This window comes from Arachis ipaensis, chromosome B9 (genome assembly GCF_059453495.1).
Source record: "Arachis ipaensis isolate K30076 ecotype BB chromosome B9, ASM5945349v1, whole genome shotgun sequence".
NCBI lineage: Eukaryota > Viridiplantae > Streptophyta > Magnoliopsida > Fabales > Fabaceae > Arachis > Arachis ipaensis.
In genome coordinates, this window is record NC_142444.1 from 148,619,153 (window position 1) to 148,680,100 (window position 60,948).

The following is a 60,948-nucleotide window of genomic DNA, read 5'->3' on the forward strand; positions in this document are numbered from 1 at the left end:
TAGTTCCGTGCCCCTTCCCTTAGAGACCGTGTGTTGATTTTTCTTTTCTTTTGTAGGTTTCTTGTCACCCCCTTTTTTAAGAAAAGAAAATGGCTTCCGTAGATGCTCTCTCCCAGTGGGTAGACGTTACGGTTCTAGGGGAGGAGCCCTCTGTTGACACTGAATTTATCACCCACCTTCGTACTCACTATAGAATTTGTACTTCTGAAGAAGATGAGCCCAAGTACGAGTTGGTAGTCCCGGGTCCAGAAGACCGGGTTTGTTTCGGGAGGGCTGACGAGACGGCCCCTCATTTCTTTTTTATGTATGAGAGTATGGTCACTCGTTTGGGCGTTTTCCTCCCTTTTTCAGAGTTTGAAATGTCTGTATTGCGTCATTGCCGAGTGGCTCCCACCCAGCTTCACCCCAACTCTTGGGGTTTTCTAAAAATTTATCAATTTATCAGTCAGGCTCTAGAGTTTCCGACTTCTCTAAGGATTTTCTTTTACCTTTTCCATATGACCAAACCCTTCAGTGGGCTAAATAATAAGCAACAGTGGGTGTCCTTTCGAGCCATTCAAGGTCGGAGGCTTTTTACCCTTTTTGACGAGTCCTTTCACGACTTCAAGAACTACTTTTTCAAAGTGCAAGCTGTAGAGGGTCACCACCCCTTTTTCCTGGATGAGCATTCCTCTCCCCGATTTCCTTTATATTGGCTGGAGGCCTCCCCCTGCGAGAAATATGGTCTAGATGACCTAAATGAGGTCGAGGTAGCCATTGTGGGGTTCCTCCGAGAAGTGTGGGGGAGGGCCCCATACTTGGATACTAAAAAATTTCTCCAGGGGTCGCCGGCCTTTGTCCAGCCACAATTAGGTAGCTTTTTGCACTTCTTGCTTATTTCCGACTTGCGATTTCTTTTACCGACTTTGTCTGATTTTAGCTATCAATTTTGTTTTTGCAGAGATGGCAAAGAAAAATGCTCAAGAGTCTTACCAGAGGGTTCAGGAAGCCAAGGCAAAGTCTCGAGCCAGGTCTGGAGGTGTTAGAATGGTTGTCTCTCCCCCTCCTCCTCCTCGGAACGTCGGGACTTCCTCTCAACCTATTGTAATTTCTTCCTCTGCTTCTTCTCTGCCGCCCCCTCCCGTCCGACCTACTCCTGAACCAGAGCCAAAGAAGCGCAAGACCTTAGAGTCTGGCGCTACTGGTGAGGCGGACGCTCTTGCGTTCGTCCGAAAGAACATCTATCCTCATGCTCGTATGAGTATGGATGATGTCTCTGTTCGGCACTACCTCACTACTGTGGTTGAGGAGAGTCTCAAGACGGCGGGGGTTTGTGGCAAACTCTTGGATATATTTGAGAAGACTCCCATCAGCTCTTTAGGGACGACCTCGAGGGTCGAGGAGCTGGAGGGTAGGCTTCGTATATATCAGGAGCATGAGAAGGAGTTGGAGGGGAAAGTCGCCAAACTGACGGAAGAGAGGGACAGCCTCAGAGAGAAGGGGAAGAAGTTGCAAGCCCAGTGCAACATGGAGATGGATTTGAGGAAAGCAGCGCAAGCCAGCTACAACAGTTTGTTTGCTGATCTTGTGTCTGTAAAGAATGACTTGCTGAATGCTCGGAAGACCTATACCGAGTTGGAGGACTCTATTGCGGATGGTGCTGACGAGGCTTGGAGGATTTTCAAGGAACAGGTCGGAGTTATTGCTCCTGACTTCGACCTTTCTCCTTTGGACCCTGATAAGATTGTAGTTGATGGTGCCATCGTGGATCCTCCTGTCCCCGTGGTGGAGTCTGAGTCTGATTTAAAGACTCGGGGTCAGAGGATCATAGAGTCCCCTCCTCGTTCCAAGGATGCTCCGAGTTCCTCTACCGCTCCTCCGACTTCCTCTTCGACTCCTGCTTCTGGTGTTCCCCTTGACTCTGCTGGTGGTGATCCTCTTGAGAAGTGATTTTGGCTATTGGGGCCCGGCTTGTGGGCCCCTCTTTTTTAAACTCTTTATTTATTTTGGTAGTGTTTGAACAATTTTTTGGCCTTTTAGGGCCGTAAACAAAACACTTTATGATACCCCTTTTTATAAGGGTTATTGTAAGTTAAAAAACAAGTACCCTTTTTTGGATAAGGGTTCTGAATTTCCTTAAGGCAGCCTTGCTATTCTTTCGTAGTTTTTCCTTATCTCTTTTTTGTTATTCCTAGTACTCAATTTTGTTTTATTGAGTTTTTCGTGACTTAGGCTACTTTTGCGATTCATTTTAGCTTTACTCGGCTTCGTTTTCCGACCTGTGAGTCGGATTGCTTCCGAGTTTATCATGATCGACTTCTATAGCCTCTTTACGCCGACTTGTACCTCGTCGTTTTATCCTGACGACCATCTAGGTCGGTTCATGGGATTTTCACGTTTTGTCGAGCTTAAATCGGCGCGTTTCGTAGAAGGAAAAATAAAAAGGGAATTTAAAAGAGATATTTAAAATGAAAAAGATCTTTATTACTTGAGGAGGTACCTTATTGCTACTAAGGGCTTTTGATAATTTATTTCCCTTAGCCCCTACTATGATGCCTCGTTAAAAACCCTTCTCCAGAAAAAACCCTTTGATTCTGGGAAAAAATCATGAAGCTGGGAAAAGAGTACATCAGGGAGTAGAGTTCGCTTCTTAGCTGTAGTACCTTTTCATATTACAAGCATGCCATGAACTTGGTAACTCGGTGCCGCCTAAGTCGGTCACCTTATAATAGCCCTTTCCTAAGACCTCCTCGATCTTGTATGGTCCTTTCCAATTAGCAGCGAGCTTTCCCTCCCCAGATTTGTTGACTCCAATGTCGTTTCTGATTAAGACTAAGTCGTCAGGGGTGAAATTCCTTCGAATGACTTTTTTGTTGTATCTTGTAGTCATCCTTTGTTTTAGCGCTGCTTCTCTTATTTGAGCTTCTTCTCGGACTTCAGGGAGCAGGTCGAGCTCTTCTTTGTGCCCCTGTATATTCCTGATCTCGTCGTGGAAAATCACTCTTGGGCTTCGCTCATTGATCTCTATTGGGATCATTGCTTCTACGCCATAGACTAGTCGGAAGGGCGTTTCTCCAGTGGCGGATTGGGGTGTTGTTCTGTAAGCCCATAGTACTTGTTGGAGCTCTTCAGCCCAAGCTCCTTTCGCATCTTGTAATCTTTTCTTCAGTCCTGCCAGTATGACTTTGTTGGCTGCTTCGGCTTGCCCGTTGGCTTGTGGGTGTTCCACCGAGGTGAACTGGTGTTTTATTTTCATACTGGCTACCAGGCTTCTAAAGGTGGAGCCAGTGAACTGGGTCCCATTATCTGTAGTGATGGAGTAAGGTATCCCATACCTTGTGATGATATTTTTATAGAGGAACCTTCGACTTCTTTGTGCAGTGATGGTGGCCAGTGGTTCTGCTTCTATCCACTTTGTGAAGTAATCTATTCCCACTATTAGGTATTTAACTTGTCCTGGCGCCTGGGGAAAAGGACCTAACAGATCCATTCCCCATTTTGCAAAGGGCCATGGAGAAGTGATACTAATGAGCTCTTCTGGGGGAGCCACGTGGAAATTTGCATGCATTTGACATGGCTGGCACTTTTTCACAAATTCTGTGGCATCTTTCTGCAAGGTTGACCAGTAGAATCCTGCTCGGATCACTTTCCTGGCCAATGACCTGGCTCCGAGGTGATTCCCGCAGATTCCACTGTGTACCTCCTTCAACACCTCGGTGGTTTTTGAGGTCGGCACACACTTTAGCAATGGTGTTGATATCCCCCTTCTATAGAGAACATTTTTCACCAAGGTATAGTGTTGTGCTTCCCTTCGGATTTTTTGGGCTTCTTTTTCCTCCTTAGGGAGGATGTCGAATTTTAGGTATTCGACTAAGGGGTTCATCCATCCGAGGTTCAATCCGACCACTTCAAGGACTTCTAGTGTGTCTTCCATTTTTACCACTGAAGGTTCCTGGAGAGTCTCTTGAATCAGGCTTTTGTTATTTCCTCCTGGCTTGGTGCTTGCTAGCTTGGATAGGGCGTCTGCTCTGCTGTTTAGATCCCGAGTTATGTGCTTCACCTCGGTTTCTGCAAAGCGCCCCAAGAGTTCCGAGGCTTTCTCCAAGTACCTTTTCATAGTTGGGTCTTTTGCCTGGTACTCCCCACTTATTTGAGAGGTCACCACTTGGGAGTCGCTGTATACCATCACTTTCGTAGCACCGATTTCTTCAGCCAGCTTCAATCCTGCGATCAAGGCTTCGTATTCTGCCTGATTATTTGAAGCTGGGAATTCGAACTTGAGGGAAACTTCTATCTGGGTTCCCCTTTCATCTACCAATATTATGCCTGCGCCGCTTCCTGTTTTATTGGAGGATCCATCCACATAGAGTTCCCAAGTAGTCGGTTTGTCCTCTTGATCCCCTGCATATTCGGCAACGAAGTCGGCGAGGCACTGGGCTTTAATCGCCGTCCGAGTTTCATACTTTAAGTCGAACTCGGAGAGCTCTATTGCCCATTGTACCATTCTTCCTGCAATATCCGTTTTTTGGAGGATTTGCTTCATGGGTTGATTCGTGCGGACTCTTATTGTGTGAGCCTGAAAGTAAGGCCGTAGCCTTCGAGAGGCTATTACTAAGGAGTAGGCGAACTTTTCTAATTTGTGGTACCTTAGCTCAGGGCCCTGTAGAACTTTACTGACGAAGTAGATTGGGTGTTGCCTGACCTCCTCTTCTCTTATCAAGGCTGCTGAGACAGCCCTGTCTGCCACGGAGATGTATAGGATGAGGTCTTTTCCGGCTATAGGTCGGGTCAAGATAGGAGGCTGGCTCAAAAACTTTTTGAACTCCTGGAACGCCTCCTCGCATTCGGGAGTCCACTCAAACTGATGCCCCTTTCTCAGTAGGGAAAACAGCGGAAGGGATCTTAGTGCTGATCCTGCCAAAAATCTGGAGAGAGCTGCTAGTCGGCCATTCAGCTGTTGGACCTCTCTCAAACAAGTCGGGCTTTTCATCTCTAGGATAGCTCTACACTTTTCGGGATTGGCTTCAATCCCTCTTTGTGTTAGCATGAATCCTAGAAATTTTCCTGCCTCCACTGCGAAGGCGCACTTTGCAGGATTTAGTCTCATCCCGTGCAACCTTATGGTGTCGAAGACTTGTGAGAGGTCAGACAAGAGGTCGACTTCCTTCTTGGTCTTTACCAACATATCGTCGACGTATACTTCCATTAAGTTTCCTAAGTGAGGGGAAAACACCTTGTTCATCAGCCTCTGATATGTGGCCCCTGCATTTTTCAATCCAAATGGCATGACCACGTAGCAAAAGTTAGCTCTGGGCGTGATGAATGATGTTTTTTCCTGGTCTGGTTCATACATCGGGATTTGGTTATATCCCGAGTAGGCGTCCATAAACGACAAGTATTGATAACCCGAGCTAGAGTCTACTAGGGCATCAATGCTTGGTAGTGGATAAGGGTCCTTGGGACATGCCTTATTTAAGTCGGTGTAGTCGACGCACATTCTCCATTTGCCATTTTGTTTTTTGACTAGCACTACATTGGCTAGCCATGTTGGGTATTTGACTTCTTTGATGAAGCCGGCTTCTAGGAGCGCCTGCACTTGTTCTTCTACTACTAGGGCTCGTTCTGGGCCGAGTTTGCGTCTTCTCTGTTGCACAGGTCGGGACCCTGAGTAGACCGAGAGCTTGTGAGACATGAGCTTGGGGTCTATCCCAGGCATGTCGGAGGCCTTCCAGGCGAAGAGATCGGAGTTATCTTTTAGGAACTTAGTCAACCCTTGTCTTAAGGTTTCCCTTAGGTTGGCTCCTATGTGAGTATTTTTTCCTTCCTCTTCGCCGACCTGAATCTCCTCGGTTTTTCCCCCGGGCTGGGGTCGCAGCTCTTCTTTAATCCTTGCTCCACCAAGCTCTATTGTGTGAACCTCTTTGCCCTTTCCTCTCAGGTTTAGGCTTTCGTTGTAGCATTTTCTTGCTAGCTTCTGATCTCCCTTCACCGTTGCTATCCCTGCTGGGGTCGGGAATTTCATGCAAAGGTGGGGTGTCGATACCACCGCTCCGAGTCGATTAAGGGTAGCTCTGCCGATTAGAGCATTATAGGCCGACCCCACGTCGATGACTATGAAGTCTATACTCAGAGTCTTTGATTTCTCCCCCTTTCCAAAGGTGGTGTGGAGGGGCAAAAATCCTAGTGGCTTTATTGGCGTGTCACCTAGTCCGTACAAGGTGTCGGGGTAGGCTCTCAACTCTTTCTCATCTAAACCTAGCTTGTCGAAGGCGGGCTTGAATAGGATGTCCGCCGAGCTTCCTTGGTCTACTAGTGTTCTGTGTAGATGGGCATTTGCCAGGATCATGGTGATTACCACTGGGTCGTCGTGCCCAGGGATTATTCCTCGCCCATCTTCCTTTGTGAATGAAATGGTTGGGAGGTCGGAGGACCCCTCTTCAACCTGGTACACCCTCTTGAGGTGTCTCTTACGAGAGGATTTCGTGAGTCCCCCTCCTGCAAACCCTCCTGAGATCATATGGATATGTCTTTCCGGAGTTTGCGGTGGTGGGTCTCTTTTGTCCATATCATCTCGCTTTCTTTTTCCATGACTGTCCGACCTTTCTATGAGATATCTGTCAAGCCGACCTTCTCTGGCCAGCTTTTCTATCACATTTTTAAGGTCGTAACAGTCGTTTGTAGAGTGCCCATATATCTTATGGTACTCACAGTAATCCCCGCGACTTCCCCCTTTTTTATTCTTAATAGGTCTGGGGGGGGGGCAGCCTTTCGGTGTTACAAATTTCTCTGTATACATCCACTACAGGGACTTTCAATGGAGTATAAGAGTGATATTTTCTTGGCCTATCAAGGCCGAGCTCTTCCTTCTTCTTCGCTTCCCTCTCCCTCTCTTTTGTTGAGGGAGGGTGCCCGAGTCGCAAACTTGGGTCTCTTAGCCTAGCGTTTTCTTCCATATTGATGTATTTTTCGGCTCTTTCCTGTACATCATTTAAAGAGGCGGGGTGTCTTTTTGATATGGACTGTGAGAAGGGACCTTCTCTAAGACCATTGACTAGCCCCATGATGACTGCTTCAGTGGGCAGGTCTTGAATCTCCAAACATGCTTTGTTGAACCTTTCCATATAGGCCCGTAAGGACTCTCCGACCTCCTGTTTTATTCCCAGGAGACTTGGTGCATGCTTTACTTTATCCTTCTGGATGGAGAACCTCATTAAGAACTTTCTTGAGAGGTCTTCAAAACTGGTAATTGACCTCGGAGGGAGGCTGTCGAACCACTTCATCGCTGCTTTTGACAAGGTTGTCGGAAAAGCTTTGCATCGCGTAGCGTCAGAAGCGTCGGTCAGATACATCCGACTTTTAAAGTTGCTCAGATGATGCTTTGGATCGGTGGTTCCATCGTAGAGGTCCATATCGGGGCTTCTAAAGTTTCTCGGAACTTTTGCCCTCATTATGTCCTCGCTAAACGGATCTTTCTCTCCTAAGGGAGAATCTTCTCTATCGCCGTGGGAATTCCGACTTTTGAGGGAGGATTCTAATTTTAAGAGTTTTCTTTCTAACTCTTTTCGTCGCTCCATCTCCTCTTTTAGGTTCTTTTCAGCTTCCTTTTGTCGTTCCCGCTCCTGTTCTAGCTGCTCGAGGCGGCTATGGATTAATCCCATAAGCTCACTAGTGTGGGAGGGTCCTTCTTTTTCTGATTCGCGCCCCTCCGAGGAGTTCACCTTCGGATTTTTGATTCCGGAGGTGCCTTCCCTATGTTGATCATTAGCTTCCTGGTGGAGGTTCTGATCTGCTTCATTGTTTCCGGTGTTCAAATTCTCTTGATCAGAATCTGTCTCCACATGACCTTCTTCAGGGGATCTTTCCGCCATCACTGGTTGATCTCTCGGGTCCCCGGCAACGGCGCCAATGTTACGGTGGGTAACCAGAGATTGGTGGGCCGGATGACGTTGGTAGGCCCAAACGTGTGAGGGAGGAGACTATCGCGTTTGCCCGAAACTCGGTGTTCCTCCGTCCGACTTGCACGTGTGAAAGAATGGGGGGTGGTACCTGCAAAGACACTCCGATGCCTAAGTTAGCAAGGGTATAAGCAGGTTTAGAATGTATTGGACCTTTTTTGATACCTGAGGGAAGTCAGGGTATTTATAGTGGTGAACCAATAACCACCGCTGAAGTAGTGCCACCTTTTTAGGCGGATAACCGTTCCCATATCTTAGGGAGGTTAAGATATGGCTCCTTGAAGTGGTTAGAGAGTTTCTAGGGGCAGTTACTCATTCGAATGAGTGTTATCTGCCAGCTAACCCTCGTATCCGACTTCTTTGGAGCAGGTCGTGTTTAGTACCGACTTCTGGGGCGAAGGCTGGTACTGGAGGAGGGCCAACCCTTTGGGTTGGGCTTCTTTGCTTAGATCTTGGGCCCTATTTATTGGGCCAGGGTATGAACAAATGGTCTTCTTAAACTCACAACCACCTCCTTTTTTATTATTCCTCTAAAATCACATAAATGAGAAAATAAAAAAAATAATTATAAAAATAATCAAAATTTTAGAAAGAATAAAAGTTATTGCTGTAAAAATTATGTATAATAAATAAAAAAATTAAACATATATTTATCTCTTTATAAAAAATTTTGATTTTTTTTCTTAAATATTATAAATATTAATTTTTTAATAATTTTAATATTAAAAATCTATTTTAATAATTAAATCTTTCTAACAATCCTTTAGAGTAATTTTTCTTTAAAATATATATATAGCGGGCTTGAAAACGGTTTTATAGAATTACTTTTTATCTCTAATATTTTTTAAAAAATTATAATTATTTTTAACATTTAGTTTGATCTAATTTTATTACTAAAATAAATTTTAGGTTTATTTTTACTGTTAAATTTTTAAAAGTTAATAATTAGTCAATTTTTTTTACAATTTTAACCCTGTCCAATTTAAGAAAGAATGAGAGAGGGGGCAACAAAGGAGCCACACATGCAGAGAGGCAGTGACGACGACTGAGGAGAGGTAAGCAAAGGCAGAGATGATGAGGGGATGCAGCTGAGTGGTGGTGCTATGTGACATTTGGGAGGTGAAGGTTGGATTAGGGTTAGAATAAGGTTAAAATTATGAGTAATTTTGAGGATGATGCTGATATATTAAAGGGTAAAACTGTAAAAGAATTTGACTAATTGTTTGCCGTAAAAAATGTGACGATTGAAAATATTTTAAAAACATTAGAAACTACAAAGAGTATACTTCACCCTAATATATTATTAATGCACCACTTGGTTCCTAAAGCATGAAATACAATTGGTAAAACTAGTAGTATATAATTAACAAAACAAAAATACCTAAAAGACAATAAAAAATAAAAAAAGTCAAAATTTATTTTATTATATATTCTTTAATTATCAATAAAATAATTAAATAATATTAAATATAATAAATATATAGATTTAATTAACATATGTCCTTAGCTAAATTCTAAATATATAATTATAAATATTACATATTTACGTGTATGTATTAGAGATAAAAAGCCAGGTCACAGTATTTAATTTGTTGACAAGATGACACACTCTTTATTTACAAAAAATGTATATAAATGAGACTCCGTACCTCTCTCAAAAGAAAATTGTTATATATGTGCATGCATGCATACCATATTAACGTTGAATTGAAGAATTTTTTGTTGAAATAGTATAAAGGTAGCATGCAGTGATGCATGAAAGGGAATGAGTGGTTGGGGAGTGGAAGTGGAATCTCTAATGATGGGTTGCTCCTTCTTCTTGATACATGGTACTTGGAAGGAGAGCACCCCATCGTACATACGTGTGGGACTCAACGGCCTCTTTGGATGCTTCAGCTAAAACAACATACATTCTTACTCAATTTTTCATCCAAAATCTTCTTCTTCTTTTTCTTTTTCAATTTTGATGTATTATCCTCTTTAACACATATATGAAATACTAGTGTTAATGTACGAGTTTAAATTTTAATTTCACATGATAAATTAAAAATAATATTTTATAATTATAAAATTTTTAACTTTAGTATAACACTATAATTATTATTATATAATAAACATGCTGAATTTATTGTTTTACCTTTATTTAAAATAAAATACAATAAAACAATAATTTGAATTTTATAATATTTTTAAACCATACAAAAAAATTTTGTCTGAAATAATAAGAATATATATAATTGTAATAATAGCATATCAATTTTACACTAAACTTTATATCATAAAATTAATGAAAATTCATCGATAATCTAATATTTTACTAATCATTAGAAAAGCAATTGGCATATGATGTTGTGCTCTATATTACACATTTTATTTCAAATATGAAAGTATAGTTAATAAATTAGTTATATCTACGACAAAAATAAAAATACTATTTTTTTACCTAAATATTATTAAAAATTTCTTTGAATATGATATTTGTTATTGATGGCTTTGGATTGCTGTCTTTATCTAGAATTAGAATATTCGGACCGTTGCACTTTTAACTCTTAACAAAGCAACATAAAATTATTCATAGATAAACACTAATTTTGATAAATAAAGTCCTACATGTGATAATGATTTACCACATAGTAAAATACCTTAGTTTTTCAATATTTTTTTCCTCATAGATAATATCTCGTTAGCCAATAATATCCATATTACATTTCAAATTAAATACGATTTGGTTTACTAATATTATTAAATATCAAGGCAGATACTCACATATAGTGGGTCTAAAACACTTTTTATAAAGATGCTTTAAGTGTTACAATATGATTAGTTATATTTATTGGAAGATTCACATGTTCCGTTTACTTTATTGGAACATTGATATACCATGTATTATTAAACGGTAATCTATCAAACAATAGATAGTCGTGGTTTCATCACCGACATGGCCACCCCTCTGCGTTTCACCCAGATTCCACTCCCAGGTGGCGCCTCTCCTCCATGGTGGCATCCCCTCTAGCGTGGCTTCTGATCTTCAGGGGGTGTATGTGCTCCTCTGTCAAATCGCTGTCAGTTATCCCTTTCATCTCCTCGCTCACGCAACCTACCTTCCCTTTTGGCGACTCTTTCACGCAACCTCCGTTCTCCAGCGATTTCTTTGAACAACTAATGATTACATGAAGCCCTACGAGGTTTGCTTTCTTCTCCTTACTCTGCCCTAGGAAGCTCTGTTCAGGAGCCCTGTTTTCCTGTGACTTTGGTTCGTCGCCGTTCATCCCTCTTAGCCATTTTCCAGTCGAGGCTCAAATGGAAGATCTCCGATCAATCAATCAGGTGCGTTCAACCCTATTTTCCTCTTCATCCTATTTCTTTACTTTCATTGTGTATTTTCTTCTGATCAATCTTGGTTACTGTTGCAGGGTTAACGCAGATTCAATTGTCTAGGATTTGAGAAATTTCAAATTGTGCAAAATGTGATCATTTTTTGTATCTATTCCATGCTTTACCGAGATTGTATTGTCTAGGGTTTCGAAAATTTCTAATTGTGCAAATTGTGATCATGTTTGGTATCTGTTCGATGGTTAGGCGAGATTTTATTGTGTAGGGTTTGTGAAATTCGTAATTTTGCAAATTCGGATCCTTTTTGGTATCTGTTCCACTTTTATTCCAGATCTTATTGTGTAGGGTTTCTGAAAATTGTAATTTAGAAATTGTGTATGTGACCTGGTTTGTGTGTGGGTTCATGTTGTTGGTTACATTCTTTCCCAGTTGTTGTTAACGTTGAGTATGGTCTATGAATCTGTTTCATCTTCTTTATTTCCTTATTTAGAATTTCATGTGATTATCAATTCTATTGGTGGTTATGTGATTCACAGATTTTTATTCATGTTTGTGTATAATTTTTTTTCCAGTTTATCTATATACTTTTTTCCAATTCATTTGCTGTTTCCAATGTATGCCTACCTAAGACATTTACCAACTCTGAATGCCACGAGTACAATGATTTTTTGGGATAGTTGATGACTGCCTTCCCTATGGTGAAATGACATGTAGGTACACTGTAGCAGGTATGGTTTGATTTGGTCCCTATTTCTTGATTTCTTGAAAGTTTCAGTTGTTCTTGCTGTTTTTGTGTTTGTTCAGGTTTTGCCCCTCTCATTAGTTGTCTCTATGGCATTGAATGGAGATGGATATGGACTCATATTTTGTTTTTTCTGCATTTCCATATTCAATTTGAATTCAAAAAGGTGAGCCTCTTTCATACAAGTAGAACTAATTGTGATGCATTTGTGTGCTTCGTTTAATTATATCCAAAGTAGAGCCATTAAATCCTATATATCAACTGATGAATCTATTTTTAATCTCTTACTTTGTATATATTCAACAAATTCATTTAGTTTTTATACTGTTTTCTGTATTTAGGATCATGTTCTTTCATTTTATGTTTGATTTCAAATTTTATGAAGCATTCTCATAATTATATTGAGAGTAGACCTATTGAATGCAATATTAAAATTTCATGAATCTATTTTTATTTTTTTTATTTTCTATATATTCAACAAATCTATCAAGTTTAGATCAAGTGATTTGGTGGTTACATGTGGGCTGTGTGAATCATGATGAGGGAATGGGTTTTCTACCTAATCTGTTCTATTGGTGGTGATGTGATTGACAAGAATTGGTGTATATCTTGCTGGTTGTTCCTTTATATAGTTTGATTTTATTTTAGGTCAATTCATTCCCAATTTCATTCTCTCCTATTCAACTTTTGCATTCCAATTTCTATTTTGATTCAGTAATCTATTTGGATTTTTTGGGCTGAATCTAGTAATTTCTAATCTTATTTCTATTTTGATTCTAATTTTCTTTTTTGTTTTTTTTTAAGCTATGTCCATCAAATTCATTAAGTTTACCTATTGTGAATTGCTGGTTGCATGTGGATTGTGAGAATCATTATCAAGGAATTGGTTTTGTAGCTAATGTATTCTATTGGTGGTTATGTGATTGACAGATTTTTATTCATGCTTGTGTATATTTTTTTTCCAGTTTATCTATATATTTTTTTCCAATTCATTTACTGTTTCCAATGTATGCCTACCTAAGACATTTACCAACTCTGAATGCCATGAGTACAATGATTTTTTTGGATAGTTGATGACTGCCTTCCCTATGGTGAAATGACATCTAGGTGCACTGTAGCAGGTATGGTTTAATTTGGTCCCTATTTCTTGATTTCTTGAAAGTTTCACTTGTTCTTGCTGTTTTTGTGTTTGTTCAGGTTTTGCCCCTCTCATTAGTTGTCTCTATGGCATTGAATGGAGATGGATATGGACTCATATTTTTTTCCCTGCATTTCGATATTCAATTTGAATTCAAAAAGGTGAGCCTCTTTCATACAAGTAGAACTAATTGTGATGCATTTGTGTGCTTCGTTTAATTATATCCAAAGTAGAGCCATTAAATCCTATATATCAACTGATGAATCTATTTTTAATCTCTTACTTTGTATATATTCAACAAATTCATTTAGTTTTTATACTGTTTTCTGTATTCAGGATCATGTTCTTTCATTTTATGTTTGATTTCAAATTTTATGAAGCACTCTCATAATTATATTGAGAGTAGACCCATTGAATGCAATATTAAAATTTCATGAATCTATTTTTATTTTTTTATTTTCTATATATTTAACAAATCTATCAAGTTTAGATCAAGTGATTTGGTGGTTACATGTGGGCTGTGTGAATCATGATGAGGGAATGGGTTTTCTACCTAATCTGTTCTATTGGTGGTGATGTGATTGACAAGAATTGGTGTATATCTTGCTGGTTGTTCCTTTATATAGTTTGATTTTATTTTAGGTCAATTCATTCCCAATTTCATTCTCTCCTATTCAACTTTTGCATTCCAATTTCCATTTTGATTCAATAATCTATTTGGATTTTTTGGGCTGAATCTAGTAATTTCTAATCTTATTTCTATTTTGATTCTAATTTCCTTTTTTGTTTTTTTTTAAGCTATGTCCATCAAATCCATTAAGTTTACCTATTGTGAATTGCTGGTTGCATGTGGATTGTGAGAATCATTATCAAGGAATTGGTTTTGTAGCTAATGTATTCTATTGGTGGTTATGTGATTGACAGATTTTTATTCATGCTTGTGTATATTTTTTTTTCCCAGTTTATCTATATATTTTTTTTCCAATTCATTTGCTGTTTCCAATGTTTGCCTACCTAAGACATTTACCAACTCTAAATGCCATGAGTACAATGATTTTTTTGGATAGTTGATGACTGCCTTCCCTATGGTGAAATGACATCTAGGTGCACTGTAGCAGGTATGGTTTAATTTGGTCCCTATTTCTTGATTTATTGAAAGTTTCACTTGTTCTTGCTGTTTTTGTGTTTGTTCAGGTTTTGCCCCTCTCATTAGTTGTCTCTATGGCATTGAATGGAGATGGATATGGACTCATATTTTGTTTTCCTACCTTGCATTTTCATATCCAATTTGAATTCAAAAAGGTGAACCTCTTTCATACAATTACAACTAATTGTGATGCATTTGTGTGCTTCATTTAATTATATCCAAAGTAGAGCCATTAAATCCTATATATCAACTTATGAATCTATTTTTAATCTCTTACTTTGTATATATTCAATAAATCCATTTAGTTTTTATACTGTTTTCTGTATTCAGGATCATGTTCTTTCATTTTATGTTTGATTTCAAATTTTATGAAGCACTCTCAATTATATTGAGAGTAGACCCATTGAATGCAATATTAAAATTTCATGAATCTATTTTTATTTTTTAATTTTCTGTATATTCAACAAATCCGTCAAGTTTAGATAAAGTGAGTTGGTGGTTGCATGTGGGTTGTGTGAATCATGATGAGGGAATGGGTTTTGTACCTAATCTGTTCTATTGGTAGTGATGTCATTGACAGAAATTGATGTATAGCTTGCTGGTTGTTTATTTATATGTTTTGATGTTTTGATTTTAGGTCAATTTCATTCCATCTTATATCTATTTAGTCAGTAGTGATCTGATTGATAGGAAGGAGGTGGCTTTCTCACAATCACATGGCCTCAGTCCACTGTTTGTGTTACTAGGAAATTCTCTTCTAGGTAGTCTATTTGATGAGCGGTGATGTGTTTGATAGGAATTGATTGATAGCTTCTTGGTGATTTTTTTGCATTTTGATGAAAGCTTTTGTTAGTCAACTCACTTGCATCTGAATTCTTTAGTGGTTATGCAAAGAGTGCTCTATATTTTGCCTGTTGGATAGAAGTAGAGTTGATTGTCATGAATTTTTGTGCTTCTGTTTTAAAGGAATATGCTTTTGCCACTCCCATTCAAGTTTTTCCGTCCCAATTCCATTCTCTGCTGTTCAAGTCGTGCATTCCCATTTCAATTCTGATTCAATAATGCCAGTGATGAATCTTTCTTTTTTTTTAAGCTATGTCCATCAAATTCATTAAGTTTACCTAAAATGAATTGCTGGTTGCATATGGGTTGTGAGAATCATTATCAACGAATTGGTTTGGTGGTTAATGTTTTTTATCCGTGGTTATGTGATTGACAGAGATTGATGTATAGCCTGCTGGTCATTTATTTATTTTTTTAGTTCAACTGATTTGCATTACATATTTTTTTTCTTTATGTAAACATTATTTTATATATCAGCTGTTGGATGGACATAAAACTCTTTGGGCTGAATTTAAGAGGTTCATTGAGAAAAGAATGGCCTTGTGCGAGTAAAATGTCTCCATGGTATTGTTTATCTAACTAGCACATCTCTTTATCCAAAGAAAAATCTATCCACCAGCTGCTGTTGGCATGAAAATCTCTTCTGCACACATAATACGGTTGTGCTATTTATTCTTCATTGAAAATTTGGCAATCATTATCAAGGTATGAGGTTTCATTCTCACCCATTTCCTGAATGTTGATGTGATTGATAGATTTTTATTTATGTTTCTGTATACTTTTTTTTTTCCATTCATTTTGCTGTTTCCAATGTATCCCTACCTAAGACATTTACCAACTCTCATTCCCATGAGTATAATGATTGTTTGGGGTAGTTGATGACTGCCTTCCCTATGGTGTGATGACATTTAGGTGCACTGTAGCAGGTATGGTGTGATATCTCATTTTTTGGTCCCTAATTGTTAATTTCTTGAAAGTTTCACTTGTTTTTGCTGTTTTTGTGTTGGTTCAGATTTTGCCCCTCTCATTAGTTGTCTCTATGGCATTGAATAGAGATGGATATGGACTCATGTTTTATTTTTCCTCCATTTTCCATATTCTATTCAATTTGAATTCAAAAAGGTGAGCCTAAAGCCCTTGATTTTTTCTATAAAAGGATGGTTGGTGATGCACATTCAATGCACAAACATTTTGCTTTCTTCTATTTCCTCCTAAGCTCTATCTACATCAGAATTTTTCTGTTTACATTTGATCTATTTCATCAACTCTATTTACCTCCTTTGTTTCTTTTTTTTTTTCTGCAATGCCTCCTCCATTTGATATGATTTCTAAGATGCATCCTCCTAGAGAAGTTTGGAGGCTAAAAGTTAGGGTTCTAAGGCTTTGGGTTGTACCCTTTTTTGTGGTTTGTCTATTTTATTAATATTTAGGTTCTTATAATGATTAGAAAGATAAAATTTCTACTTATATTTTTTTATATTTATGGATCATGGTTTGGTTTTGTCAATCATTGTTTAGGTATTGGGTTTCTACCTAATCTACTTCCTCAGCGGAGATGTGATTGGCAGAGTTTTTTGTAGACATAAAGTTGTTTGCGATGAGTTTAATAGCTTCATTGAGAAAGGAATGGGTGTTGTGACACCAAGTTGGCATCATGGTCCTCTGTTATCTTTCCCTAAAAATATTTTCTGCACATATAATGATGTTCTTCCATATCTTATGTGTCTTTTTGAAAATATTAAATTTTATTCAAAAATTAGATTATTTACTTTTTTAATTCTGATATTATTTTTTCCAAAAAAATAGAAAGAAATTATATTGTTAATTTATTAATAAAAATAAAATATTTCCATCTTATTAATAAAAAATAATTATTTATCTTCTTATAGCAAGAAAGGTCATATGATACCAATGCAAGTTTCATTTTAATGTTATAAACAAAAAAATTATTTTATTCGTAATTAGACTCGGTCTATACAATTTTATTTTATTTTGTTATTTCTAACAAATATATTTAGGTAATATATATTATTAGTAGTAACTTTTTTATAATATGTATCAATTATTCTTGGTGCCTTCTGTCCTCAATTTTTTGTATTATTTTGGTTTTAATATTTAGTAAAAATTCTAATTTGATGTCTAATATTTTAAATATTTTGTTTTAGTTCAAAATAATTTTGTACGAATTTAGATATTGTTATAGTATTGTTATTTAAAGTACTTAATTATACACTAAGATATTATGTATTTATTACAGTCTATCAATATTCTTCTTTTATATTAACCTTTGATCTCTATGTAATATAATCTAATGGTCTATCGATGAGCGGATATTTTATACGCTTTTTGGGGATAATTTCATATAGTTTAGAGTATGTTTTAGTTAGTTTTTAGTCTATTTCTAGTAGTTTTTAGGAAAAATTCATATTTCTGGACTTTACTATGAGTTGTGTGTTTTTCTGTAATTTCAGGTATTTTTCTGGCTGAAATTGAAGGAGCTGAGCAAAAATCTGATTCAGGCTGAAAAAGGACTGCTAATGCTGTTGGATTCTGACCTCCCTGCACTCAAATTGGATTTTCTGGAGTTACAGAACTCGAAATGGCATGCTTCCAATTGCATTGGAAAGTAGACATCCAGGGCTTTCCAGCAATAGATAATAGTCCATACTTTGCACAAGGATAGATGACGTAAACTGGCGTTCAACGCCAGTTCTCTGCCCAATTCTGGCATCCAGCGCCAGAAAAGGATCAAAAACTGGAGTTGAACGCCCAAACTGGCATAAAAACTGGCGTTCAACTCCACAAATGGCCTCTGCACGTGACTCACTCAAATCTCAGCCCCAGCACACACCAAGTGGGCCCCAGAAGTGGACCTCTGCATCATCCATCATAGTCCACTCATATTTTGTAACCCTAGGCTACTAGTTTAGTATTTAAATAACTTTTAGAGACTTATTTTGTATCTCATGACATTTCAGATCTAAACTTTGTATTCTCTGACGGCATGAGTCTCTAAACCCCATTGTTGGGGGTGAGGAGCTCTGCTGTGTCTCGATGAATTAATGCAAGTATTTCTGTTTTCCATTCAAACACGCTTGTTCCTATCTAAGATGTTTATTCGCGCTTAACTGTGATGAAGGTGATGATCTGTGACATTCATCACCTTCCTCAAACCACGAACGTGTGATTGACAACCACCTCCATTCTATATCCGATTGAATGAGCATCTCTTAGATTCTTTAATCAGAATCTCCGTGGTATAAGCTAGAACTGATGGCGGCATTCATGAGAATCCGGAAAGTCTAAACCTTGTCTGTGGTATTCCGAGTAGGATTCAAGGATTGAATGACCGTGACGAGCTTCAAATTCCTGAAGGCTGGGCGTTAGTGACAGACGCAAAAGGATAGTAAATTCTATTCCAACCGGATCGAGAACCAACCGGTGATTAGCCGTGCTGTGACAGAGCGCGTGAGCGTAGTTTTCACTGGAAGGATGGAAGGTAGCCATTGACAACGGTGATCCACCAACACACAGCTTGCCATAGGGGGACGTGCGTGCGTGAACAAGAAGACAGAGGAAAGCAGAGATTCAGAAGACAAAGCATCTCCAAAACTCCAACATATTCTCCATTACTGCACAACAAGTAACTTTTAATTTATGCTCTACTGGTTACTCACAATTCAATTGATAAACATAATCGACTTCCTGACTAAGATTTACAAGATAACCATAGATTGCTTCAAACCAACAATCTCCGTGGGATTCGACCCTTACTCACGTAAGGTATTACTTGGACGACCCAGTGCACTTGCTGGTTAGTGGTACGAGTTGTGAAAAGTGTGATTCGCAATTTGTGCTACCAAGTTTTTGGCGCCATTGCTGGGGATTGTTCGTGTTTGAACAACTGACGGATTATTTTGTTGCTTAGATTAGGAAAAATCTTTCTTTTTTGGTTTAGAGTCTTTTATTATTTATCCCTTGTTAAAATACTTTAAACTTATAGCTCAGTTATTTAGAACGTGGTGTTTATGTTCATGATAATTGGCTATCATATTTTTTAAAAACCTTTTTCAAAAATAATTTTTCTATTAAATCCTGTGCCAAACTTTAAGTTTGGTGTTTTCAAAAATAATCTTTCTTAAAATTTCATCCTAAGGTCCCATAACTCATTTGGCTAGAGCGTTAATCTGTGTTCTTGGTAATTGGGTTAGAATCTTTTATACTCTTTTCAAAACCTTCTTTTTCAAAAATATTTTTTCTATTAAATCTTGTGCCAAACTTTAAGTTTGGTGTTTTCTTGTTGATTTCCCTTTGATTTTCGAAAATTTTGGTTTGGTTTTCAAAAAAATTTTTAAGTTTGGTGTTCTTCCTTCATGTTCTTGTGTTCTTGTGAGTCTTCAAAGTGTTCTTGAGTTTCCTTGTGTCTTGATCTTAAAATTTTTAAGTTTGGTGTTCCTTGGTGTTTTCCCTCCAAAATTTTCAAAAACAAGGAGCATTAGATCTAAAAATTTTAAATTTTGTACTATCTTATTATTTTTCTCTCTCCTCACTAGATTCAAAAATATCTTCTCATCTTATCTTTTTCAAAATATCTTTTCTAACTTCCTAACTTCTTATCTTTTCAAAATTTGTTTCAACTAACTAACCAACTTTTTGTTTGTTTTCTAACTTTTTCAAAACTACCTAACTAACTCTCTCTCTCTCTAATTTTCGAAAATATCTTCCCCCTTTTTCAAAAATTTCTTTTTTATTAACTAATTAATTTTTATTTTTACGAAAAAAAATTTTATTTCAAAATTCAAATTCTTTTTAGTTATTTTATTTTATTTAAGTATTTACTTCTTATAAAATAAAATAAATAAAAAGATAAATCAGTCCAAGTTATATCCATCATGGACATAAGTGGAGATGGACAGTCCAGGAGGACTCTGGGGTCATATTCTAACCCCTCTACTGCTTCATATGGGAGTAGCATATGCATACCCTCCATTGGAGTTAGTAGCTTTGAGTTGAATCCTCAGCTCATTATCATGGTGCAGCAAAGTTGCCAGTATTCCGGTCTTCCACAGGAAGAACCTACAGAGTTTCTGGCACAGTTTTTACAAATTGCTGACACAGTACATGATAAGAAAATAGATCAGGATGTCTACAGACTATTACTGTTTCCATTTGCTGTAAAAGATCAAGCCAAGAGGTGGTTAAATAACCAACCAAAGGCCAGCATAAGAACATGGAAACAGCTGACAGAAAAATTCCTGAATCAATATTTCCCTCCAAAAAGGATGACACAGCTAAGGCTGGACATCCAAGGCTTTAAACAAGGAGATAATGAATCTCTTTATGATGCCTGGGAGAGATACAGAGAGATGCTACGAAAATGCCCCTCTGAAATGTTTTCAGAGTGGGTTCAGTTAGACATCTTCTACTATGGGCTTGCAGAAGGAGCTCAGATGTCTTTAGATTACTCAGCTGGTGGATCTATCCATATGAGAAAGACAATTGAAGAAGCTCAAGAGCTCATTGATACAGTTGCCAGGAATCAGCATCTGTATCTAAGCAGCAACCCTTCCATGAATGAAGAGGTTAAAACAGTAACTGTTGAATTCAGTACTGTAAAACAAGCTGCTGAATTCAATCAGCAATTAGATTTTCTAACAAAACAGCTAGCTGAATTCAAAGACAGGTTACAGGAGACAAGGATAGCTAATATACATATGGACGAACAGTTTAAGCAAACAAAGCAGCAGCTATCAAAGCAAATAGCAGAAGAATGCTAAGCAGTTCAATTAAGAAGTGGGAAAACATTAAATACCCCACCTCAAGGCATCAAAAATTCAAGAAATGAGCGACCCACCAAAGATTCCCCTGAGGACAGTAAGAGCCTAGGGAAAAATAATTCTGGCACTAAAACGCCAGAAAATGGGTGGAAGGCTGGCACTGAACGCCCAGACCATGCCCAAAACTGGCGTTCAGCGCCAGAAACAAGGAAGGATTGGCATTCAACGCCAGAAACAGGCAAGAATCTGGCGTTGAACGCCCAACAGGGGCACATTTCTGGCGTTCAGGCGCCAGGAACAGACAGTGAGCTAGCGTCTAACGTCACTCCAGCTTCTGACTCTGGCATTCAATTGCCAGTGAGGGATCAGACACACACAAGTGCTGACAACAACCCCTCTAAAAAGGCTTCTTTAACCACTAAGGTTGAGGAATATAAAGCCAAGATACCTTATCCTCAAAAACTCCAGAAAGAGGAGCAGGATAAGCAATTTGCTCGCTTTGCAGATTATCTAAGGACTCTTGAAATAAAGATTCCATTTGCAGAGGCACTTGAGCAAATACCTTCTTATGCCAAGTTCATGAAAGAGATCTTGAGTCATAAAAAGGAGTGGAGAGAAACAGAAAGAGTTCTCCTCACTGAAGAATGCAGTGCAGTCATTCTGAAAAGCTTTCCTGAAAAGCTTAAAGACCCTGGGAGTTTTCTGATACCATGCATATTAGAAGGTGATTGCACCAAGACAGCTTTATGCGATCTTGGGGCAAGCATCAACCTAATACCTGCATCCACTATCAGGAAGCTTGGCTTAACTGAAGAAGTTAAACCAACCCGGATATGTCTCCAACTTGCTGATGGTTCCACTAAATACCCATCAGGCGTGATTGAGGACATGATTGTCAGAGTTGGGCCATTCGCCTTTCCCACTGACTTTGTTGTGCTGGAAATGGAGGAGCACAAGAGTGCCACTCTCATTCTAGGAAGACCCTTCCTAGCAACTGGACGATCCCTCATTGACGTCCAACAGGGAGAAATAACCCTGAGAGTCAACAATGACGAGTTCAAGTTGAACGCTGTCAAAGCCATGCAGCATCCAGACAAATCAACAGACTGCATGAAAGTTGACCTTATTGACTCTTTGGTAGAAGAGATCAACATGGCTGAGAGTCTCGAATCAGAGTTGGAAAACATCTTTAAAGATGTTCAGCCTGATTTGGAGGATTCAGGGGACATGAAAGAGCCTCTGAACTTTCTTCTGAAAGAGGAAAAACCTCCTAAACCAGAGCTCAAGCCACTACCACCATCCTTGAAATATGCATTTCTAGGAGAAGGTGACACCTTTCCAGTGATCATAAGCTCTGCTTTAAATTCACAGGAAGAGGAAGCAGTTATTCAAGTGCTAAGGACACACAAGACAGCTCTTGGGTGGTCCATAGGTGACCTTAAGGGCATAAGCCCAGCTAGATGCATGCACAAAATCCTACTGGAGGATAATGCCAAACCAGTGGTTCAACCACAGAGGCGGCTAAATCCAGCCATGAAGGAAGTGGTGCAGAAAGAGGTCACCAAACTACTAGAGGCTGGGATTATTTATCCCATTTCTGATAGCCCCTGGGTGAGCCCTGTTCAAGTCGTCCCAAAAAAGGGAGGCATGACAGTGATTCATAATGAAAAAAATGAACTAGTTCCTACATGAACAGTTACAGGGTGGCGCATGTGTATTGACTACAGAAGGCTCAATACAGCCACCAGAAATGATCATTTTCCTTTACCATTCATAGACCAGATGCTAGAGAGACTAGCAGGTCATGATTATTACTGCTTTTTGGATGGCTACTCAGGCTATAACCAGATTGCAGTAGATCCCCAGGATCAAGAGAAAACAGCATTCACATGTCCATCCGGAGTGTTTGCTTATAGAAGGATGCCCTTTGGGCTATGCAATGCACCTGCAACCTTCCAGAGATGCATGCTCTCTATTTTCTCTGATATGGTGGAAAATTTTCTGGAAGTCTTCATGGATGACTTCTCAGTATATGGAGACTCATTCAGCTCCTGTCTTGATCACCTGAAACTTGTTCTGAAAAGATGCCAAGAAACCAACCTAGTTTTAAACTGGGAAAAGTGTCACTTCATGGTGACTGAAGGAATTGTTCTTGGGCATAAAATCTCAAACAAGGGAATAGAGGTGGATCAAGCAAAAATAGAGGTAATTGAAAAATTACCACCACCTGCCAATGTCAAGGCAATCAGAAGCTTTCTGGGGGCATGCAGGATTCTATAGGAGGTTTATAAAGGATTTTTTAAAAATCGCAAAACCTCTAAGCAATCTGCTAGCTGCTGACACGCCATTTGTGTTTGACACAGCATGCCTGCAGGCGTTTGAAACGCTGAAAGCTAAGCTGGTCACAGCACCAGTCATTTCTGCACCAGACTGGACATTGCCATTTGAGTTAATGTGTGATGCCAGTGATCATGCCATTGGTGCAGTATTGGGACAGAGGCATGACAAGCTTCTGCATGTCATTTATTATGCCAGTCGCGTTCTAAATGATGCCCAGAAAAATTACACAACCACAGAAAAGGAACTACTTGCAGTGGTTTACGCCATTGACAAGTTCAGATCATACTTAGTAGGATCAAAAGTGATTGTGTATACTGACCATGCTGCTCTTAAATATCTACTCACAAAGCAGGATTCAAAACCCAGGCTCATCAGATGGGTATTGCTTCTGCAAGAGTTTGATATAGAAATAAGAGACAGAAAAGGGACAGAGAACCAAGTGGCTGATCATCTGTCCCGGATAGAGCCAGTGGAAGGGACGTCCCTCCCCTTTCTTGAGATCTCTGAGACGTTCCCTGATGAGCATCTATTTGCCATTCAGGAAGCACCATGGTTTGCCGATATTGCAAACTATAAAGCTGCAAGGTTCATACCCAAGGAGTACAATAGAATACAAAAGAAGAAATTAGTTACTGATGCAAAGTACTACTTGTGGGATGAACCCTATCTCTTTAAGAGATGTGCAGACGGAATTATCCGTAGGTGTGTCCCCAGAGAGGAAGCACAGAGAATCCTATGGCATTGCCACGGATCTCAATATGGAGGCCATTTCGGAGGTGAGCGAACAGCCACCAAGGTCCTCCAATGTGGCTTCTATTGGCCCACACTCTATAAAGATTCCCGAGAGTTTGTACGTAATTGTGACAGTTGCCAAAGAGCTGGTAACCTGCCTCATGGTTACGCCATGCCTCAACAAGGGATCTTGGAAATAGAGTTGTTTGATGTATGGGGAATTGACTTCATGGGACCTTTCCCACCATCATACTCAAACACTTATATTCTGGTGGCAGTTGACTATGTATCAAAATGGGTTGAGGCTATCGCCACACCCTCCAATGATACTAAAACAGTGCTGAAATTCCTCCAGAAACATATCTTTAGCAGGTTTGGTGTCCCTAGAGTGTTAATCAGCGATGGGGGCACTCACTTCTGCAATAAACAACTTTACTCTGCCATGGTTCGGTATGGAATTCGCCACAAAGTGGCCACTCCATATCATCCACAAACTAACGGGCAAGCTGAAGTCTCTAACAGAGAATTAAAGAGAATCCTGAAACGGACAGTAAATACCCGTAGAAAGGATTGGGCAAGGAGCTTGGATGATGCTCTGTGGGCTTACAGAACAGCATTCAAGACCCCTATAGGGACCTCTCCATACCAACTCGTGTATGGTAAGGCATGCCACTTGCCCGTGGAACTGGAACATAAGGCCTACTGGGCAACCAGATTCCTAAACTTAGATGCCAAATTAGCAGGAGAAAAACGATTGCTCCAGCTAAATGAGCTAGAGGAATTCAGATTCATAGCTTTCGAAAATGCCAAGCTTTATAAAGAAAAATAAAAAAAATGGCATGACAGAAAGCTGTCATCTAGAATCTTTGAACCAGGACAGAAGGTCCTGTTGTTTAACTCTAGACTCAGGCTATTCCCCGGGAAACTAAAATCCCGGTGGAGGGGACCATACGTGATTACAAGTGTGTCACCATATGGTTATGTGGAGCTTCAAGATATTGATTCTGATAAGAAGTTCATTGTCAATGGACAGAGAATCAAGCATTATCTTGAAGGCAACACTGAGCAAGAATGCTCAAGGCTGAAGCTAGATTAAAAGCTCAGCAAGGTCCAGCTAAAGACAATAAAGAAGCGCTTGCTGGGAGGCAACCCAGCCATGGGGCAACAATCCTCTAAGCATTTTGCCCTATTTCTATCTTTATTTTTTTATATATATAGAGTTCATTGACAACAAGGTAAATAATCATTTACAGAAGACCTCGGCACACAAAACAGAGTAAAAGAGCTCAATGGCAAGAAAACGCCAGTAAAGGGGCATTTTGGGCGTTCAGCGCCCAAAATGGGCATCCACTGGGCGCTGAACGCCAGTAATGGCAGCATTTGGGCGTTCAACGCCAGAAATGGCCACCCACTGGGCGTTGAACGCCAGGAATGGCAGCAACTGGGCGCTGAACGCCCAGGAGATCAGCATTTGGGCGCTGAACGCCCAAAACAGGCAGTGTTTGGGCGTTCAAACGCCAGGAGGACAGGGAGGAGCCAAATCCAGTAATCCCACACGTATTTCCATTTTAATTTCAAATTTTATGCTTCAATGCATGATTTTTACATGAACATATCAAGAACCCTGGTTTCTAAAATCCCTAATTTCTAAAAATCCATCTTTCCAAATTCAATCCATATCTTTTTCAAATATCCATATTATCTTTTTCAAAAATCTATCATATCTTTTCAAAATTAAACTCTATCTTCTATCTTATCTTTTTCACTCTAAAATCTTTTCAATATCTTTTTCATATTATCTTTTTCAAAAACCCAGATCTTATCTTTTTCAAAAATCTATCCTATCTTTTCAAAATCAAACTATATCTTCTATCTTATCTTTTTCAACTCAATCTTTTTATCTTATCTCTTCCAATTTTTCGAAAATCCACCCCCCACCCCTTTAAATTGGGTTCGGCCTCCCCCCTCCTCCATCAACAAGTGCACCTCGATCTCCTTCTATCCCTCTCCTTTCTTTACTTTTGCTTGAGGACAAGCAAACCTCTAAGTTTGGTGTGTTTTTCCGAAATCACTAAGATCATGGCTCCCAAAGGGAAACAATACACTCCTAGAGGCAAGAAAGAGAGCATTCCAAAACCACTTTGGAATCAAGGGAAGTTCTTATCTAAAGAACATTCAGACCATTATCTTAAAGTAATGGGTCTGAGATCAGTGATCCTGGAAGTGAGATTCGATCTGAAAGAAGATGAATATCCGGAGATCCAGGAGCAAATTCGAATCAGGAACTGGGAAGTCCTAGCTAATCCTGAAACGAAAGTAGGAAGGAACATGGTCCAGGAGTTCTATGCTAATATGTGGCAGACTGACAAGCAAAGACTATCTGGAACTGCCTGCTACGAATTTCGGACCATGGTCAGGGAAAAAATTGTTCATACCACCCCTGACAAGATCAGAGAGATACTAAAGCTACCTCAGCTGAAGGATGATCCAGACTCCTTCAACAGGAGGATGATGAGAGCAGACATTGGCCTGGATAAGATTCTAGAGGACATCTGTATCCCTGAAGCCAGGTGGACCACCAACACAAAGGGCATCCCAAATCAACTCAAGAGGGAGGATCTCAAACCAGTTGCCAGAGGATGGCTGGACTTCATTGGGCGTTCTCTGTTGCCCACCAGCAACCGTTCTGAAGTCACAGTTAAAAGAGCAGTGATGATTCATTGCATCATGATGGGAAAGGAAGTGGAGGTTCATCAGCTGATTTCAACAGAGCTCTATAAGATTGCTAACAAAAATTCAAGAGAGGCCAGGTTGGCTTATCCAAGCGTGATTTCTCTGCTCTGCAAGGACGCTGGAGTCAAGATGGGAATAACTGAATATATCCTAATTGAAAAGTCAATCACCAAAGCATCAATGGAGAGACAACAAGCACAGGAGGAACATATCAAGAAGAGAGCACAGGAATTCCTCCCAGAGATCCCTCAAGCGGAATATTGGGAATATCTTGAGACGTCTGTCACTAAGATACAGGAAGCTATGGAGCAAATAATAAAACAACAGAAGGAACACAGTCAAATGCTGACCCATATGCTTAAGGAACAAGAGGAGCAGGGACGTGACTTAAGGGAACTGAAGCGCCAAAAGTCTTCTGTGATACCAAGCCTCCCAAGGATCAGAGGAACTCCCATACCCCCAGAATAAAGGTTGTTAATTTCCAATTTCTGCCTTAACTCTGTGACAGTGTCCTTATAAAAAGTTTACCTTAGAAGTCATATAATAGTAATTAGTATCTATTTGATTTTATCTCCAATTAAGCTATAGTTTATTTTTCTCATCATCATTAAACATGAATAAAATAGTAGATCTTTTGAATAAGAAGCAATAAAATTTCGAGTTTAAATAAAACAAATTCTAATTGGTTAAATGTGGTGGCAATGCTTTCTGTCTTCTGAATGAATGCTTGAACAGTGCATATGTCTTTTGAATTTGTTGTTTAAGACTGTTAAATATGTTGGCTCTTGAAAGAATAATGAACATGAGACATGTTATTGATAATCTGAAAAATCATAAAAATGATTCTTGAAGCAAGAAAAAGCAGCAAAGAACAAAGCTTGCAGAAAAAAAAAAAAGCAAGCAGAAAAAGCCAATAACCCTTAAAACCAAAAGGCAAGGGCAATTAAAAAGGATCCCAAGGCTTTGAGCATCAGTGGATAGGAGGGCCTAAAGGACTGAAATCCTGGTCTAAGCGGCTAAACCAAGCTGTCCCTAACCATGTGCTTGTGGCGTGCAGGTGTCAAGTGAAAACTTGAGACTGAGCGATTAAAGTCAAGGTCCAAAGCAAAAAGAAGAGTGTGCTTAAGAACTCTGGACACCTCTAATTGGGGACTTTAGCAAAGCTGAGTCACAATCTGAAAAGGTTCACCTAGTTATGTGTCTGTGGCATTTATGTATCCGGTAGTAATACTGGAAAACAAAGTGCTTAGGGTCACGGCCAAGACTCATAAAGAAGCTGTGTTCAAGAATCATCACACTGAACTAAGAGAATCAATAACACTATCTGAAATCTGAGTTCCTATAGATGCCAATCACTCTGAGCTTCAATGGATAAAGTGAGATGCCAAAACTGTTCAGAAGCAAAAAGCTACTAGTCCCGCACATCTAATTAGAATCTGAGCTTCAATCAAAAAACTCGGAGATATTATTGCTTCTCAACCTATTAGTCTTCTATTTTATTTGTCTAGTTGCTTGAGGACAAGCAACAGTTTAAGTTTGGTGTTGTGATGAGCGGATATTTTATACGCTTTTTGGGGATAATTTCATATAGTTTAGAGTATGTTTTAGTTAGTTTTTAGTCTATTTCTAGTAGTTTTTAGGAAAAATTCATATTTCTGGACTTTACTATGAGTTGTGTGTTTTTCTGTAATTTCAGGTATTTTTCTGGCTAAAATTGAAGGAGCTGAGCAAAAATCTGATTCAGGCTGAAAAAGGACTGCTAATGCTGTTTGATTCTGACCTCCCTGCACTCAAATTGGATTTTCTGGAGCTACAGAACTCGAAATGGCATGCTTCCAATTGCATTGGAAAGTAGACATCCAGGGCTTTCCAGTAATATATAATAGTCCATACTTTGCACAAGGATAGACGACATAAACTGGCGTTCAACGCCAGTTCTCTGCCCAATTCTGGCGTCCAGCGCCAGAAAAGGATAAAAAACTGGAGTTGAACGCCCAAACTGGCATAAAAACTGGCGTTCAACTCCACAAATGGCCTCTGCACGTGACTCACTCAAATCTCAGCCCCAGCACACACCAAGTGGGCCCCAGAAGTGGACCTCTGCATCATCCATCATAGTCCACTCATATTTTGTAACCCTAGGCTACTAGTTTAGTATTTAAACAACTTTTAGAGACTTATTTTGTATCTCATGACATTTCAGATCTAAACTTTGTATTCTCTGACGGCATGAGTCTCTAAACCCCATTGTTGGGGGTGAGGAGCTCTGCTGTGTCTCGATGAATTAATGCAAGTATTTCTGTTTTCTATTCAAACACGCTTGTTCCTATCTAAGATGTTTATTCGCGCTTAACTGTGATGAAGGTGATGATCTGTGACATTCATCACCTTCCTCAAACCACGAACGTGTGATTGACAACCACCTCCGTTCTATATCCGATTGAATGAGCATCTCTTAGATTCTTTAATCAGAATCTCCGTGGTATAAGCTAGAACTGATGGCGGCATTCATGAGAATCCGGAAAGTCTAAACCTTGTCTGTGGTATTCCGAGTAGGATTCAAGGATTGAATGACCGTGACGAGCTTCAAACTCCTGAAGGCTGGGCGTTAGTGACAGACGCAAAATGATAGTAAATTCAATTCCAACCGGATCGAGAACCAACCGGTGATTAGCCGTGCTGTGACAGAGCGCGTGAGCGTAGTTTTCACTGGAAGGATGGAAGGTAGCCATTGACAACGGTGATCCACCAACACACAGCTTGCCATAGGGGGACGTGCGTGCGTGAACAAGAAGACAGAGGAAAGCAGAGATTCAGAAGACAAAGCATCTCCAAAACTCCAACATATTCTCCATTACTGCACAACAAGTAACTTTTAATTTATGCTCTACTGGTTACTCACAATTCAATTGATAAACATAATCGACTTCCTGACTAAGATTTACAAGATAACCATAGATTGCTTCAAACTAACAATCTCCGTGGGATTCGACCCTTACTCACGTAAGGTATTACTTGGACGACCCAGTGCACTTGCTGGTTAGTGGTACGAGTTGTGAAAAGTGTGATTCGCAATTTGTGCTACCATCTATACAAATATGGCATATTCTATAAGTACATAATTGTTGTTCTCATTTAAGATATACCCTCTTGTTTAATGAATAGAATTGATGGTTCATATTTTACTTTGATTTTTTTTTTGTTTAAAAAAGTCAGTTTTTAAATACAGTTATTTTAGTGACTATCAAAAAGTTAATTGACTATGGCTCAGTTTGGATAACCAACTTCTCTTTTTGATAAAATAACTTAAATAATAAATGACTCTATTAAAAGTAACTTATAAATAGGTTATTTTGTGTTTGGATTTTTAACTCTAAAAGTGCTTATTTTATAGAAATATGATGAAAAGTAAATGTATTATGAGAGAAGTTATTTTTTTTTAATTTCTTTATAAGCTTCTAAATAGCTTCTTAGAAAGTTGCAATTTGGTTTTAAAAATTGTACCAGACATTAATATTACTACTTTTCATAAGTTAAAAATTAAAAAAAGTTACTTCTAAAGTTTTGCAAACGGACCTATATCTTTATGAAAATATGAAATTTTATTAAAAAACTTAATTATTTACTTTTTTAAATTTTATATTATTTTTTCCAAATAAAATATATTGTAACTATTTTATATTTTATTTTTGTGAATTTATCCAAATCTCAATTGATTTTGTTTTATTTTTTTTTTAGTTAAAATGTATCTGTTTTAATAGATGAACCATATTTTTATTTTTTTAAAAATTCAATTTAAAGTATCTTTTTTAATACATTGAATTTGCATAAAATAAAAAACTTAAATATATAAAATTATTGATTTTCTTTTTTTTACTACAAGTAAAAAAAAAAACACTTGTTTGCAGTTATTTGTTTTGATTAGTATAATCATCTCAATTAAACGATAAAGTTAATTAAAGTGAGGTTATTCTAATTTCTTTTCAGCAAATTCATCACTTTCGGGTTATTAGGGATCCTAAAAGACGTTTCTGCCTCACCCCATCTCCTCTATCCCTAACCCAATCTCCATCCGTTGCATGATCACCGCACCCCCATCCTCGACTGAGATTTCGGCTTCCCTCCTCGGTTCTGGCCACATGCAAAGAAGCTATGGCTATCTCTGCGATTTGATTCGATCCCAGCATGAGGGTGTTGTTCTCTTCGTTGTGTCTGTTCCTTCTCTCCAGGGTTGCTCTATCTCTTTCTGTGGAGCATACCTCATTCTCCATCTCGATTTCTCGGTTTTGGATAGCAGATGTTGTCACCGCGGTTCAAGAGGTATATGTGGGCTATGGTTCCATTGTCCCCCTGTTCAATCTCTTTCTCGATTCCTTCTCCAGTTTCAATTTTTTGTGTGTTAATTGTTGCTGTTTTATGGATCTATCATTTAATTTTGAGTTGTTTGGTTTCTGATTTAATCATGGTGATTGTTACTTGTTTTTGTAAATCAATGGTTCTCTCCTATGTTTGTGCTGTTGGTGTTTCTATGAAATAATTTACTTCTTGGGGGGGGGTTGCTCATTATAAATTATATAATTTTCTTTCTGCTGTTGAACTGAATTTAACTGTAGTGTTTGGTATAGTTGACTGATGAAATTCTCTTTTTGCTTTATTATGAATTGTCAAATCAACTATATGTGGTAGGTATTTGGTAATTTGCAATAGGTCTCTTCCCATATTGTTTTTGCTCTTTTCCCATGAGTATTTGGTAACTTGTGATATCTTCCTAAATGATGTGTGTAGCCATATCAATCTATATATGCCTATTAGTCTATCTCTATCCTATATGTGAAGCTTACATTGTAAGCTTTAGTGTTTCTTAAATTTGGGAGTTTATAACTCCAACTCGTGTTTATCTTCTCATCTTAGTTCTGAGTTCTTCTGTGTATATTTTCTACTTTTGGTGTTCTTATCTTTCATATTTTGGAAATGAATAACCGTGTTGATCTGGTGGACAAAATCACTCCGTGGAGAGAATCATAGAAAGTGCATGTTAAAGTTGTGAGGTTGTGGTACCACAAGAATCCTGCTTTGGATCCTTCTCAAAATCTGTTGCATATGGTCTTAATGGATGAGAAGGTGAGTTTTATTTTATGTTAGCATTTTCTTAGGTTGTTGCAAGTTTTCTTTTTTTTTTTTTTAATATGCAGAAGGGAAGGTTGGAAACTGATATGTTTTTGTTGTTTTATTTTTTTAATCAAGTGTTGTTATGCTGTTTGGATACCTAAATAAGTTAATAAATTCAAAATATGAAGCATTTTTTCAATTGTAGTTACACAAGATCCAGGCCACCATTAGAGATCAGCTTATATCAAAATTTGCCTTGTCTCTAAATGAAGGAGATGTGTACTTGATGACCCATTTTACAGTTGTACCGAACACTGGTTTGAACAGAGTGACAAAACATCGGTTCAGACTTTTGTTCCAATACAATACCTCTATTGTTTCTGTGGTATCTCCAAGGATACCTCATTCGGGTCTGTGTTTTGCATCAATAGATGAAATTGATCAAATGACAAAGGACCATAATTTCCTCATTGGTTCGTACAAGTTTCTTACTCTTCCTTTTTACTATCATAGTATTATGTTTTAAAATGTGTGGTTTCTGATTCAAATTTGTATATGTTTCAATCTAATTATTAGACTTTGTTGGGATTATTACTGGTGTTCGAAAAGAAAGAGATGTGGCATCATATGGAAAGCTGGTCAAAGCAGTGGTGCTAGAAGTCTTTGCTGATGGGTAATATCTCTCTCACTGTCTCCTATATCAGTAGTTATCTTCTATTAATTCTAATTTTTTTTCTTTCAGTCTTTATGTTTATAAGAATAAATATATAGTTAGATCCTTTTGATCTTTTGAAACTTATCTGTTCAGCAAAAGGGTACAATGCAATGTGTTTGGAAATGCTTGTGATTTGTTAGAATATGATAAGTTACAAAAATATGCAAGATCTCCCCTGGTTGTCCTCGAGTCTTTTAAAATCAAAGCAATTGAAGGTTAGTTTCACTCATGTTCAGCAAATTTTTACTCTAATATTTAGCTTTCTGTTTTTTGACCTTCTAATATAAATATGGTTTGAGGCTAATAGAATAGGATTCTTGCATGCAGGTGGGGTAATCCTAAAGAATGTGATAAATGTCTCTAGGTTATTCATTAATCCTGATATTCCTGAGTCTGTTGAGTTCCTAAGTAGGTTAGTTGTGATAAAAATATTGAAAACCTAGAAGATGCCATGCTTATTTTGTTGGTGTTCATGTATATGTTTTGTGTTATGAAGATTAGTTATTGTATCTTGTGTGTAGATTTAGTGTAGCCAGATATAGATTCTCAAGACTTATGACCAATGACCTTGGATACTTAGTTTCTAAAGTTGATGGTGATTATTTCAATCCCAAAGAGATCAGTAATATTCAAGATCTTCATTCAGATAATGGGGTACTATTTTAGATTGGCAAACTCTTCATTTAATACTTAAACTTAAATTTCTTAAACATGTGTCTTGGGTTTTGTAATCTGGTTTGTTAATTATTATTGTATAGTATATCATTGTTTTAAAATTTTTACAGGATTCTCATTACTTTGTTATTGGGACAATTAAGGAAGTTATGGATGAACCAGATTGGTGGTACTACACATGTGTGTGTGGTCATGCCGTTGTTGAGCATGAGGATCTCTACCTTTGTGATGCTTGTGGTTCATGTGTTGAGCATGTTATGGTCAAGTGAGCTTCATAAGTAACTTTATTTTGGAATAGATTAATTAATAATCTTATGGATTTTTTCTTACTTCTTTGTTATGCGCCACTCTATGTGTTGTTAAGCAGATTTCTTGGTTTTAGTTATGATTCTTGGTTGTTAATTGTGTTAGATATGGGATTCGGGTAAAGATTCAGGCTGCTCGGTGTACTGTTTTGTTTGTTTTGCTTGATAATGCGGCAACAAAACTATTTGGAAGAACCTGTTCGGAAGCATTTCTCAGGATAGAAGAAGAATTTCCTGTTGATCCTAGTGTGCTTGCAGTATGAACTCTTTCATACCGAACCTCATTTAATCTTTATTATTTATATTTTGTGTTCAAGTTTATTGATTCTTTTATATTAAACTCCTAAGGTTTGTCGGTCATATTCTCCACAAATGTTTGATTATGTTGTTGGAGAGGAGAAAGTTTTCAAGGTTGAAATTGATTCTGCAGTTGATCCAGATTACTCCAGTTGCTTTAAAATTGTAAATGTCTTTAGTCATAATCCGGAACCAGTTGCAGCCGATGATTATATCAATGTATGATTCCTCACCTTATGTTACAACATGTTCATGCAATTGTTTTTTCTGAATCAATGGATTCGATACTTATTGTAACCAACTTATCCCAGGCAATGCTTCATGGTCCCATTTTTCCACCAATCTATGATAGCTACTTGCAGTATGCAACTGGCGAAGATTACAAGATTCAAGTAGTGTGTGATAATGCTATTCAATCAGAAACTATTGAAGATATTATCACTGATCTTATTTCACCGAACCGCTGTTATTCTGATGCTGAGAACGTATTTTTTTTCCTCATTTGCAATGAAATCTCTGAGATCATTTGTTTTTGTTAGTCTTGTTATATCATAGCTCGAAAAGTTAGTAAATAATAGTTTTGTAAATTATTTGAAATTTTAAATGCTGTAATCCTTTTTTCTTTGCTGCATGGTGGTTTCGTTTTTATTCTGGGAACTATATCATCTGTCTTGAAGAATCATAAGTGGTGGTTCTCAACTTGTTTATGTGGTTCTCTTGTGTCAACTAATAAAAATATTTTATCATGTGATCTATGTCAGCTTCAATGCATTGATGTTGTCCGAAGGTGTTTTGTTCTTTCATTTTATTCTATTTTCGTAACTATCTATTATTTCAATGTTAACATGCTTTGGAAGGTTCTGCTTGAAAGTTGTAGTGTCTCATTCAAATGGGAACAATATATTTATTCTTAAAGATCGTGAAGTCGTCCAAATAATAAAGACAAGATGCTCGAGCTTTTTGGATAATCACCCAGAGTTGAGTCAGGTTGTCATCCAATTGTGGTTTTAATTAGTATATAGATATAGATATAGTAACTTTGTTTCTTTTGAAATTCCTAGAGAAAACATAAATTATTATTGATATATTTGTTAAGTATTTTGTTTTGTTTTTTGTTTTTTGTTTTTTGTTTTTTGTTTTTTTTTTTTTAGGGATCTTATTGCAAAGTTGTTCCATTGAAACTCATTTCAAGTCTTTTTCACAAAAAAGTTATATTCATGGTTGATGCTAGGCCTGTGGGTTATGAGATGAATCGATCTGTGTATATTGTTCAACAAATCTGGGATGATGCCTCTGTTATTAATGTTTTTGAGGTTGCTGCTGAGATGAATGACCAGAAGGTTTGTTGTATATTTTTTATAATTTGTTCAATTATTAGTGTTTAAAAATATCAATAACTAAGAGGATTTCAATTTTTTTCAGATTCATGTTCTGGTTGATTCTATGCCTGAAGTTGAAGATGCTTTCAGCCAATGTGAAAGTGATCATAAGGCTGTGGAGGATCTGCATGCTTTTTAGTTTAATGTGTTCACATACTATTTTAAATTGTTGTTTGATTTGTGATACTTAGTGTCTGTTGAATTCTAATATGGATATAATTGTGATATTTATGTATTTAATGAAAGTTCTTTTTAATTACAAGAAAAGAAAATCTTCGTTTATTTGATCAATTTCAAATGAACTGGCTCAATAATTAATTAATTATTACTGTGTTTATAAAAAGAAGAAAAGACAAAATATATTATAGTTACAAAAAGTCCATTATTTTTTATTTTAAATTATTCTCAACGTGTACGTAATAACATGAAAAATTAAAATACATTTATATTTAAAGAATTATTTGTATTTTTTTTTTGTCAATTTATTAAAAAAATAATTAAACTTTAAATTTATTGGTGTACTCTTTTCATGCTCACCTAAAAGATCTTATATAATGTTTATTGAGTTGTGGTGTAAATTTTTTTTCCATGGTATTTAAACGGAAAAAAATAAAATCTTATTTTAATAAAAAATTCATAATATATCTTTAAAACAAAATAATAAATTTTAAATATTCTTTTATAATAATATATAAATCTAATTAATATACATATATATACAATTTTAGTTAGTTTGCTTAGTGAGGTGAACGTCATATCATTATTATAGGGTAGCGGTGTCAGTGGCATGGTCGTGATGGTAGGGTGTTTTTGCATCAGCCGTCTCATCAATCACTAAAGCTATAACACCAAATAATATATATTTTAAATATTCTTTTATATAACATAAAAACTTCTATTATTGTATTTACATTTAATATCATAATTTTGTTTTAGACAAAACAAAATTTATTTAAATTTTCATATTATATACCTAATATATATTTAATATTAATTTTTTTAAGATTCTAATATATCTTTTTTTTATAATTTAGTACATAGATTTTCAACTTTTTTTCGTATATTATTTATTTTAGTTTTAAACACCAGTAATTTCTTTTGTTGTACAGATATGTTGATTTTAATATTTTTATACTATTTTATTTTTGTTTTGGAGTTCAAGCTAATATTTGAAACTTATAAAAGAATTTAAAACATAAAAAAAAATGCTTCATCTGATTAATAGGTTAGGTTTTTAAACTCAGATCATTCAAATAAGATATAGTAAATAAATAGTTTAGATTTAACCAATTAACAAAATGTACAACACTCCATACTTAATAAGGAGTGTTTAATGATGAGCTTTCATTGTTGCTGATTTTATTTGCTTTTAATTACAATAATATTGGATTAATAAAATATAATTATAATAATCTTCGAATGTTTAATATTGGTTTATTTTGGTTTCATTACTTTGTTCGGTGCTCAAGGGGTGTTATGGAACATCAATAGTCATCTTCCTCATAACTTTCTCCTTTCTTACCGAGACCTCAGCCCTATCTTTCTCTTTTCTCATTTTGCTAGTTGTTGCCACTCTCGGGTTCCTGCCTCTTTCTTCTCTGTGGTTGTTGTGACCCCGATTCGTTGCTCAGCATCCTCAACCCGTTTTCTTTATCCCCATGCAGTTCATGTTTCTGGATCGTTTCTTGGATTATCCGAGTTCTCTCTCTGTCGGAAAACTGTGCATCAAGGTTACCCATTTCAGTCGACATTTTTGGTCCCAAACGTCTCCTCGGAACATTATTCCTATCATCGTCGTGCTCTCTGTGATTTGTTTCCTTTTGTTTAAAGTAGAATTCTAATTTACTAATTTTTATACTGTAATCTGTTGGTAGATGAAGATGTATAAGAGATCAATTGAGAATGGAGCTGGTTTTGGATCTGAAATTGCAAACGGGTTCCACTGAAAATCGAGATAGGGTCTGTAAATTTGCAACAAAGTTAAGTTAAATAGCTTTTCTTCTGAGCTATCTGCGTAGAAACTATGTTCAATTGTGATCGGTTTTTTTATTTTTCTTACCAGCTGTTTTGGGTCATTCGTTTTATTTCTGACTGTGTTCAGGTAGTGAAGGAGAGAACAGATTCAAGTGGGAAGCATGCAAGGGACTATACCGTTTATACAGGGGCTCTTGGGACAGTATACTTGTTTTGATTTGTAGGGTTTTTTCCATGTTTGGTCTCAGGAAAATGGTGTCCTTCAAATCTATGCTGATAAGAATGAAACTAGGATCTCAACATTTCTTCAATTGAAATATCTCCAAAGCCTGTTGTTATTGGGAGCTCTCCTGTATTTAAAAGATAACAATTTGAAAAAGGGATATCTTTTTTATGTTGATTTCTGTTTCAGGTTAAAAACAAAATTATCCACCACAAAACAAGTGATTTATTGATTTTGAATTAGTCTGGGCTGGTTTGAAATTTATCTTTTTTTTTTGTGTATTTTTTACTTTCTTTTTCAGCTCTCTTGGAGTTTCAGCTGAGCTCTTGGGCATGATTGATAAAAGTTTGTAGCTTTTATTTTATTTTTATTTGGGTGAATCTTGATCATGTGTTCTATCTCACCACTCATATTGGTGGGAAACAGTATAATTATATAGTCAAAGATATCATGACTCAATAGGTATGGTTGGTTTATAGATAGATAGATAGATAGATAGATAGATAGATAGATATAGATTCATAGATAGGTTGATATGACATAGCTATATATAGAGGTATGAGTATATGCAATTTAATTAAGTATGGACACATTGAAAGTCATATGTCAATCAATCAATCAATCTATGCAAGGAGTTCAACAGAAACGTATTCTACAAGCTTTGCCTTACAGGGTTGCTCATTTCTCTGCTATAAGTAGTGATAAGGTGATGGAGTATTGTGCTGAACTCTCAGAACGTATCACTTGTTCCTTACTTGGTTCTATTCTCTTGCATTCCCTTCCATTGAGATAAGACTCAGATCCGACACAGTTTTCTCTTACCAACATTTTACTTTCTGTTTTTTTCATCTACATTCTTTCATTTCTGCTATTTATAAGATGAGTATTGCTATTGATGCTCTTAGAAAAATCTCTCCATGGAAGGAAGCTTGGATTATTGAGGTTAATATATTGACCATTTGGGAAGATGCTATGATTGTTAATAAAATATGTAGAAACTCTTACACATGGTCTTGATGGATAAGCAGGTGAATATGTGTGTGTGTGTCTGTGTGTATGTGTGTGCATATGTTCTATCAAAAACTCATTTTTTAGTTAACTAAATTCTGTTTTTTAAAATTCTATATGTGATAATTTTTAGCATGTAATGTCTCATGGTATAATGTTTATAAAGGCTGAGGTGTTTTTTTTCCTGTTTTTTTTTTAGCACCACAAAATCCAAGCAACTGTTGAGGATGATTTGATTGGAACTTTTATTGATCAGTCAAAAGAAGGAAAAGTATTCATTATTTCTGAATTCAAAGTGATACCTAATCGTGGATTGGTCAGGGTTACAAGACATCGATTTCGCATCATTTTCAAGTGTAGTACATCTGTTGTTGCTGCTGCAAGTACACTCATACCCAACCCTGGTTTAAGCGTAACTTCTACGGACTAGATTCTTCAGAAGTGCGTTGATTATGAGTACTTAATAGGTAAGTTTCACTTTTTGAAATATGAACCATTATAAAGGTGTTTAAAATTGAAATTAAAAAAAATTCAACCAAATGTCTCATGGTATTCTATCTGAGGGTTTAATCTTGTCTTCTATAATTTTACTAAACAGATTTTGTTGGGGTCCTTTGTGGATTGAAAAAGAGAAGGGATGTTGAGTGTAATGGAAAGATATTGAAAGTTCTGACCCTTGAAGTTTTTGCTGATGGGTATCAATTATGTTTCTGTTTCTCATCCTTTTTTTAAATTACCTTGTGTTTGTTTTTCTTGTTTTTTTTACTGCTCTTGAATTATTCTATTGTTGTCTATCCTTTCTTATAATCATTACCCAGGAAGAAAATCTCCTGCAATTTTGTTGGTGATTGTCCTGCTCTTATAGACATGAATACTTTGAAAAGGTACCAGAGACCACCTGTTGTAATTCTGCAATATTTCAAGATCAAAGTCAATGGAGGTGAAGAGTTGTCCATGTTGCACATGTCTCAGTTTGATTTGTTTAAATATTTTTTTTATACCAATGAATACTTTCTTTGTGAATTAATTTCTTCTTATTGTCTTCTCTGATTTGTAGATAAAGTCAGTCTCCAAAGTGTCATCAATATTTTCCGAGTTTTGATCAACCTTGATATGCAGGAAGCTGTGAATTTTCTGAATCAGTTAGTTTTATTCAGTTCTCTTTAAGTTTTGCCTGTCTAAACTCGAAATTTGTGCCTCGCTCTCTATCACTCACTCTCTCTCTCTATCTCTTTCTGTTTCTCTCTTTCTCTTTGTGTCCCTCTATAACTCTCTTCTTGAAATTCTTTTATGCTAATATTAATTTTTTTTCCTTTTAAATAGATATGGTATTGCGAGCCACCATTTCAGTAGACTCCGTAGTAATGAGGTTGGGGATTTAGTATGTGTAATTGATGATGAATCTTTTGATTGGAAGCTAATACGCACTATTGATAATCTTAAGGCAAACAATGAGGTGCGCACTATTAGTTTTTTAACATGTTTTAGTGCTATGTAAGAAGTAACCATGTTAATTGATTTTTGAAAATTGTAGACATCCCTTGCCGATTCAATTCATATTTTTTTTCTAATAGGATGGACAATTCTTTGTGGTTGGAAAAATTAAGGAGATTGTTGAAGATCCAGAGTGGTGGTTTTTTTCTTGTGTTTGCGGTCATCCTATTGTAGGTGATGATAATGTGTTCCATTGTCAGCTGTGCAGTAGAGAGGTTCAGCATTTTATGATAAGGTAAATCCAGGTTATGATTTACAAATTTTCTTTCATGTGTTCTGATTCAATAATATAAGTAGCCTTCATGTATCAGCCTCTTGTTGGACTCAGAAATAGGTGAATCTCATATTTACTTTCTTTGTTATAGTTACAGGCTGATACTTATTGAAGACGGTACTTCTCTTGGAATATTTGTCTTGTTAGACAGCCCAGCCACTAAGCTATTAGGGAGAACCTGTTCTGATGTCTTTTTGTTGTTAGAAGATGAAATCGATGTAAGGTTTATCCACTTAGATTTTATTGTTGTATACTCTATGAATAAGTATTTCTTATACTTCATTTTTGTGCACTAATTAGTGATCACTTTTCAATATCTATGACAGAGAATTGAGCACCGATACTATCCACAGTTTTTTCATAAACTCCTTGGAAAAGAAATTATTTTCAAAGTTTAAGCAAAGAGGATTAGCACTCAAGGTTATTATGGTACCTTTAAAGTCATCAATGTCATTAGTGATGCACGATTTTTCAACAAACTTCAGGCTGATCAGTGCATCAAGGTTAGTGCTCTTTCTTTATGTTAGATATGGATGAATTGGAGGAATCATTTTTTATATATAGTTTGTCAATCCCCATTTTCTAATTATTTGGCTGTTGTTTTGAATGGTTTCCTTTACATGCCAACATGATTTTGCCTCATACTTTATAAAATTGGTTGTGTTTAATAATTCATATTTTCTTTCCAAATTTTAAGGATGTTAGTTCTGATTCGGGCTTTAGCCCAATATTTGAAGACTTCTCTCGGTATGGACAGCTTAGAAGTTATGAGAACCAAGTCATATCTGGTGTTCCAATACAACTTCATAGCATTAAAGAGATGCTTGCTGACATTCTTTGTGCTAAGATATATTCTTCTGCATCAAGAAATGTTAGTATTTATGTTTTTGTTTTCAACCATCTGAACTGTGTTTCAAAATGTGTAGTATGATAAAAAAAAATGTATCATAATATACCAATTATTGTTTCTCTACAGGATCAGATTTGTTTTTTGATCGGTGAGATTATTGATGTGCTAAAACATCAGAAGTGGTGGTACTACTGTTGTTTGTGTAATGCACCTGTTTCTCATGTTGGAAATGTATTTTATTGTTATCTGTGTAGAGTTGAGTGTGTTGATGCCATAAGAAGGTATCTATTTTATCTCTCGGAGTTGTTGGTACCAGTTTTCTTTTTGCTTTATTACATCTTCTGCACATGTTTTTCACTGTATATTTTTTTTCTTTACATTATTTAGGTATCGGATCAAAATTATTGTTTCCCATTCAAATGGCAGCAATATTTTCATACTTGAGGATGATGAGGTGATGCAAGTACTCAAAAAGAGTTGTTCATACTTTTTTATAGACGAAAGTAAATCCTCCCAAGTAATCATTTTGGTTTTAATTTAATTTAGTTGTCCTTCTTTTCGGTTTAGTATTTATGGTTCAGGTATGTCAATTTTGCTAATGTACCTTTTTTTATTTTTTCCTTAGTCAACCGATGATTACACTATTCCGAATGGGATGATTTCTCAGTTGATGAACAAGAAAATTGTGTTCATAGTGGATCCCAGACATGTTGGATATGAATTGAACACATCTCTTCATGTTGTTTATGCAGTATGTGATGATGTTGAAATTGTGAAGTTTTTGGAGGACTCCAGCCATGATAATCAACAACAGGTGATAAGATTGTTAATTGAATCTGATGTTGAGTTAGTCAAATTTGTTTCTAATCAGGTCAACCTGAATTGGTTATATTGTTCTGTGTTTTCCATGTGTCATGTGTTAATGGTTACTGATGTTACTTGTTTGTTGTTCAATTTAGAAATTTGATCTGGATCCCTTTGTTCCTCATTTTCCTTTTGAATTTAAGAATCCAGTTCAGTTTCACTCCAATGCAAGCATTCAGTGTTCATCGAGCTCAAATACTACAGTGGGTCAGGCTTCACCCATTTCTATTCTCAACTGGAATTGTTGGGTATTTGTTGACCTAATTCACTTTGATTCTTTATCTCTTTTTAAACTATGTGAACAGTGACAGATATATTCCTACGTATGTATCGCTTAAATTTTTTTAGTTTATTTGTTTAATATTTGTTTTATTGCTCTTTAAAGTTTCATCATACCTGGTTTCTTTCTCATCTTTTTTTATTTTATTTTATTTTTTTGTGGCTTCTTCATTCGTTGTTCTTATATTTTGCTCTGTTATTTGTAGACTGTTAACCATGATTTTCATGCAAGAATCTCATCCTCACAAGGTTCGAATTTATTTGGGAGTCATCAGCCTCTCACTATTAGGGAAGAGCTTTGAAGTGCTTTTGGACAATGTGAAAATACTGTCGTGGCTGTTGAAAGGATGGATGAGTGTAGTGGCTAATCATTTGTTACATTACAATATATATATATAGATATCTATAATATAATTCTAACTCTGTAAAGAATTGTCAGAACTTTGCTTAGTTGTGTTAAGTAGTTGGAAAATTGGTAAAATCTGTTGTCAACATATCTATTTTGGTATGTAATATCAAGTCATTTTCAGAGTTATGATGTTTATGAAACTTATTGTTCTCTTTCATATATTTAAATTTCTATGTGTGGGTATGTTTCTTTGTGTTGTTGAATAAACCATGGTTATTATATATAGACATGTGCTTTGTTTGGTATATATATATCCTTATATATATGTGATGTGTGTTTTTGTGGAAAAACGAATTCCAAACACACAAATCTAACCGGCAAGTGTACCGGGTCGCATCAAGTAATAAAACTCACGGGAGTGAGGTCGATCCCACAGGGATTGAAGGATTGAGCAATTTTAGTTTAGTGGTTGATTTAGTCAAGCGAATCAAGATTTGGTTGAGTGATTTGTAATTAACTGAAATTTAAATTGCATGAAAATTAAAGGGAGAGGGATAATTGCAGTAAAGTGAAGAGAACAGAAAATAAAAGTGCTGAATCTTAAAGAACAAGAAATTAAATGGCAGAAACTTAGAACGCAAGAAATATAAATTGCAGAATCTTAAAGTGCAAGAAATGTAAATGGCTTGAATTATAACAGGAATTGGGAATTGGATTTGCAGAAATCAGACAAGGAAAAGTAAATTATGATAAACAGAAAAGTATAAAAGGAATTAAAATGAAACGGATCTCAACTGGAAATGTAAATGAACTTGGAGACGCATTCAACAGAGAAATTAAAATGAAAACTCCAGATCTCAGGACCCAAGAGACTAGATAACCAAGTCTAGATCTCAATGCCTTCCTAGATCCAAATTCAGAATTCAATTGCAAGAAAAGTAAAGATCAAGCAGTAGAAGAAAGGAATGCAAATATAGATTTCTCAAAAATTGCAGTAAATGAAACAGAGAGATCTCAGGGTGAGATTGAAACAGAATTCCTTCAATTCTCTAACACCCAAGATTCAAGACGAGTGTAAATGAAACTGAAAATAAGAAAACTAAGAGGAAGAGAATTCAATTCTCCTTCCCCAAGACTCAGAATCTCCAAATAACTTCTAACCAAAAGCTCTCCCAAAATCACTTAGTAAAAACTAAAACGGAAAGCTCCCGAAAATCACTTAGTAAAACTAAAAAGGAAAAGCTCTCTTAAAAACTTAAATTCTAAGCTATTTATACACTCTCTTCAAATGATCTTCAAGCCTTGAATTGGGCCTTTGCTCTTGATGGAATTGGGTTGACAAAAGCCTCGGTTGATTACTTTTGGAGTTGGAGAGAAACCCACTTGTGAACCGGACCATGAACCAGAAAAGCTTGAGTAAAAGTTTGAGTCAAACTTTTACTCAAGCTTTTCATATCAGCTAGCCTCCCTTGCTGTCATCCACGTTTGAGCCAAAGTTTGAGGTCAAACTTTGAGCCAAACGTGGATCCCTCTTGCATACCTCTTGGGGTGCTACTTTGTCCTCTTGTCAACGTTGCCAATTTTATGCCCACTATAGACTATTATATATGGTTGGAAAGCTCTGAATGTCAGCTTTCTAACCCAATTGGAATCACCTCAATTGGACATCTACAACTCAAGTTATTTTTGTTGGAAGTATACCCCTTCAGGCTGTTGTGGCGCCAACGTTTGCCTAAAAGCTTGAGGTCAAACGTTGGCGCAAGCTTTTGCTCCATCCAGGGTGAATTCAACTCTTCCAAAAGTTTGAGCTAAAGTTTGAGGCAAGCTTTTGCTCAAGCTTTTTGTTCTCTCTTGCTCCTTGCCATTTCTTCTTTCTTCAACCTTCTTCAAAGCTCTTTTCACCTATCATCAATCAACCAAGCACATCAAAGCTATGCTCAAAATCATGAGATTGTTATTCTTTCATAATATATAACAATTATAGCACAAAATCTCATGAAAATGCATTAATTTATCCATGGTTGATTGAATCAAAGGAAATATGAAATTCTACCCAATTGGCTTACTTATGGCTCAAGAAAGTGCATAAAATCAATTGAAAACAAAAGAAAAAGACTAGTGAAACTAGGCTAAGATGACTTGTCATCACAACACCAAACTTAAAGCTTGCTTGTCCCCAAGCAAGAAAGGAATTATGCTCAAAGGTTCTTTCAATTAAGATGGATTGAAGAATAACTTGTAATGTCCTGTGAGTGAAGTGATTAAGTGACAGTGGGGTGAACTCTAAATTATATGCTCATGCAAGGGCTTCTGTGCTTACTAGTCCTTACATATTAGAAGTCTTAGGTCCTAGGACTTTCATCCAAATGATATCATGGAGATCTCTCTATAGGTAATCACCTTGAAGCAGCTTAGAGTTGCTGTGCTTTGGCCTTGACTCTAAGTGTCATGTCTCAAAGCGGCTTTTTAGATAAGCTTTCAATCAATACTCCTAAACCAGTTGGTTTTAAGGTATTAGGTGTTAAAGCACCCCTAAGGATTTACTTACTCAAGCCTCTCTCTTTGACACAATTCGACCACAAGCATTTACTAGGATAACAACTCTTTGAGTTCTTGTTTCTTTCTTCTTTTCTGCCTAGTAATTGATGCTCAGAGCCTTGGGCCACGTTCTTTTTGTTTTTATATCTTCTTTATTTTCTTTTGTTTGCTGCTTCTTGGATCAATAAGTGTTCGAAAATCTCCATAATACTTCTTTGAATTCTATGTTCTGCCTATGAACTCCCATGCAAGTTTTCATAAGCATGCAACCTCAATGCATAATCACACAACCAGAACCACCACTTCTCCTAATCTTTTGCTTGCCTCAAAATTGTTTAATTCCTCAATCCTTCTTTTCAAAGAACTATCATGTGGTGCCCGCAAGTTTGAAAAGTGTAGTGTTGTGAATAATCAAGCAATCTTAATTATTGAATTGCAGAAAACTATACTATGTAGACAGGCAGGGGTATTATATCACTTTCAATCATAGCAGTATCTGATATAAAATGGTCAATGAGCAATACAACCTTTTGGAATTTACTTGATGTCCTCCTCCTCATCATCATCATTGCTGGTCTTCACATTCCTCTTTCATCTCTTTGATTGATGATGCTAAATCTTCCCAAAAGTTTGTATGGTACTCTGCAGTGATATTGAAAGTTGCTTGTTTCCCAAGCACTTGAAAAATGGTTAGCATGCATGATTTATTTGTGGGCTTTTGAACTTACTTTGGTGTGGGAACACCAAACTTAGTACCTTGCCAATGGTCCTTGTGCATCAGATTAACCATGTGTAAAACTCTTTTTCTTTTTTTTTCAAAAGCAGTTAAAGCTGAAAACTTAGGAAACAGCAGAATAGTTAACTAGTTTATCTAAATGCTTGAAGCTAGCATTATGCAGAAAGTGAGAATGCGTTTTATGATGAAATTTTTGGTGGAACACCAAACTTAGAATCCTTCATTCTCCCTTAGATTGTTTTGGTGTGCAACACCAAACTTAGCTTCTTACAATATGGAATAAACTAATTAACATTTTTATTGAAATAGATATGAAATGATGGTTACCTCCGGTTGGGTTGCCTCCCAACAAGCGCTCTTTTAATGTCACTAGCTTGACATCGATCCCCTTAGATCATGGGGGTTGAAAATCATAGTGTCTCAGCTTTTCTCCTCTTACTGTGAACTTCCTTCCAGTCTCCTTTTTGATGATCTCTAGGTGTTCAAGTGAAAGGACCTGGTTCACAGTGTAGTATTCAGATGATTGTGGAGACACCTTCATTGGTTGGGTGTTTAACACTACTTTATCCCCTGGTGAAAAGCCTTCAGTAGGGATCTTCTTGTTTCTCCACCCTTTTGGCCTCTTCTTCTTTTATTTCTCAAAAGATACTCCCTGCCTTGGTGGTTCCTTATCTGAGATATTGAATTTCTCATCTGGAGGTTTTGGATCTAGTTCCTCCTCGATTTCTTTGGTTTGTTGCACCATCTCTACTGCTTTCAAGCATGGATTTAGAAGTCTTGGAGCTAACTCATTGACTACCTCCTTCAAACTTTGATCTCTGGCCTTATCCTTCATATAATCTTTTTCTTGAATGGGCTCATGCAAGGTTTTAAAAACATAGAATGCTAGGTGCTCATCATGCACTCTTAGCAACAATTCCCCCTTTTCAACATCTATCAATGCTCTGCCCGTAGCTAGGAAGGGCCTCCCCAGAATGATGGGAGTGTTAGGGTCCTCCTCCATATCCAGGATGACAAAGTCAGCTGGGAGAAGAAATTTTCCCACTTTTACCAGCACATTCTCTACAACTCCAAGTGCTTGCTGAATGGATTTATCAGCCATTTGAAGAAGTATTCGTGTGGATTTCAGCTCGACAATTTGGAGTTTCCTCATTAGAAACAAAGGCATCAAATTTATGCTTGCACCAAGATCACAGAATGACTTCTCAATTGTTATGTTTCCTATGGTGCAAGGTATATAAAAACTCCCAGGATCATCTTTCTTCTCTGGCAACTCTCTTTGGAGAATAGCACTACATTCCATTGTCATCTCAACAATTTGTCCTTCTTTTAGGGACTTTTTCTTTGTCAGCACTTCCTTCATAAATTTGGCATACACTGGCATCTGTTCAAGTGCTTCTAAGAGAGGAATATTGATGCTGAGTGTCTTGAATATGTCCAGGAACTTTGAGTATTGCTTATCTTCATTCTCTTTTTTGAACCTCTGAGGGTATGGAAGTTTGGGGATATATGGCTTCACCCCTTCCTTCTTCTCTTGTAGCTGTGTTTCAAGGATTTCTTTGTCTCTCTTTGAGCTTTTTGCATTCTTAGTCTTTCTCTCCTCTTCACTTCTCTCTTCTTTCTCTTCTTGTGGAACTTGTCTGTTGTATTCTTCCTGATTGATGGCTTCCTTCTCACTTCCCACTATGATTGCTTTGCACTCCTCCCACTTTGTAGCTTTTCCTTTGTCCCCTGGGTGGTCTTGAGTGGCACTAGGGGATGCATTTGATTGCTTCTCACCCATCTCTACAATTTGTTTAGCCATTTGCTCCATATGCCTCTCAAGATTTCTGATTGAAGCTTCTTAGTTTTTGCTTGTTGTGGCTTGATCTTTTCTTGCTGCTTCTTGGTCTTTTCTTGCTGCTTCTTGATCTTGTCTTGCCATCTCTTGATTTTTCATGAGTTTCTCCATCATTGTCTCTTGGTGCTTCATCATCTTTTCCATCAATATCTCCAAGTTGGAGATGCTTTGAGTGTCTTGTGATGTTTGTGGATGGTTGTGGGGTGTTGAAGGTTGATGGTAGGTGTTTTGGTTAGTGGTTTGGTTATTGGGTGGACAGTAGCTAGAATTTGGGTGGTTGTTTTGGGGTTTTCTATATGGATTGGGGTTAGTGTTTTGCTGGTTATGGTTTTGGTTGTTTCTTGAGTTGTTTTGGTTTGAATTTCGTTGCCATGGTTGCTGGTTTTGAGTGTGGTTATCTCCCCATCTTATGTTTGGATGGTTCTTCCAGGATGGATTGTAGGTGTTACCATAGACTTCATTTTGGCCGGAGCTTTGGTTGTGCACATATTGAGGTTGTTCCTGCTGCTGATCTTCTTGGTTTTCTTCATTTTGCCCCCATTTGGTTGATGATTGGCTTGTGTTGACTGCTGCAACTTGGAGACTATCAATCCTCTTGGTCATTTGCTCAAATTGTTGAATTTGCTGCTGCATCATTTTGTTTTGAACTAGGATGGTGTCCACTCCTTCCAATTCTAGCACTCCTTTCCTTTGTGATGGCTGGCGTTGTCTCTGATGAACAAAGAAATATTGATTGTTTGCCACCATATCAATGAGGTTTTGGGCCTCTTCAGCTGTCTTCATGAGTTGCATTGAGCCTCCTGCTGAATAATCAAGTGCCTCTTGAGCTTTCATTGTCTGTCCCTCATAGAAATTTTGGAGTTTATCCCATTCATTAAACATCTCAGGAGGGCACTTCCTGATTAGAGCCTTGTATCGTTCCCATGCCTCATACAGGGGTTCAGCATCCATTTGAGTGAATGTTTGCACTTCAGTCTTCAATCTAATAACTCTTTGAGGTGGGTAGAACTTGGCAAGGAACTTGGTTACTAGATCATCCCAATTGTTGATGCTGTCTCTTGGGAAGGATTTCAACCATTGAGTGGCTTTGTCTCTGAGGGAAAATGGAAATAGCAGCAATTTGTAACTGTCAGGATGCACACCATTGGTCTTCACTGTGTTACATATCCTCAGGAAGGTGGATAGGTGCTGGTTTGGATCTTCCAAGGGGCCTCCTCCATAAGAACAGTTGTTCTGCACCAAGGTGATGAGTTGGGGCTTCAATTCAAAGTTATTTGCATCGACATTTGGGGTAAGGATGCTACTCCCACAATGCCTTGGATTAGCAAATGTATATGAGGCCAATACTCTCCTTTGGGGCTGACCATTGTCGTTGGCCACTCCCACTTGTGGATTTGTTGGATTTTCCTCCATTTCTTGGTTCTCTTCTCAACCTCCAAAGTGTTTCAGGATCAAAAGGTATGGATTCATCGCTTCTTCCTCCTGATATAAACACAGAACCAGGAACCAAAATTAAGCACTCTATTGCTAGAGTGAAGTTAGTGTTAACTTAAGCAAAAATTCAAACAGTTAGTATGCTTAGTAAAAAGAAAAAGAAAAAGTGCTTAATCTAGATCTCCACTTCACTTAATCATTGTCAATCTATTTCAATCCCCAGCAACAGCGCCAAAAACTTGATGTGTGTTTTTGTGGAAAAACGAATTCCAAACACACAAATCTAACCGACAAGTGTACCGGGTCGCATCAAGTAATAAAACTCACGGGAGTGAGGTCGATCCCACAGGGATTGAAGGATTGAGCAATTTTAGTTTAGTGGTTGATTTAGTCAAGCGAATCAAGATTTGGTTGAGTGATTTGTAATTAACTGAAATTTAAATTGCATGAAAATTAAAGGGAGAGGGATAATTGCAGTAAAGTAAAGAGAACAGAAAATAAAAGTGCTGAATCTTAAAGAACAAGAAATTAAATGGCAGAAACTTAGAACGCAAGAAATGTAAATTGCAGAATCTTAAAGTGCAAGAAATGTAAATGGCTTGAATTATAACGGGAATTGGGAATTGGATTTGTAGAAATCAGACAAGGAAAAGTAAATTACGATAAACAGAAAAGTATAAAAGGAATTAAAATGAAACGGATCTCAACTGGAAATGTAAATGAACTTGGAGACGCATTCAACAGAGAAATTAAAATGAAAACTCCAGATCTCAGGACCCAAGAGACTAGATAACCAAGTCTAGATCTCAATGCCTTTCTAGATCCAAATTCAGAATTCAATTGCAAGAAAAGTAAAGATCAAGCAGTAGAAGAAAGGAATGCAAATATAGATTTCTCAAAAATTGCAGTAAATGAAACAGAGAGATCTCAGGGTGAGATTGAAACAGAATTCCTTCAATTCTCTAACACCCAAGATTCAAGACGAGTGTAAATGAAACTGAAAATAAGAAAACTAAAAGGAAGAGAATTCAATTCTCCTTCCCCAAGACTCAGAATCTCCAAATAACTTCTAACCATAAGCTCTCCCAAAATCACTTAGTAAAAACTAAAACGGAAAGCTCCCGAAAATCACTTAGTAAAACTAAAAAGGAAAAGCTCTCTTAAAAACTTAAATTCTAAGCTATTTATACACTCTCTTCAAATGATCTTCAAGCCTTGAATTGGGCCTTTGCTCTTGATGGAATTGGGTTGACAAAAGCCTCGGTTGATTACTTTTGGAGTTGGAGAGAAACCCACTTGTGAACCGGACCATGAACCAGAAAAGCTTGAGTAAAAGTTTGAGTCAAACTTTTACTCAAGCTTTTCATATCAGCTAGCCTCCCTTGCTGTCATCCACGTTTGAGCCAAAGTTTGAGGTCAAACTTTGAGCCAAACGTGGATCCCTCTTGCATACCTCTTGGGGTGCTACTTTGTCCTCTTGTCAACGTTGCCAATTTTATGCCCACTATAGACTATTATATATGGTTGGAAAGCTCTGAATGTCAGCTTTCTAACCCAATTGGAATCACCTCAATTGGACATCTACAACTCAAGTTATTTTTGTTGGAAGTATACCCCTTCAGGCTGTTGTGGCGCCAACATTTGCCTAAAAGCTTGAGGTCAAACGTTGGCGCAAGCTTTTGCTCCATCCAGGGTGAATTCAACTTTTCCAAAAGTTTGAGCTAAAGTTTGAGGCAAGCTTTTGCTCAAGCTTTTTGTTCTCTCTTGCTCCTTGCCATTTCTTCTTTCTTCAACCTTCTTCAAAGCTCTTTTCACCTATCATCAATCAACCAAGCACATCAAAGCTATGCTCAAAATCATGAGATTGTTATTCTTTCATAATATATAACAATTATAGCACAAAATCTCATAAAAATGCATTAATTTATCCATGGTTGATTGAATCAAAGGAAATATGAAATTCTACCCAATTGGCTTACTTATGGCTCAAGAAAGTGCATAAAATCAATTGAAAACAAAAGAAAAAGACTAGTGAAACTAGGCTAAGATGATTTGTCATCAATATGTATGATATATTTTTTTCTACTTACAAGTTATTTAAATGTATGCAAAAATATAAATAATGAACCCCAAAATCATTGAAAAACTGTATTTCTTTTCAATTGTGTTATAATTTGTACTTATTTCTACTTCCCTTTTTTTATACAAAGAAATTCTTTTTTTTTTCTGTTAATAGAATGAAAAATAAAACATTCTAAATAAGTATCACTCTTACATAATGTGTGTGTGTTGTGTTCTTGTTATTGTGACATATTCTTTTTATGATTTCTTTCTTCCCTTTTTTATCGGAAAAAATATATTTCCTCTTAATACATTTATAAATAATTACTGAAAAAATATTACTTTATGCATTTATAAAGAACAAATATATATATATATATATATATATATATATATATATATATATATATATATGCATACATATTAGAAAAATAATGAGTCAAATATATGTTAAACAAAATAGAGACAGAATAAAAAAAATTAAAAGAAAGAAGAAGAAGGAAAAAGAGAAAAAAGATTTATAAAAAAAATTAAAAAAAAAAGATTTGAAACATTAAATTGTAAATTTAGTAATATATATCTCATTAATTTTTTTCATAAATTAAAAAATCATTTAACTTTTATAATTTGGTCAAATTTAAAAAATGTGAAAAGTTTATATGTGAACAATTTCTTTCTATTCCATTATGCAAATTTTTTCGGTCACATATAATCTTTTCATACTCACATTAATGGATTACGTGCTCATATATAATCTTTTCACACTTTTCAAATTTGACCAAATTAAAAAGGTTAAATGATTTTTGAATTTATTAAAAAAAATTCATGGGATGTATATATGATTTCTTTCTTCCTTTTTTATGGGAAAAAATATATTTCCTCTTAATACATTTATAAATAATTAGTGAAAAAAATATTACTTTATGCATTTATAAAGAACGAATATATATATATGCATACATATTAGAAAAATAATGAGTCAAATATATGTTAAACAAAATAGAGACAGAATAAAAAAAATTAAAAGAAAGAAGAAGAAGGAAAAAGAGAAAAAAGATTTATAAAAAAATAAAAAAAAAATTGAAACATTAAATTGTAAATTTAGTAATATACATTCCATTAATTTTTTTCATAAATTAAAAAATCATTTAACTTTTATAATTTGGTCAAATTTAAAAAATATGAAAAGTTTATATGTGAACAATTTCTTTCTATTCCATTATGCAAATTTTTTCGGTCACATATAATCTTTTCATACTCACATTAATGGATTACATGCTCATATATAATCTTTTCACACTTTTTAAATTTGACCAAGTTAAAAAGGTTAAATGATTTTTGAATTTATTAAAAAAAATTCATGGGATATATATTACTAAATTTACAGTTTACTCTTTCTCATACTTTTTTTTAAATTTTTTTTATAAATCTTTTTTCTCTTTCTTCTTCTTCTTTCTTTTAATTTTTAATTTTTTTTATTCTATCTCTATTTTGTTTAACATATATTTGACTCATTATTTTTTTAATATGTATGCATTTTGTTATATTTTTTTTTGTTCTTTACAGATGCATAAAGTAATATTAGATGCATATTCCCTTTTTTTCTTTTTGTTTAACATATTTCCCTTTTTGAAACCCTAACGCTTTGGCTCCTCGACACTCTTCGGCCGGGGGGATTAGTCTCGAGCTTCAATGGAACTACCTCAATGTCACTGTGAGTTCATGCTCTTTCTCTCTCTGTATCAAAAGCCTAGCCTTTCTCTCTCTAGGAATCTTTTATTATCCCCCTTCTTTTATGTCTAGTTTTTTATTTTCTTTGCAAATCTATGGTTGATTTTCTCACATTCTGCGTTGGGCTCGATTTTGGCAGCTTGTGCAATCGTTTGTGTATAGTATGGTGAATTTGGATACTGATTTTTAGGTGGAATTGTGCCGCGTTTTCGATCTTCTGCATTTTGGGGGTAAATTTGAGATTTACGAGTGATTTTAGGTTTTCGGGATGAGGTTAGTTGAGGGGTAAGTTGGGGGAAGGAGGTAGTAATTGGGGGCTTTTTGTCTGTTCTGTTTCGTCTCATTTCGGTTATAAGTGGGATATTTTATAAGAGTTAAGTGAAATTGTGCATAATATTATATTCTTGAGTTTCGTTGTGGTTTCCTCTTCTCTATCTCTTAGTGTTTCATTAGGTGTCTCATAGATATAACTGTGTGCTTTTTGGGTTTCTGATGTACATGGATGAGAGTTTGAATTAATGCCATCCCGGTTTAAGTTAAGCTTGATCACTTTCATATAACTATAACTTTGATATGCACTGTAAACGAAATGAAGGAGAAAGCTTTTTTAGTGCAGATGTTTTAAAATTAGTAGATTCTAACGTTATGTTAATGAGTAGGTATTTTCTTCTCTTTAAATTTTATTTCCTGTGGATATGGATCCCTTGCAACAAATGGTGGGTTTTGATTATTATGTGTTTACAATCTTTGATGCTTTTATCTTCTAATTGTTAGTTAATCATGTGTTTTCAAAATCAATTTTATGCTTATTAGTTTGTAAGAATTCATCATTAACACTAATTAAACCTATATTAGTATGTTTTCTAACTTCTTTTTCTAATTATGTAGGAAGGTGTTTCTCCTCTATGATATTAAACATCACATGTCAATTGGTTTACTCATCCACCAAGAATCATGATTTTGAGCTGATTCTTTGATTAATGGGGTCTTCTCTTCTGATGGAAGTAGCAGGCTTGCTAGCAGCGCCCATTTTAATAGTCTCTCTCTCTCTCTCTCTCTCTCTCTCTCTCTCTCTCTCTCTCTCTCTCTCTCTCTCTCTCTCTCTCTCTCTCTCTCTCTCTCTCTCTCTCTCTCTCTCATGTTTCCTTTAGTAATCAAAGTTATGTTATTTTTGGTATGGTAGGATAAAAATTGAGTTATGTTCATATGTTTTCAGAAAGTTAGTAAAGTGTTAAAGTAAGACTTTAATCAACCTCCTTAATGATTTTCTAATCTAGATTCAGGTTAAAAGAATATTATCCATAAGAAAAAAAAGTGATTAGTTGGTTTTGAATTGGTGTGGGTTCGTCTCAAATTTGTCTTTTTTTTGGGCTTTGCTTTTATTTTGTTTTTCAAATATCTTGAAGTTTCAGCTGAACTCTTTTGCATGAGTGATAAAAGTTTATATTTTTTATTTTATTTTTATTTGGGTCAATCTTCATAACTGATGTGTGTAAATGAATTATCTAGAGAAAACATTCTGATTTATTTCCAAATTGAGTTCTCGAATATTATGCTCTTGCTGGATCCATTTCCTATTAGTGTGATTTTGCAATTTGTGAGGCTTCATTTGGTTTGCAGCATGATATATTTTGCAGTGTGGTTCTTATTGTTTTCATTTCCCATTATTTGCAGATTGCATTATATAAAATCCACTTTTCATCGGTATTGAAGTTTCAAACGTAAAAAAAGATCTGATTGTATGCTTATTAGTTTGTAGGAATTCATCGTTAACATTAATTAAACCTATGTTAGTATGTTTTGTAAGACCCAGAATCTTTGAAAAGTCTTATTATGACCAAATCTCAAATCCTACAGTTATTTATAGCCTTAATTTCAGAAATTATTTTATTAAAGATAATTAAGGCAATTTTTGATTTATTGAATTTGAGACGAGTTATGATTATTATCCAATTTTATAATTATTAGATTATTTTCTATATTTGAATTATAAAATTGATAGTTATGAAGTAATAATAATTTTATATGATTTGGATTGGATAAGTAATATTTTAAATATTAATATTGCTATTTTAGGAAAATAAAAGATTTAATTATATTATTCCCAATTATTGGATTTGAATATTTTATTGAAAATAATTTGTAAAATGGATGAGCAAATGGTATTTTCTATATGCAATTAGTGTTGGATTTAATTGGATTTCAATTACTATATTACCCCTACTTCTATTTGAAATTACAAAAGTAACCCTAACCCTTATTTTCAAAAATGAAACCCTAATTTTCCCAACCCCTAACTCTAACAGAAGCAGCCGTCACCCCTTCACCCTCTTCAATGAAAAACTTCAGAAAAAAGAAACAGAAAATCATGGAGGAGGGAGCTTGAGGAAGAAAAGAATCAGAGAAGGAAAAGAGAAAGGAGGCCGCGTTGATGCTGCTACCAATCCGCGCCGCCATGGTCGTCCCGTCCACGGCGCCATGAGCCGCGCCTTGCCGCCGGACTGCCTTGGATCTGCCACACGCGTTATCACCATAGAGAGAGGGAGCAACGCGATTGAAGAGAGGCGGAGGAAGGGAGCTTCACCGCGCCGTCACCCAGCCGGTCGCGTCTGCTGCCTCACCGCCGCCGTTGTCGCATGCGTCGCCACCCCGTAGAGCCGCACCTTGCTGCCGATCTGTCGCCGGTGCTGCAGCGTCGCCATGGATGAAGCTTCTGCCACCACCATGAACTGCGAACAGAGGTGAGAAAGAGAAGGCTGCGATCGAGGGAACCGCTCCGTCCAATCTCCGCCTGTGCTGCCAGACCCGCCGCGGCCAGCTGTCACAGGGTCGCTGTCAAGCCGTGTCGGAGGAGGAGCGCCGCCGCCGTGCCTCCATCGTCACTGAGGACGCCGGTTGTCGCTGCCGCCATCAGAAAAGGGCTCAGGTCGCCGCCGGTGTCGCTACCGGATAAGGGAGCTGCATCTCTGTGATTCTGGCCGCTGGGGATGGTCCTGTGACTTCCAGGATCTCCGCCGGAGCTCTGGGCTGAGCTTCTGCCGCTTGAGACCCTACTGCTGTGGCCGGAAAAGGTTGCCGGTAAGGGTTTTAATTGTGGTTTCTGTCCTTTTTGAATTCCGGGAATACTATAGTCGCTGCGTGTTGGTTTCAGATGTCGTGATCAGAATTTGTCGCCGCTGCCGCTTGAGGTGGCTGTCGGGCTGTTGCCGAGCCAGCCGGAGAACGCCGCTGTTTCGGTTCAGCCGTCCTTTCTTAGTTTCGGTAAGTATTTATGTTTCGGAAAGCACGCGTTAGTATTCTGTTGTGTTCGGTTAAGGAATATGAGTTTTGATAACGTGGGGTTGAGTCCTGGTTATTATATGTTGCGAATAGTGTTGCGATGGTTATTGCGAAAGTGGCTGGGAGCTGAGGTTTTGGTTGCCGTCAGTCCGGGTTGAGGCGGAAAGGACTTGGTGAGGCATTTGGGTTACGGAATTGCGTTTTGAGGTAGGGGCGCTTTCCAAAACTATACTTTATGTATTGAAATTATTACATATGGATACTAATGTGAGAAAATGTGTATTTGGTGATTATATCGGCCTTATGTATTATTTGATTGTCTCGAAAGCTTATGAATGATTGTTTGGCTGAATTGTTGTGTGGCTTTGTGAAATGTAATGTTTGGAAGTTGATTCTTTAAAGATTTGAAATATGAGTTTAATCCGTTGAGGATTGGTTCGAAGTGAGTCAATTATTTTGATGATGTGAAAGATAGAATACTCTTGAAATTCAGCCTGGGTTGCTTTAATTGATTTGGTTTTGATAAATGATTTATTGCTGAACTGATTCTTTTAAACTTTGGGAACGAGTTAAATCGGTTGATATTGAGTTGATTTTGAAATGGTTTCCTTGAGATATGCCACTGAGGCATTTAGCTTGCTTTTGAATTGATTTCTGGTTTCGGGCTGTTAAAAAGGAATGAGAAAACGGTTTAGTTGGGACCCGAACCGGGTGGCAAAGTCCAAGTTTTAGGGGAGGTGCTGCCGAAATTTCTATAAAATCCGAGTCTTTATTGAAATGTTGTCGGGCAAATGATGAGTTAAAGACTTCTACTATTTTATTTGAATTATCAAGAAAAGGATGATTCATGCTTTCAAAATGAGTTAGTAAAGAGGAAATTGTGATTTAGTCTTGCTTCTTAAGAAAGGCATTGTATCTCTTTCAGGAGAAAGTTATTTAGATGAAACTTGTGTTTTAAAGCTGTTTGAATGTAAAAAGGGTTTATGCCTTTGAATTTGACTTGGGGATTTCAATTAAAGAAGTTTTAATGATTTTGAAAGGACCTGAATGTCTATTGACAAGTTTCATTTTGAAATGTTTTGAGAAAGGTTTTAAGTACTCTTTGAATTCTGAATTCTGGCAAGACTAAGGCAATTTTGAACAGTTGAAACGCTTTAGAATTTATCATGGGGTTGAAGTTGGTTTTGCCTAAGTAAAGGAAACGGCTTTGAAAGAAGTAAATGATTACGTGACTCGGTTTGGTTTAGATCCTATTTTATTACTCAAATCGGAAAGCGAAGGTTTTAATGATTTTAAATGAATTTGGCGAAATGAGTTATGTTATTCTCCTCTAAAGACTCGGGACTCTACCAAGGAAATTTTGTTATAAAATTCCATTGTTGAATGGATGATTTTGAATGTTTCAAAATAAATCTTTAACTTGCCATGGTTATGGAAGTTTGGAAAGAGGATGCCGAGAGTGGCATTGTTTTCAAAGGGGAATTTACCTTGAGTAAAAGTGGCTTATGAGCCTGAGATGATTTGAGAAATGAGATCTTTAAAGCCAAGGCTGAAAAGAATTGAAACTCGATTTCAAAGTGAAATGAATTGAGAAAATGATTTATGGCTTAAATGCCGACTTTATGAATTTAATGATGTTGAATGGTGGAAGTGCTGTTTTATTGTGAGCCGGAATGGCTGTGTATGATTTATGAATATTGGCTGGTTCTGGATTGAACCGTGAGCCGGAATGGCTGTGCATGATATTGATTTATGGCTGATTGCCGAATGAGTTATGGGCCGTATGGCTGACTATGAATTATGAATTTAAGCCGGATGGCTGAGATGGATGTTGATCCATGGCTGGGACTGAATGAATATATGCTTGAGATACCTGGGTAGTAGCAAGGGTTGTGGTTCGTCCCACTTGCTCCAGGTTAGAGACTGTGATGCCTGGGTAGTAGCGGTAGTAGTGGTGATTCCACTCGCTCCAGGTTGAGCTTTTAAACACCCGCCTGGGTAGTAGCCGCAGTAGTGGTTATTCCACTGACTCTGGGTTGAGCGGGTAGTAGCAATGGGGTTGTAGCTCAAACCTAATTGCTCTGCGATGGGTGTTTCTGTCCATGGTTAGCTACCAGGACGTGTCGGGTTGGCTATATAACCGACAGATGATATCATCAGCCACTAGGGACAGGCATGCATCATATGCATCTATGTGACATTGTTTGGGTGTGCATATTATACTTGGTTTGCCTATGTGATTAATTGCTAATTGTTCTACTTGCAATAACTGTTTGTTTGTGCTTGCATCTTCTTATTTGTGTTTGCTACTGGGACTCTGTTGGACTGTGGTGATTGGTTGATGGTTGGATTGTTTAGGCCTAGAGCCGTGGTTGGAATGAGATGAACCGATGGTTGATTTCGGTTTTGTGTTTCTGGTTTGGAATAAAATATGAAAGGCTATTTTGGTTCAGCATAGATAAACCGTTTTGAAAGGCTTTTGAGCTTTTGAGAATTGAACGGTCCTCCTTTCAGAAAAGATTTTCAGACTTTACTTTTGTTGTAAACCGTTGTTTTTGAAAAGGAGGCATAAGACGGTTATTAATCACTGGTACGGTTTATCTTCACGTATCCTATTACAGTAATTCCCAAAAACCCTCTACTAAGAACCCTTTCGAGGATGATGTTCTCACCCCCTCCCCCCTACATTTTTCCCCTTTCAGGATATGGGCGCAGAAGTCACGAAGAGTTTATTTAGTTGTTGTTGAAAAGCTCTGTATTGCTTTAGATTATTTATTATACCCTCGCCGTTATCTTGATATATTCTGTAGAGGGATAGGAATTGTATTGGTTAATGTTTGTAATATTATTTATATATATTTATGTATATATATGGATGTACTCTTTGTGAGTTGTTGTACGTTGAATGGTATTTATGGATGTACGTTATCGAACGAAAGTATCTTTGGGAGCGGTATTGCGGTTTAAAGTTTTAAACAGGCTCATATTTTAGTATTAAATAGTATAAGCGTCGTCGTAATGTCGGAGCTATCAGAGTCGCGCAGCCGGAAGCGTGAGCTTTGGTAGTTAGGGTGTTACATTATGGTATCATTTGAACAAAAACAGAATAGAAGGTGAAGCCTATAAGGATGCCCTGGATCTATCGGGTATATTACCCAATAAAGCAGCTTTTTGTGATACAGCGGAGCCATGGCAATTAGGATTTCAAGACGCAGCAAGTCCTATGATGCAAGGAATAATCGATTTACATCACGATATCTTTTTCTTCCTCATTCTGATTTTGGTTTTCGTATCACGGATCTTGGTTCGCGCTTTATGGCATTTCCACTATCAAAAAAACCCAATCCCGCAAAGGATTGTTCATGGAACTACTATCGAGATTCTTCGGACCATATTTCCTAGTATCATCCCGATGTTCATTGCTATACCATCATTTGCTCTGTTATACTCAATGGACGAGGTAGTAGTAGATCCAGCCATTACTATCAAAGCTATTGGACATCAATGGTATCGGACTTATGAGTATTCAGACTATAACAGTTCTGATGAACAGTCACTCACTTTTGACAGTTATACGATTCCAGAAGATGATCTAGAATTGGGTCAATCACGTTACCGACTATGCTTCAATTGCATACTCTGAGCGTTTGTCATGTATTAGGTCTTGTCGAATGACGAGAATTAGAACTTTATGCACATGACGGTCTATTGATTAACGTTGTTAGTCTTGCATTGCATAATTCCTGATATTAAGTTCGGCCGGCTTAATACTAGTGAATTATGTATATGAAGGCACTGATGGGTTATCATAGATGTTATACGAGTTTTGAGTAAAGCGAATCGCGTGTTTTGGGAACGTTGGAAACTATTTCTCGAGGCTATTCAGTTGCGTGTTTTGAATTCTGTTCAAGTCGACATGTTCCTTCATGTCCTAATTTGAGGTTCTTGTTTGCTAATCCTTTTGAAAAGTAGTTTGATTTTTCAACTCTATTCCTCTATTCATATGCATACTTGTTTGATCTTAATTGCATATGCTTGTTTGGAATCCTTGTTGCGTCTATCTTCCTTTGTTTGAGTTCTTCTTGATTCAGGTATTCTTTGATATAGCTTTGAACTTGTCTCAATGCACTGTGCCTTTTTAACTCAGGGTTCTGAGTCCATTCTTAGAGAAATTGTTGATTCAGTGTTCCTCTTATTTGATAGTGAATTACAGCCAATTTTGAGATTTTTATAAAGTTGTTGTTGATTAGATATGTACTTATCTATATATGAATCTTTGAAGATTTCTTATACAGTTTAATAACTGTTTATCTCTAATACCTTGCATGTACTTTTACTGGTTTACAGAACTGCACTTACTTTAAAAGTAAATTGACTTTCTAGTAATTCTACTATAGCTCCAGTGCACATCTTCATTTGATTATGTATTTGGATATTTTTCAAAATTTTGAAAAGAAAGGATTTACCACTTTTGTCTCGGTTGAGTTTCGTTTGATAAACTTTACTTAATTCATTTTGATTTGAGTTTGATTTAGCATACTACATGGCTTATGCCATTGTTGTTCTTTTGAAAATGTTGGACTCATGGCTTTCTTCTTATGAGCGAACTCGTTCTCTCTTAAGCTTTTCACCTCTATGAATGTCATACATGATTCTGTTTTTAACTAATCTTTTACATCTTGTAAAATTACCATTGATCTTGGTTTGTCCTCTCTTGTGAATCTCATCCGTATGCGAGTCAGTTTGATTTGTTTCAAATTAGTGCATTGTTTATTCTCTCATTTCCTCTACAAGAATTTTTAGTTAAAGATTTAC

General features: G+C 36.6%; 3 protein-coding genes across 3 annotated transcripts; all 3 read left to right on the top strand.

The window, feature by feature from the left end:
- The first annotated feature begins 31,828 nt into the window (after nt 1-31,828).
- On the top strand, nt 31,829-33,786 carry LOC110267256 (uncharacterized). The gene is made up of 8 exons (XM_088499332.1): nt 31,829-31,840; nt 32,034-32,301; nt 32,405-32,501; nt 32,637-32,758; nt 32,871-32,955; nt 33,065-33,197; nt 33,329-33,483; nt 33,630-33,786. Exons 1-8 carry the CDS (start codon nt 31,829-31,831, stop codon nt 33,784-33,786), a joined length of 1,029 nt encoding a protein of 342 aa, XP_088355458.1.
- Nucleotides 33,787-33,895: 109 nt separating this feature from the next.
- On the top strand, nt 33,896-35,338 carry LOC148546745 (uncharacterized). Its single transcript, XM_088498145.1, has 6 exons — nt 33,896-34,039; nt 34,132-34,303; nt 34,451-34,607; nt 34,678-34,807; nt 34,972-35,160; nt 35,243-35,338. The coding sequence occupies exons 1-6, from the start codon at nt 33,896-33,898 to the stop codon at nt 35,336-35,338; spliced, it is 888 nt and encodes a 295-aa protein (XP_088354271.1).
- Nucleotides 35,339-55,332: 19,994 nt separating this feature from the next.
- On the top strand, nt 55,333-59,776 carry LOC148546746 (cytochrome c oxidase subunit 2, mitochondrial-like). Its single transcript, XM_088499333.1, has 4 exons — nt 55,333-55,505; nt 55,594-55,780; nt 55,986-56,090; nt 59,204-59,776. The coding sequence occupies exons 1-4, from the start codon at nt 55,333-55,335 to the stop codon at nt 59,774-59,776; spliced, it is 1,038 nt and encodes a 345-aa protein (XP_088355459.1).
- The last annotated feature ends 1,172 nt before the right edge of the window (nt 59,777-60,948 follow it).

What these genes read in the sequence shown, in the direction of transcription:
- LOC110267256 (XM_088499332.1), top strand. An exon ending in GGACCATAATTTCCTCATTG is followed by an intron (nt 32,302 to 32,404) that starts GTTCGTACAAGT and finishes TCTAATTATTAG; the next exon opens with ACTTTGTTGGGATTATTACT. An exon ending in TAAAATCAAAGCAATTGAAG is followed by an intron (nt 32,759 to 32,870) that starts GTTAGTTTCACT and finishes TCTTGCATGCAG; the next exon opens with GTGGGGTAATCCTAAAGAAT.
- LOC148546745 (XM_088498145.1), top strand. Translation starts at nt 33,896, where the DNA reads ATGTTTGATTATGTTGTTGGAGAGGAGAAAGTTTTCAAGGTTGAAATT. An exon ending in CAGCCGATGATTATATCAAT is followed by an intron (nt 34,040 to 34,131) that starts GTATGATTCCTC and finishes AACTTATCCCAG; the next exon opens with GCAATGCTTCATGGTCCCAT. An exon ending in CTGTTATTCTGATGCTGAGA is followed by an intron (nt 34,304 to 34,450) that starts ACGTATTTTTTT and finishes TTTCTTTGCTGC; the next exon opens with ATGGTGGTTTCGTTTTTATT.
- LOC148546746 (XM_088499333.1), top strand. Translation starts at nt 55,333, where the DNA reads ATGAGCCGCGCCTTGCCGCCGGACTGCCTTGGATCTGCCACACGCGTT. An exon ending in GTCGCATGCGTCGCCACCCC is followed by an intron (nt 55,506 to 55,593) that starts GTAGAGCCGCAC and finishes AACTGCGAACAG; the next exon opens with AGGTGAGAAAGAGAAGGCTG. An exon ending in GCCATCAGAAAAGGGCTCAG is followed by an intron (nt 55,781 to 55,985) that starts GTCGCCGCCGGT and finishes GGAATACTATAG; the next exon opens with TCGCTGCGTGTTGGTTTCAG.